Source organism: Nicotiana tomentosiformis, chromosome 3, assembly GCF_000390325.3.
Source record: "Nicotiana tomentosiformis chromosome 3, ASM39032v3, whole genome shotgun sequence".
Taxonomy (NCBI): Eukaryota; Viridiplantae; Streptophyta; class Magnoliopsida; order Solanales; family Solanaceae; genus Nicotiana; species Nicotiana tomentosiformis.
Window position 1 is genome coordinate 118375767 of NC_090814.1, and position 72089 is coordinate 118447855.

General features: G+C 40.5%; 3 protein-coding genes across 3 annotated transcripts; 1 reads left to right on the plus strand and 2 right to left on the minus strand.

The window, feature by feature from the left end:
* The first annotated feature begins 11728 nt into the window (after nt 1-11728).
* On the plus strand, nt 11729-14487 carry LOC138908811 (NAC transcription factor 32-like). The gene has a single exon (XM_070199437.1). It carries the CDS (start codon nt 13337-13339, stop codon nt 14294-14296), a length of 960 nt encoding a protein of 319 aa, XP_070055538.1. The 5' UTR covers nt 11729-13336; the 3' UTR covers nt 14297-14487.
* A 4408-nt stretch (nt 14488-18895) lies between these two features.
* Nucleotides 18896-20142, minus strand: LOC117274475 (uncharacterized). The gene is made up of 2 exons (XM_070199068.1): nt 19746-20142; nt 18896-19356 (listed from the first exon to the last, which is right to left on the minus strand). The coding sequence occupies exons 1-2, from the start codon at nt 20140-20142 to the stop codon at nt 18896-18898; spliced, it is 858 nt and encodes a 285-aa protein (XP_070055169.1).
* A 7463-nt stretch (nt 20143-27605) lies between these two features.
* LOC108943601 (interactor of constitutive active ROPs 4-like) lies at nt 27606-28067 on the minus strand. Its single transcript, XM_070199069.1, has one exon. It carries the CDS (start codon nt 28065-28067, stop codon nt 27606-27608), a length of 462 nt encoding a protein of 153 aa, XP_070055170.1.
* Between the last annotated feature and the right edge of the window lie 44022 nt (nt 28068-72089).

The window sequence follows — 72089 nt, forward strand, 5'->3', positions numbered from 1 at the left end:
TTTATAATTATTTTGACAAACTAACAAGTAATTAATGTTGCTCATAACTAGTTGAGGATTGAGTCAATATAATTGTTAACAACTTATCTGGAGTATCTTTTTCGAAGCTTAAAAAAGTTTAGAATCCCATAAACTGTGAATAATAAATTTGGTCATGTGTTTGTTTAAGTTATTATGTGTGTCATTCAGGAGTAATGCCATTATCTAAAAACTTGATTCTTCGATGGAAAATAATTTGAAAGACTTGATGTTAGTAAAGTTGCATATACTAAACCAGTTTTGATTCACTGTCATTTCATTGATAGAAGTCCAACTATAAAGAGACTTTCTCTATTACTTTGAGAAGAGAATCATTGGTTTGGCTGACAAACTACTTCAGAAAATAGATCTTCTTTCTTTGATTTGAAATAAGATTGTTCCGTGATCTGCATCATATAACAACATATTTTTATTGCAAAATGTAGGAAAATAATTATTGGCCAAATAGCCTCGTGGCAACTTAAACCTTTACCCGTTTACAAAGCTGATACATGATCTTGCACATTTTCCATTTGAACATTCCAACTTGACGAAATGAATATTAATAAACACCTTTGATCGTTGACTATGCCTATATGTGTCACGACCCAATTTCACCTATAGGTCGTGATGGCGCCCAACACTACAGCTAGGCAAGCCAACTAATAAGTCAAACATACATTGGTTAAACTTTTATTCCAAGAAGATAATAAAATACCAATTTTTACCAATGTGGGTGCCAAGACCCGGTGTCACAAGTGAATGAGCATATAGTAGATTATACAAAACTCCAAATACTGTCTGAAATAAAATAGACAGAATATAAATATCAGAAGAGACACCGATAGCTGCAGAACGGCTCAGAAAGGCAGCTCACCACTATGCCTCTAGATGACGTGGGTGTGTGATGATAGGTCCTCCACTAATACCTGTCTCAGATCCTGCACAAAAAGTGCAGCAAGTGTAGTATGAGTACGTAAACAACGTGTACCCAGTAAGAATCAAGCCTAATCTCAAAGTGGTAGAGACGAGATGACCGACTTTGACACTCGCTATAGGTCAATAACAATTGAAATAAAACTAGGATATTTAAATCAACGTGATTTACAGAATTTATTTAATCGGCGAAAATAATCAAATTCTTTCAAATGTATCAATTTTCAATATATTAATTAAATTTTTTTAATTCAAATAAATTTTAATTTATCAATTAAATCTCATTTACAGGAGTAACAATTAATTCCTTAACAAGCAAGAATAATAATTCATTAAATTTCCAAAGATTTTCCAATTTACTAAGTAGCTTTACAAGCAGAAATAAATTATTAAAGCATCGTGTAATTATTATTATTATTAAGCATGATTTCTGCCGAGGACGTACGGCTCAATCCAGAGTGTCGTGTACACTGCCGAGGGACGTGCGGCGCGATCCATAGATGCATCTATCCTGCCGAGGCATTCGGTCCGCTCCACAAGAAGGAGAACATTTTCTTATGTGCCTCCGGAAGGAGAGTATATTAATTATGAGATGAATTTGGGAGGAGAACAATTTCTTTTAAAAATTAATTGATTTAAACAGACAATAAAGCCTATGAGATTTACATCCTTTAATATCTTTATCTAACAATTCACAATATATTCATATAGATATCAATTAATATAAATAAATCAAAGAATACAATTTACACAAGTAAGGCATTCTTTGAGTCCTAAACTACCCGGACTTTAGTATTAATAGTAGATACGCACGGACTCTCGTCACCTCGTGCGTACGTAGCCCCCCTCCTCCCCCCCTCCCCCCCACAATTAGCAACAATTATTTAATTTTTAATCACTTATGAGATAATTTCCCCCTCATAAGATTAGACAAGAGACTTACCTCGTCTTGCTCCAATTTAATCCAAGATTTTACTTTTCCACGATTATCCAACTCTGTCTGGCTCGAATCTAGCCAAAATAATTCAGTACAATCACTAAAAATTATAGGAAATAACTTCTATAAGGAAATACTACATTTTTAATAAAAATTCCGAAAGTAATTAAAAGTTCGCCCGCGGGGCCCACATCTCGGAATCCGACGAAAGTTCTGAAATCCGATAACCCATTCAATTACGAGTCTAACCATACCACTTTAACTCAAATCCGACTCCGAATCGATACCGAAATCTCAAAATTTTATTTCTATGAGATTTCTAAACTTTTTCAAATTTCAATCTCAAAACACTAATTAAATTGTGAAAATAATGTTATATTCTTGTATATTGATCAAATCCGAGTTAGAATCACTTACCCCAATGTTTTTCCCTTGAAAATCTGCCAAAAGTCATCTCTGCTCAAGCTCAAGTTCGTCAAAAATGGCAAATGGGACGAATGTCCTCTCTTTATAACACTGCTCAGCACTTCGGAACTGGGCCTCGAACAGGGCCTCGATCGCGGCATCAAACATGTGCCTTCGATCAGGGCATCGAGGGTTGGGCCTCGATCCTAGCCCTCGAGCCATACCTTCGATCATGCCATCGAGCCTTACCTTCGATCACGACTTCGATCACAGGCTCGAGTCTGGACCTCGGTCATGGGCTCGATCAGGGTATCGAGGTTGGGCCTTCGATCATAGCCTCAATCATTGCATCGAGCTTGAGCCTCCGAGCCTTACCCTCGATCATGCCCTCGAGCCTTGCCTTTGATCAAGGCTTTGATACTGAACCTCGTCCCTGACTTCGACTCAGGCCTCGATCGTGGGCTCGATATCTGGGGCTCGATTTGAGGCTCGATATCTGAGGCTCGATCACAGCCCAGAATATGCAGCAGAAGAGAAAATTGCAGCAGCTTTTTAAGTCCAACTTTTGATTCGTTAACTATCCAAACTCACCCGAGGCCCTCGGGACCTCAACCAACCATGAATCATACCCCAATTCAAGCTTAATGAAACTAAGAGTTTTCAACTTCTACATTCAATGTCGGAACTTATCAAATCAACTCCGATTGATCTCAAATTTTACACACAAGTCATAAATTACATAATGGAGCTATGAAAATTTTCGGAATTGGATTCCGACTCCGATATCAAAAAGTCAACTCCCCGGTCAAACTTTCAAACTTTAAATTCCTATTTTAGCCATTTCAAGCCTATTTTCACTACGGACTTCCAAATAAAATTTTGATCACGCTCCTAAGTCCAAAATCACCATACGGAGCTGTTGGAATCATCAAAATTCTATTCCGGATTCGTTTTCTAAAAATGTTGACCGAAGTCAAACTTAGAACTTTAAGGCCAACTTAAAGAATCAAGTGTTCCGGTTTCACCTCAAACACTTCCAAATCCTGAACCAACCATCCCTGCAAGTCATAAATCATTACAAGCACCTCCAAAAAGTTTTATTTTAGGGAACGGGGTTCTAAAAGTTAAAATGACCGATTGGGTCATTACATTCTCCACCTCTTAAACAAATATTCGTCCTCGAACGGGTTTAGAATTGTACCTGGAGTGCTGAATAAGTGTGGATATCTGCTCTGCATGTCTTCCTCGGTCTCCCAAGTCGCTTCCTCGACTGGTTGGCCCCTCCACTGGACTTTTACTGCAGAAATCCTCTTGGACCTCAACTGGCGAACCTGTTTATCAACAATGGCAATTGGCTCCTCTTCATAACCCAAGCTATTATCTAGCTGAACTGTGCTGAAGTCTAACACATGTGATAGGTCGGCATGATACTTCCGGAGCATAGATACGTGAAAAACCGGATGAACTCCCGATAGGCTGGGAGGCAAGGCAAGCTCATAAGCAACCTCCCCAACTCGTTTCAACACCTCAAATGGGCCTATAAACCTTGGGCTCAACTTGCCCTTCTTCCCGAATCTCATAATTCCCTTCATCGGCGAAACCTTCAAGAGAACTTTTTCACCTACCATAAATGATATATCACGCGCTTTCTCTGATCCGCTTAACTCTTTTGTCTGGACTGTGCTGTACGAAGTCGCTCCTGAATCAACTTTACCTTTCCAAGGCATCCCTTACCAAATCAGTACCATATAACTTAGCCTCACCTGGCTCAAACCATCCGATAGGTGAACGACATCGCCGACCATATAAAGCCTCAAACGGAGCCATCTCGATGCTGGATTGGTAACTGTTATTATAAGCAAACTCGGCCAAAGGCAGGAAACGATCCCACTGACCTCCAAAGTCAATCACACATGCTCTGAGCATATCCTCCAAAATCTGAATTGTCCTCTCTGACTGTCCATCGGTCTGCAGATGAAAGGTTGTGCTGAGCTCTACACGGGTCCCTAACTCACTCTGTACTGCTCTCCAGAAATGTGAAGTAAACTGAGGGCCTCTATCTGATATGATGGAAATTGGCACACCGTGCAACTGAACTATCTCCTGAATATAAATCTAGGCCAACCTCTCTGAAGTATACGTAGTCACAACAGGAATAAAATATGCTGACTTGGTCAACCTGTCAACAATCACCCAAACTGCATCAAACTTCCTCAAGGTCCGCGGCAACCCAACTACAAAATCCATAGTAATTCGTTCCCATTTCCACTCTAGTATAGTCATCTGCTGAAGTAGGCCACCTGGCCTTTGATGCTCATATTTAACTTGCTGGCAATTTAGACACCGAGCTACATACTCAACTATGTCCTTTTTCATTCGTCGCCACCAATAATGTTGCCTCAAGTCACGATACATCTTTGTAGCACCTGGATGAATAGAATATCGAGAACTGTGTGCCTCCTCCAGGATCTTTTTTCTCAATTCATCCACATTAGGAACACACAGACGATCCTGGAGTCGTAGAACACCATCTGCACCAATAGTGACTTCCTTGGCACCACCTCGTAGTACCGTTTCACGAAGAACCACCAGGTGTGGGTCATCATACTGGCGAGCCTTGATTTGTTCAAATAGTGAAGACCGGGCCACAACACATGCAAGAACTCGGCTGGGCTCTAAAATATCCAGCCTCACAAGTCTGTTAGCCAAAGACTGAATATCTGAGGCTAATGGTCTTTCCTCTGCTGAAATTAAAGCCAAACTACCCATACTCTCTGCCTTTCTGCTCAAGGCATCTGCAACCACATTTGATTTGCCCGGATGATACAAGATAGTAATATCATAATCTTTTAGTAACTCCAGCCATCTGCGCTGCCTCAAATTTAGATCCCTCTGCTTGAACAAATGCTGCAAACTGCGATGATCAGTGTAAACTTCACAAGACACCCCATAAAGATAATGCCTCCAAATCTTAAGAGCGTGAACAATCGCAGCTAACTCCAAATCATGTACCGAATAATTCTTTTCGTGGGGCTTCAGCTGACGTGAAGCATATGCAATAACTTGCCCTTCCTACATCAATACACAACCCAAGCCAATGCGCGAAGCGTCGCAATACACTGTATATATCCCCGAACCAGAAGGCAACACTAACACTGGTGCTGTAGTCAATGATGTCTTGAGCTTCTGAAAGCTCACCTCACAATCATCGGACCATCGGAATGGAGCACCCTTCTGGGTTAATTTGGTCAAAGGTGCTGCAATAGATGAAAAACCTTCCACGAACCGACGATAATAACCTGCCAAACCCAGAAAACTCTTGATCTCCGTCGCCGAAGTGGGACGATGCCAATTCTGAACTGCCTCAATCTTTTTGGGATCAACTTTAATACCTTCGCCCGATACGATATGTCCCAAAAATTCTACAGACTCTAGCCAAAACTCACATTTAGAGAACTTAGCATATAGCTTTTGTTCCCGCAATGTCTGAAGCACTACTCTCATATGTTGTTCATGCTCCTCCTTACTACGTGAGTAGATCAAAATGTCATCAGTGAAGACAATGACAAATGAGTCAATATATGGCCTGAATACCCTGTTCATCAGATCCATAAATGTTGTCGGTGCATTAGTTAAACCAAAAGACATTACCAGAAACTCATAATGACCATATCTAGTACGGAAAGCAGTCTTCGGAACATCCGAATCCCGAATCTTCAACTGATGGTACCCCGACCTTAAGTCGATCTTAGAGAATACCCTAGCACCCTGCAACTGGTCAAATATATCATCAATACGCGGCAACGGGTACTTGTTCTTAATAGTGACTTTGTTTAATTGGCGATAATCAATACACATCCGCATTGTTCCATCTTTCTTTTTCACAAACAATACTGGTGCACCCCAAGGCGATACACTCGGTCTGACAAACCCTTTGGCTAGTAACTCTTCAAGCTGTTCTTTCAATTCTTTCAATTCTTTCGGAGCCATGCGATACGGTGGGATAGATATAGGCTGGGTATCTGAAGCCAAGTCAATACAGAAATCAATATCACGATCAGGTGGCATACCTGGAAGATCTGACGGAAATACATCGGGGAACTCCCGAACTACAGGCACTGAATCAATAGCCAGAGTCTCTGCAGTAGTATCCCGAACATAGGCTAGATAAGCCAAACAACCCTTCTCAACCATGTGTTGAGCCTTTATAAAAGAAATAACTCGATTAAATGAACTAACATGCGAACCCTTCCACTCCAGCTTAGGCAATGCTGGAATAGCCAAGGTAACAGTCTTGGCATGACAATCTAGAATAGCATGATATGGAGATAACCAGTCCATACCCAGAATAATTTCACAATCGGTCATCTCAAGCAATAGGAGATCTGCTCTAGTTTCATAACCACAGAATATAATAATACAAGACCGGTAGATCCGGTTCACAACAACAGAATTGCCTACAAGAGTGGACACATATACAGGGAGTACTCAAGGACTCACGAGAAACACCCATGAATGGAGCAAATAGAGATGACACATATGAATACGTAGATCCTGGATCAAATAATACTGAGGCATCTTTGCCACAAACAGAAATAATACCTGTAATCACGGCATCTGAGGCCTCCGCATCTTGTCTAGCCGAAAAAGCATAAAACCGAGTTGGAGCGCCAACTGGCTGGCCTCCGCCTGGATGACCTCCACCTCTAGGACTACCCCTACCCACCTGTCCTCCACCTCTGGGTGGTCAGACTACTGGTGGAGCAACTGCTCCGGTAAGCATAGGCTGCTGACCCTGCTGTACTGGTCTACCTCGAAGCCTGGGGCAAAACCTCCGCATGTGACTGGGATCCCCGCACTCGTAACAACTCTTCGGTGCGATGGGCTGCTGACTAAGTGTCTGGCCCTGGGGACCTGAATACCCACTGGGAGGACCCTGAATAGCTGGTGGGCGGTAAGAACTCTCTGGGATAGCACTGAGATAAGGTCGCACTGGAGCACCTCGAGGAGGTGGTGGTGCTGGATATGGGGGTCTGCTGGACTGTCCCCTCACAAACTGACCTCTGCCCCCGGACGGAGCACCTTTGAACTCTCCAGAGTACCTGAACCGTTTATCTCTCATAATCTGCTCTCGGCTCCGCTGACGTACACCCTCAATCCTCCGGGCTATCTCCACAACTCGCTCATAAGAAGTACCTATCTCAAACTCTCGAGCCATAGTGGCCTGAATACCAGTATGTAAACCGGCTACAAACCTTCACACTCTCTCCGCCTCAGTAGGGAGTATCATTAATGCATGGCGAGATAATTCAGAAAACCTCGCCTCATAATCAGTCACTGACATCTGACCCTGCTGGAGCTGCTCAAACTGAAACCGCAATTCTTCCCTCTGGGAGGGTGGAATATACCTGTCCAAGAAGATACTGGTGAACTTGTCCCAAGTCATAGGACGAGAATCTGCTGGTCTGCCAAGAGCATAAGACTGCCACCATCTACGGGCTCTACCCTCTAGTTGAAAAGTAGCGAAATCAACCCCATGGGACTCCAATATCCTCATGTTGTACAGTCTATCCTTGTAACAATCAATGAAATCCTGTCGATCCTCATGTCGCTCATCCCCGAAGATAGGAGGATGTAGCCTAGTCCATCTATCCAATAGTTTCTGAGGATCCGCGGCTACAGCTGGCCTGGGCTCAGGTGTAGCTGCTGCCATTGGCTGGACTCCACCCATGGGTAGTGCACCCTGGGTCTGATATACAGTAGCTGACTGTCCATGAGCCTGCGCGGTAGGGGTATGTGCTCCCCCGCCCGCCTGAGATGTGGCTGGGTCTGCCGGAAATAAACCAGCCTGAGTCATATTATCCATGAATCGCAGCATACGACCCATGACATCCTGAAATCCCGGTGCAGATGTGAAGTCCACCGGAGCTGGCTCTGCCACAGGCACCTCACCCTGCTCCTCAATAATGGGATTCTCTGCTGGATCCACTGGCGGCATAATCGGAATAGTCCTGGGACGTCCTTGCCCTCTACCACGGGCTGGAGCCCTCCCTCGGCCTCAGCCTCAGCCTCTAGCAACTGGGGGAGTAGCTCTTCCCTGGTCTGGAATCTCATTAGAGCGTGTTCTCACCATCTGTGAGAGAATAAGAGAAGGATATTTAGTATTACATCAATTGCACGATGGAATATGAAGAAAGGTAGTTTCCTAACACCATATAGCCTCACGAAGATAAGTACAGACGTCTCCGTACCGATCCGCAAGACCTTATTAGGTCTGCTCATAACTTGTGAGACCTACGTGAACCTAGTGCTTTGATACCATGTTGTCACGACCCAATTTCACCTATAGGTCGTGATGGCGCCCAACAATACAGCTAGGCAAGCCAACTAATAAGTCAAACATACATTGGTTAAACTTTTATTCCAAGAAGATAATAAAATACCAATTTCTACCAATATGGGTGCCAAGACCCGGTGTCACAAGTGAATGAGCATCTAGTAGATTATACAAAACTCCAAATACTGTCTGAAATAAAATAGACAGAATATAAATATCAGAAGAGACACTGATAGCTGCAGAACGGCTCAGAAAGGCAGCTCACCACTATGCCTCTGGATGACGTGGGTGTGTGATGATAGGTCCTCCACTAATACCTGTCTCAGATCCTGCACAAAAAGTGCAGCAAGTGTAGTATGAGTACGTAAACAACGTGTACCCAGTAAGAATCAAGCCTAATCTCAAAGTGGTAGAGACGAGATGACCGACTTTGACACTCGCTATAGGTCAATAACAATTGAAATAAAACTAGGATATTTAAATCAACGTGATTTACAGAATTTATTTAATCGGCGAAAATAATCAAATTCTTTCAAATGTATCAATTTTCAATATATTAATTAAATTTTTTTAATTCAAATAAATTCCAATTTATCAATTAAATCTCATTTACAGGAGTAACAATTAATTCCTTAACAAGCAAGAATAATAATTCATTAAATTTTAAAAGATTTTCCAATTTACTAAGTAGCTTTACAAGATGAAATAAATTATTAAAGTATCGTGTAATTATTATTATTATTAAGCACAATTTCTGCCGATGACGTACGACCCGATCCAGAGTGTCGTGTACACTGCCGAGGGACGTGCGGCGCGATCCATAGATGCATCTATCCTGCCGAGGCATTCGGCCCGCTCCACAAGAAAGGAGGACATTTTCTTATGTGCCTCCGAAAGGAGAGTATATTAATTATGAGATGAATTTGGGAGGAGAAAAATTTCTTTTAAAAATTAATTGATTTAAACAGACAATAAAGCCGATAAGATTTCCATCCTTTAATATCTTTATCTAACAATTCACAATATATTCATATAGATATCAATTAATATAAATAAATCAAAGAATATAATTTACACAAGTAAGGCATGCTTTGAGTCCTAAACTACCCGGACTTTAGCATTAATAGTAGCTACGCACGGACTCTCGTCACCTCGTGCGTACGTAGCCCCCCTCCCCCACAATTAGCAACAATTATTTAATTTTTAATCACTGGTGAGGTAATTTCCCCCTCACAAGATTAGACAAGAGACTTACCTCGTCTTGCTCCAATTTAATCCAAGATTTTGCCTTTTCCACGATTATTCATCTCTGTCTGGCTCGAATCTAGCCAAATTAATTCAGTACAATCACTAAAAATTGTAGGAAATAACTTCTATAAGGAAATACTACATTTTTAATAAAAATCCCGAAATTAATTAAAAATTCGCTCATGGGGCCCACATCTCGGAATCCGACGAAAGTTATGAAATCCGACAACCCATTCAATTACGAGTCCAACCATACCACTTTCACTCAAATCCGATTCCGAATCGATACCGAAATCTCAAAATTTCGTTTCTATGAGATTTCTAAACTTTTCCAAATTTCAATCTCAAAATACTAATTAAATTGTGAAAACAATGATGTATTCTTGTATATTGATCAAATCCGAGTTAGAATCACTTACCCCAATGTTTTTACCTTGAAAATCTGTCAAAAATCGTCTCTGCTCAAGCTCAAGTTCGTCAAAAATGGCAAATGGGACGAATGTCCTCTCTTTATAACACTGCCCAGCACTTCGGAACTGGGTCTCGAACAGGGCCTTGATCGCGGCATCGAACATGTGCCTTCGATCAGGGCATCGAGGGTTGGGCCTCGATCCTAGCCCTCGAGCCATACCTTCGATCATGCCATCGAGCCTTACCTTCGATCACGACTTCGATCACAGGCTCGAGTCTGGACCTCGGTCATGGGCTCGATCAGGGTATCGAGGTTGGGCCTTCGATCATAGCCTCAATCATTGCATCGAGCTTGAGCCTTCGAGCCTTACCCTCGATCATGCCCTCGAGCCTTGCCTTCGATCGAGGCTTCGATACTGAGCCTCGTTCCTGACTTTGACTCAGGCCTTGATCGTGGGCTCGATATTTGGGGCTCGATCTGAGGCTCGGTATCTGGGGCTCGATCTGAGGCTCGATATCTGGAGCTCGATCTGAGGCTCGATATCTGGGGCTCGATCTGAGGCTCGATCACAGCCCAGAATATGCAGCAGAAGAGAAAATTGCAGCAGCTTTTTAAGTCCAACTTTTGATTCGTTAACCATCCGAAACTCACCCGAGGCCCTCGGGACCTCAACCAAATATACCAACAAGTCCTAAAACATCATACGAACTTAGTCGAACCTCTAAATCACATCAAACAACGCTAAAACCATGAATCATACCCCAATTCAAGCTTAATGAAACTAAGAGTTTTCAACTTCTACATTCAATGTCGGAACTTATCAAATCAACTCCGATTGACCTCAAATTTTACACACAAATCATAAATTACATAATGGAGCTATAAAAATTTTCGGAATTGGATTCTGACTACGATATCAAAAAGTCAACTCCCCGGTCAAACTTTCAAACTTTAAATTCCTATTTTAGTCATTTCAAGCCTAATTTCACTACGGACTTCCAAATAAAATTCCGATCACGCTCCTAAGTCCAAAATCACCATATGAAACTGTTGGAATCATCAAAATTCTATTCCGGAGTCGTTTTCTAAAAATATTGATCGAAATCAAACTTAGAACTTTAAGGCCAACTTAAAGAATCAAGTGTTCCGGTTTCACCTCAAACACTTCCAAATCCCGAACCAACCATTCCCGCAAGTCATAAATCATTACAAGCACCTCCAAAAAGGTTTATTTTAGGGAACGGGATTCTAAAAATTAAAATGACCGGTTGGGTCATTACAATATGGAAGCGGCGCAACTGACATGGCTAAATTGTGTGTAAATCACGCTGCCAAGGCGCGTGGATAGTATTATTTTTATTAAAAAATTTGAGAATAAGAATAAAATATAAATGAGACAAAAAAAAAAAAGACATTTCCCTTTCCCCTTCTCTTTTCCCCTCCCTCCCACTTCTCTCGTCTTCCCTACCAAACTTCCACCTCCCTTTTCCCCCTCCCCTCTATTCTACCACATTAATGAAGTCAAGCATTTTAATTTTTTTCTTCGCCATTTCTTTTTCTTGTATATGCTCCTTCTAATTTTAACAAAGAGGATAAAATTATCAACAATCAAGCTCGAAAAATATCATATCGAAGTATAAATTTGGGCATAATTTTCGCCAGCCAAACACGAAAAGATGCAGAAGGGACAACAATTTTCATTGCATTAATGGGGTCCAATCACGCCCATTGTTTCTGATTTTACAAAAGGTTAGCAAATGCTTTGAACAGGAGAAGAGTAATTTTTCTTGAAGTTATAGTGATTTTTCTTTTATTTTGACATTGGGTTTCAAATTTGGACCCTGATTTTTTTTCTTTCTTCTTGGTATTTTTTCGATTCTGGTTTTTTCGACATTGTGAAGTCCCACTTTAAATGGATCAGAATTGGACTTTTACCATTGGAAATGGTGCCTGGGCGGGGGGAAGGTTCTTCTGGTAGGGCTATAGTGAAGAATAAAAGAAGGGAAAGAGGAGAAAAAATAAAAATTTAATAAATTAATTTTTGAAAAAGACAGCCCCCACAAATTACAGCTGTCAAATAATAAATGGTCTGAGAATATGACGTGGTATTCATGTCGAGCAATTGAGATACACACTCTAAGAGGGGCTTATCATAAATATTTTTATCGAGTTGAGGTGCCAAATTGGGAAAAAATGAGAGTTTTAATATAGGCTTTAAAATCTGATGCAAGTTTTGGTGGCCCAGAGGCCATTCTAACTTAATTATTTGTTCGAGTTTTTTCTGGATAAGGGATGTTCAATGATTTGTTGAATTAAGTTTTCCAAGAAAAGGCTATTTCAAGAAGTTTATATATGCAAGATGCTAACTTCTGAAATTTAGAGCTAGCTCATGATCTGATTTAAGCTGACAAACGACACGTTTTCCTTTTCTTTGGTTTATGGGGTAAATTAACTATCTTTTCAATTTTTTGTGAAAAATCTGTTAATTTAGAAATTTCATATATGACACAATTAATGGAATCAAGTTAAAGTAAAAACTTGTAAATCAAAAAGAGGGAAGTACGTTAATTATTCTTTAATTTCGTTTCTTCTGTTAAAACAAAACACTGACTAGAAATTTCCTATTGGATGAATGGAGTTAGAAAAAGTAAATAAATTGTAAAAAAAATAAAAATTAAAAGAAAACTTGTACCCAACGTAATAAAATAAGGAAACTAATATCACCTGTTTAAATCTGTTAAGTTAGTTAAGTTGTAAGACTAGGGCATTGTAAAAATTACGAAAGGAAGTAACTTGAGTCCCAAGCTCGCCCTCAAGATCAACATTTTTTTCCCTCTTTAAATTTGTTTCCTAAATTTTCTCTGCTGGAATTAACCTGATCAGATATCTATAAATAGTCCATTAAGCATTCACGTTAATTAGCTTCCAAGCCATTCGTTTAGGGTTTACTTTCATAATTCTTGTCTTCAAACTTGAGAGAATAGTAGTACTCTTGATCGTCGTTGTTGAAGGGATTGCTGTGTTGCGGCAATTACTTGTCTCTATGCCGATGTCGACGTTACCTGTACGCCGTGGGTGTATCATGGGTGTTCGGTTTCACCCAACTGAAGCAGAGTTGATCAACTTTCTGAAAAGGTTCCTAAAGGGCGAGCCTTTGCCGAGTGAATGCCCTAATTTCCAACTTGCCGATATCTATGGAGACCAATCACCATGGGAGATATTTGGAACTTCTGATCATCCCGAAGAGAAGGTTCGCTATTTTTTTACTCGGTTGAAGAAGCAGAAGAGCGAACATACAAGGGTACGTCGAACTTACGCCAACGGGACATGGAAAGGCCAAAAAGGTATTGATCCTATCAAGAATGGTAAGGGAACTGTGGTTGGGTTTAGAAGATGTTTCAAGTTTCAAACTAGTCGTAGTAAAGAAGGAGAGCACAATAAAATTTGGCTGATGAAAGAATATTTCGTCGGGGATGATTTCTTTAGAGAAAACAATATTACTAAGGAGGATATTGTTGTGTGCCGAATCAAGAAGAATATAAGATCGGAGAAAAATTATGGGGTAACTATGGAGGAACAAGACGTTGCCAAGATGATCGAAGCTATGTTGCATGGACCTGATAACTACTGCACAACGCAACAGGCGACAATTAGTCAAGGGAATGAGATTCACAATGAGTTCACTGAAAATACAATGTTGCACGCAGGATATGCTTTAGATGATTGTTTGAGCGGACCTAATAACCAAAATAGCCAATTGTTGATTAATACAGATGACGGGAATCAAGTTAGTATGGAGAACCAAAATAATATGATGTCCCTGCTCACGGGTGATGCAAATACAACTTCGACTACCTTGGAACAAGAAGCATATGGTCTACCTTTGACTGGGATGGAGCAAGGCTACGAAAATGATTATCAGACAAATAACAACAGTGAATTCTGGGAAGAGATGAATGAAATATTGGAAGGTGTTAATATTATTGTTCCTGATAATTGGTGACAATATCAGTTCGACTAGATAGGCATGAAAATATCAGTACTTAATCTGTTGCTTAGTTTTTAACCAACTATGGGTGCAAATCTCTTTGTAATTTCTTTTGGTTCATATTTTAGTTGAAGAGCAAAAGCTCGCTTAAATGAAAACATACAATTTCAGTATTCTTCTTTTCTCAGATATATATACATTTTTAGAGGTCGACGTTTCAATCCTAGCCAGGTAATTAGATATTGGAGTACAATATATACTGCAAATGGAAAGAATAAGCTGTCCATTATGCCAAAGAATTTTTCTATATATCTTCCTCAGAATCAATAAAGGCTAGAAACAGAGAAAAATGTAGCAATGCCAAGTTTTCACTTTATCATTATGTTTTCCGTTTGCCTTTCGGAGGCTTTTGACCATGTCTTTTGGTTTTGTCCGCACACGTTGGAGTTTCCTTTCCCTTGTATAAGATATGTTTTACCGGTTTTTCGACTAATTCAGATTTGCGTCAATGACATCTCACTTTAGGTGTAAAGCGGTCCATACCAACAAGGCAACAAAGATCGTATTCCCATAGCTCAAACCCGACTCCATTATTTTTCTTTCAAGTTAGTTGTTGAAACTTTAAGACCCGAGTTATTCTTGAAAAAAATATCCTTTTCTAATAAGTCTTAAAGATTTTACTCATTTTGTTACGGAGTTAATCAAAATTCCTGTGATTTGGCGCCCAAATAACCTTTTCATTTTTTCCTTAATAGAGTACTTCAAATAGGGTGGCTCTCTACCGAATACAATAAGAATAACAATATTTCATGGAAATCATTTTCTAGACAACATATTAATTATTTGATAATTTATGACTCCGAAACCTACTTTTTTTTGCCTTGAGTCATCTCTTTTATCTTACGAGCTCTTGTTTTTGTCTTTAGGCTGGACTACAGATATACTTTAATTTATCTATCTATCTATATCTATATTACTATAAAAGTGAGAACCCCTAAAGTTAAAAGTCAAATGATAGAATTACCCTTCTAAATAATTAAAACTTTACTAATCTAAAAAGAAAAAAAAATGCCTACAACAGCCCAACCAGCGCTTCATGCTTCATGAATAGTCACAACTCACAACCACTAATTGTGAGGGAAAACATACCTTGTCGTGGCAGGGAAATAATTTATCATCTTTCCATGTTTTAATTCGTATCCCTTTTTCCACAAACAACCATTGCATAGACTCTGGCTCAGAGTTTTGAATTATTGTTATTTGACTGAAGAGCCAGAAATTAATTCCTTTGTTATACCGTAACTTTGTGTGTTTGCAAATATTATATATCGTCTGGATTTTCTTGTAGGAGTTGTACATGAAAAGTCGTGCTGTTTCTATGATCAGTATAAACAACTCTCAATTACCAGCCTTTATATTTCTTATTAACAGTCAGAACTTTTGAGAAAAAAAACGTAATGCCTACAAATAGTTCTCAATTAGCCAACATTTCATATTTGAAAAATTGACGTTTTGCCCTGAGTATTTAATATATTATTTTCACTCAATCCTCATATTATCTTTCCGACCGTGTCAACACAAGTATCTAGATTTGTGTTTGCCTGTGTTCTCACAGAATCTTTTTGTGGTTGTAGGTGTCGAGAGGCGTTGCAATTATGATATTGTCAATATTTTGTCAAGTGTATGTTCGGGTAATTTTTTTCCCTTTCTTTAATACTCTATATATGATTGAATGACAAAGGCAGTTTATTTCAGGTTTTATCAAGAAAAACTAAGAATCAGTAGAGGGTTTAGTGCAATTCCTCATGTCGTAGATTTGCTTAAGATAGTTGATATCCATTCCTTGTCTCATATGGATGTGTCCTGAAAAATTATATGACTTGCTTTTGTGACTAGAAAAAATGACTAAACGATAAGTGATATGATTCCTCCACTTGTCATAATGTTGCAAATGTATGTATACCATGCTTCTTTCTTCTTCCGCAATTCCTTGTTACTTACCAAAAAGTATGTTTTGAATTTGGATCCTTTGCCGTCAAGTTCATGTTTTAAAATGTTAATTCCACTGGTTTGTTTTCTTGATTTCCCCTTCCATTTTTCATTTGTTGGTTTTCACCTAATCAAGTAATTCTTTATACCTTTGCTTTTCTGAGTTTTAGTTTTTACCTTTCAATACATTTTGGTAATACTTTTTTTCTTATCTTGAACTTTTATATGCTTAGACATAATTACATTGATTATGTGAGTATTTGAGTTTTACTTGGTTTCATAAACATCATTGTTATGTCTATAGATGAGTATATATATTGTTAGTACATATGCAGTTCCAACATAAATACAAACAAAAACTAAAAAGACAAAATATTGAAAAAATTACAATTAGGCAAAATATTTATTGTTCAATGTCACTACGTGGGCGATGGATCATTGATATTTGACTATTTCATCGTTAACTATCTTCGACTACATCCCAAGCTTTTTCATGCATAACAAGATTACAAGACAACTCTAATGAAGCATAGAAAAGATTTATAGTAAATCTTCGAAACATAAATAACTCTAGATTATGGATGCAGACGAAAGATGTTCTGATATGACTTATCACTATGCTATTATATGCTTCTTGCTCTTGTAGACAAGATCCTCTATATATTTGAGAAAAATAAAATCACACCTATTTTCAAACTATTCTGTGAGTCCCATTCACTAATTTTTGTTTGTTGCAGTCCTGATTTTACTCGGTGTATATACTTTTTATAAATTGGGATAATATGTTTTTACTATGCACACTAATCTGTCAGGAACTTGGTGGTTAAACTCTACTATATAGTTGAATTATTTTAGGAAAGTAGAGGGATAAAGCAACACTAAAATCCATCTTTTTGATAAATGTATCAATTTCTTCTATGCTTTCCTCTTTATCTAAATCATATTTTATTGTTTTCACATCTTATAAAAAAACAATTACTGAGTTTTTGTGCCTTTATCTAGATCTCATTTAGTTAAATAGGGAGAAATGAGAGCTCCTGGCTGCGACAAGGCTATTATGAAAAAAGAACCATCACCATTCGATAATTGGTGACAATATCAGTTCTACTAGATAGGCATGAAAATATCAGTAGTTAATCTGTTGCTTAGTTCTTAACCAACTATGGGTGCAAATCTCTTTGTAATTTCTTTTGGTTCATATTTTAGTTGAAGAGCAAAAGCTCGCTTAAATGAAAACATACAATTTTAGTAGTCTTCTTTTCTCATATATATATATTTTTAGAGGTCGACGTTTCAATCCCAGCCAAGTAATTAGATACTGGAGTACAATATATACTGCAAATGGAAAGAATAAGCTGTCCATTATGCCAAAGAATTTTTCTATATATCTTCCTCAGAATCAATAAAGGCTAGAAACAGAGAAAAATGTAGCAATGCCAAGTTTTCACTTTATCATTATGTTTTCCGTTTGCCTTTCGGAGGCTTTTGACCATGTCTTTTGGTTTTCTTCCGCACACGTTGAAGTTTCCTTTCCCTTGTATAAGATATGTTTTACCGGCTTTTCGACTAATTCGGATTCGCGTCAATGATATCGTATTCTCATAGCTCAAACCCGACTCCATTATTATTCTTTCAAGTTAGTTGTTGAAACTTTAAGTCTTAATCATAATTCCTGTGATTTGGTGCCCAACCAGTATAATTTCACTAGTGGGGTATGAGGAGGGTAGTGTGTACGCAGACCTTACCCCTATCCTGAGGTAGAGAGGCTGTTTCCGATAGACCCTCGGCTCCATCCCTCAAAGAACTCCTCGCCTTGTTCTTGGGGTGACTCGAACTCACAACCTCTTGGTTGGAAGTGGAGGGTGTTTACCACTAGAGCAACCCACTCTTGTCCATTTTTTCCTTAATAGAGTACTTCAAATAGGATGGATCTCTGCCGAATACAATAAGAATAACAATATTTCAAGGAAAATATTTTCTAGACAACATGTTAATTATTTAATAATTTATGACTCTGAAACCTATTTTTTTTTGCCTTGAGCCATCTCTTTGATCTCACGAGCTCTTGGTTTTGTCTTTAGGGTGGGCCTACCTATAGAAATAGATATACTCTAACTTATCTATCTATATAATATTAAAAACATAAAACCTTTAACTTAAAAGTTAAATTACACATTTGCCCTTCTAAAAAAATCTAATTGTCCTACTTATTAAAAAAATGTACGCTTAGTAGAATACAAAGGGATGCGTTGTTTCGGACAAGTTCTGTTACTCATCTATACGAAAGGATATGTTCCTTCAGAGAAGTTTCAAATACTAGATTTATATCTCCAACTGTTATTCCCCAAAAAAAAAAATTCACAACAATCTAGAAATTTAAGGAATTATATGTTTATATCGTTGGAAAAGAAGAAGAAAATGTCGACCGAGAATCCAGCGGTAACGCAAAGTTGATGATGAAGCCTGATTTTTTTTTAATATAAAGCTCCTAGTATATCTGGGCTTTCATTGCTAATAGGAGATGACGCATAAGGAGGATGTGGCCTTGCCTCAGTAACAAAATAAGTTCTGCGCAGTATTACATGAAGTTACTGACACAGTTGCAAATAAGGAAGTAAAGCACACTTAACTAACATAAAAATTTGCCTTATCATATTTTATTCTCATACTAGGTAGTTGCCATTTATCTAAGTGGTATGCTCCTTTAGCATCTTTCGGAAGATCGTGAAATGCAAAAAGAATCATGCACTCCTGTATAGTATTTGCATGTTTTGCTAGGCCATCTGCCACTTGATTGGCTTCTCTCCAGCAATGTCTAACTTCTACATTTGCTTGACATAACATCTGCTTAGTTTGTTGAATGATAGCTTTAAGTTTGCACTTCTCCACGGTGTCTTTGATAAGTATATTGGCAATTATTAGAGAGTCAATCTCTAAAATGATATCACCAAACCCCTGTTGAATACACCATTCCAAACCATATTTGGCTGCATGAGCTTCAACCATATTGTTACTGCTGCATCTTTTAGGGACTGCAAAGGTCATTATCATATTCCCCCTGCAATCTCTGACAATGCCTCCCATACCTGCTAAACCATAAGAGTGAAGGAAGGTCCCATCAGTGTTAAGTTTAACTTTACCTTAAGGGGGTAACTCCCATAGAACAATCAAGGTTTTAGGATTAGGTCTGAGCCTTTCGACTAACTCACAGATTTTATGCCAAGACTGATCCCAATTATAGCTGGGAAATGCCAATTTTAGAGTTGTTCTAAGGATCCAAAAGGTGTTATGGTATACTCTACTATACACAATCTTCTTTTTGTCTCCATATATACATGAAGTAATTCCTTTCCATACCTTCAACATATATCCAAAGGAGTAATATTTAAGATCATTTTACGTACCATGTTAACTGGTGTAGTACCAAACCATCCTTGCAGTACCGCTCTAATAGGCCTTTTACGGTGTAAGATACCTAGAGGGCCACCAAAATTATTCCACAACTTAACAACCAGATCACTATCAATAAAAACAAGTTGAAGAGTTTCACATTTTGGAGCATTACAACAATGGCATCTGGAAACAACATAGTTCCCAAATTTGTACATTAATTCATCAATAGGCAATTTTCTATGTAATACCCTCCATGCTAGAAAGGAGATCTTAAAAGGGATTTTGTTATGCCAAATATTTTGGAACAAAATATCATGAGAGCTATGGTTACTTTCCTTCTGATAAACGGTTTTGGTGGAGAATTTTCCATCTTCAGTTTTAGCCCAAATAGGATAATCCTCATGCTCATGTTTCCCTATCGGAACAGTTAGAATATGATTCACCATGGTTACTGGAAGGACTTCTGAGAGCTTGGTCATATTCCAAGTTCCTTGAGTTATGTAATCTGATACTCTTTTCCTATGGGACCTAGCTGGACAAGGGTGTATTTTTGCAAGTGCACCCTTACCTGTCCAATTATCCCACCAGAAATTAGTATCACCGTTGTTGATATTTCAAAGAATATTTTTCTCTGCTTGATCTTTAACTTCCAAAAGATGTTTCCACACATGAGATGGCCCACTTCTCCATGTTTTAGCCACCGGATGTTTGTAAATGCAGATCTTGCTAACGATGAAAGAGCTCCAGAGGTTGTGATTGGTTCTTAGATTCCACCACCTTTTAATACCAAAAGTGTTACTCACATCTACCAGTCTTCTCATCCCAGTGCCTCCCTCATCCTTCTTGCATAAATTGTTCCATGAACTCCAGTGATACTTGCTCTTTTCACTATCCAATCCCCAAAAGAAACTTGCAAAGTATTTTTCAATGAGATTGAAAGTTCCTTTAGGAGGGCACATGGCTGCAAGGGTATATGTAGGTATAGCCTGGAGAACATGGTTAATTAAGGTCATTCTACCCCCATAGGACAATATCTTTCCTTGCGAGTCACTTAATCTTTTAACTATTTTGGATACAAGTCCATCAAAATAAGCAATTTGTTTTCTCCCAATGTAGATTGGACACCCTAAGTAGTTGAATGGAAAACCATGATCCATGAAGCCCGTGGCCTCTCTCATCCTGTTAATTCTTGAAGGGGAAGTTTTAGGAGATGCTAGGAAGAAACTTTTATCTCTATTCACCTGTTGTCCAGAGGACCTCTCATATGACTTAATCTGTTTTAAAACCAACTTCATAGACTTACTCTTGCCCTCTGTAAAAATCACAATGTCATCTGTGTAGGCTAGATGATTTATCTGGGGACCTCTCTTACTCATAGAAAAAGGAATAAAGTCAGTGGTGCTATGTAATTTATTCAACAACCTCGATAAAATCTCTGCGCCAATTATAAAGAGAGAAGGTGATAGAGGATCGCCCTGCTTGAGCCCTTGTGAAGAGGTAAAGAAACCTTTTCTATCTCCATTAATAAAAATTCAATACCAAACACTGTAAAAGTTTTACTGTTCAATCTGATTCAAAGAGAAATCAGATGTTTTACTGTTGGGGACTTGTAAAAGTTTCCTGAAAATATTTGTAGCTTACTTTATTCAGTACATGCTCACTTCTACCAAAGGCGGCCAATTGAATCTAATCAAAAGTTCAAGAATTGACGTTTAATTGAAGGAGACATTTTAATATCCAATGCACTTTGTTTGTTGAAATTATAGCAAATCACGTGGGCAAGCAATGGAAGAATAAAGTGATAATAACTGAATGTTTCCTGATGGAAGAATAGAGTAATGAATTACCAAAAGAATGACAAATTACACTCGAGCTACTACAAAGGCTTGAATTGCATCATGCAGAAACTTGAAAGTGAGGAAATGAAGGAATTGAAGAGCGAGAGCATAAAATCGGGTGAGGAGATATGAATATCCCTTTTTCATTCGTCGCTCTTATTTTTGTTTTCTTTTTTCTGTTTTCCCTAAAGCTATAGGCAATTCTCCACTTTCAGTAAATTAACCAATACCCCTTCGTTTCTATAAACAACTTTGAGAACCTGTGGAGTTACATGTAATTAGTCAATGCAGATTATAGTATAACCTAACTAATTTAATAGGTGGTTAGTTTCTTTCTTTTTTGCATAGGCCCTATATACAGGTGAGATCGAGCTCACGGTACATCCCGGCCTCCGACAAGATAATTCAGGCTCGAGACATGGTGGCAAGGGACCGAAATCGAGCCAAAGGTCCCACCGAGTTTGTTTCCGGGGGCACGACGCCTGCCCTCGAGAATTTCGAGGTCATGAGTCCGGAATCGGTCCTAGCCTCGAACGACTTCAAAGAACATTGTCGAACAATCAAGCATAGTCAACTGGAGGCCGAAATATCCGTGACCGGTCCGATATCACGGCGGGGATCTCGGTACGTATCGATAAGGAACCGATAGTCAGTTAATCAGAAGATTGTTTACCTTTTATAAAGTTGTACCTAAAATAGGACTCCCCTACTATATAAAGGGGGTCTGATAATTCATGAAACACATTGTAACACACACTCAAAAGCAATATATTATTATTTTCTCTGTCACTAGCTCTTGCTCCTTTTCATTGGTGCCGGCCGTGGTGACCCCGACTCGAGGGTGACTTTCATTACGGCTAGAACTATTTTACTCGTGTGGTTTGAATTTAATTTACCTTTGTTTCTTCAATTCTCCTTAATTTTTTGTTTTGTATCAAATTAATCTGTGTATCCTTAAAACCACTTGTGAATTTAATTGTTATCCGCATTTGAGGATAAACAGTTTGACACCCACCATGGGGCTAAGGATAATAGCGGTGATTTGATACAAATTTTTGTAACACACCCTAATTTACACTTGCTCTTTGAAGTGCCTTTGATTTCAGGTCTGCATTAAAATGTCGAACTCCCAATCTACCCCTCTAAACACGGATGCTGAGTCTGGCCACCATGGTGAGAACAAAAATATAGTGATCGGAAACGAGGTGCCCCCTGCCGATCCTAACATAATTTCGTTCGCAGACCCGATCGACGGCAGCTCACATGTGGCCATCAATATGAATTTGCCCACCGATCTTGAGAACAACATCTGGGGGGAAGTCCGGTCGGTAGCTCAAAATGCTCGTGACGGTGAAGGAGATGGGATCAGCTTGCGGGTGATCTTCGAAATATTGCAAGCTCAGTGGGCAGCGATAGCCCGACTGCATAACCGAAGCCGCGCTCCCAGTAGATTTAAGCCTGAGTCATCCCGGGAAAACACTCGCGGAAACGAACCAGCCACGATAGGCCAAATAAAGTTGAACCCGGAACCAACCCCGAAATAATAAAGATGATCGAGGAATTGCAAAGGCAGGTGGAGACTGGAGAAAAGAAAATCGAAGCCAACGACAAGAAGGTGGAGATTTACAACTCCAGGGTCGATCAAATCCCAGGAGCGCCACCGATATTGGAATGCCTAGACTCCAAGAAGTTTGTTCATAAACCCTTCTCTCCGAGCGCGGCCCCGAAGCTGATCCCTAAAATTTTTTGCATGCCTGAAATTCCTAAGTACAATGGGACAATTGACCTAAATGAACATGTGACCTCATACACATGTGCCACCAAGGGGAATGACTTAGAAGATGACGAAATCGAATCTGTCTTGCTGAAAAAATTCGTAGAGACCTTGTCAAAAGGAGCTATGATATGGTATCACAACCTACCTCCTAACTCTATTGACTCGTTTGCTATGCTTGCAGATTTTTTCATAAAAGCACACGTCGGGGCTATCAAGGTCGAGACTAGGAAGTCGGACCTTTTCAAAGTGAAACAGAGGGATAATGAGATGCTTAGAGAATTCTTGTCCCAGTTTCAGATGGAGCGGATGGACCTGCCTCCGGTCGCGGATGATTAGGCCATTCAGGCCTTCACCGAAGGACTCAACACTCGAAGCTCGTTGGCTTCGCAGCAGTTGAAGGAAAATCTAGTAGAATATCTGGTCGCGAATTGGGCCGATGTGCATAACCCATATCAGTCAAAAAGTAAAGTCAAAGATGATCAGCTCGGGGCCCCTTCCGGGTCTGTCTATCCTATTCGAGCCAGTGACAGACCCAAAAGAGACATTGACTGTGAACCAAGGCCAAGTAGGGACCGATATCAGCAGTATATCAGTGATCGCAGGAATAACGGATCGGGACGAAACCCTATGAGGAATGAAAGGAGAAGTGATCGGAGTCAAATAATCGGGGACTCATGAGCAGAAATGGCTTTGACAGGCCCATCGGGCCTAAGGAAGCACCGAGGTTATCAGAGTACAACTTCACTATCGATGTTGCTGTCATTATGACCATAATCAGACGCATCAGAGACACCAAGTGGACTCGACCTCTACAGTCCGATCCATCCCAAATGGATCCTAACCTAATGTGAAAATATCATGGCACTCACGACCACATAACGGAGGACTGCCGACAATTGAGAGAGGAAGTAGCCCGATTATTCAATAATGGACATCTCCAAGACTACCTGAGCGGTCGAGCCAACAATTATTTCAGGAGTAGATATTCTAATAAACAGATCAAGCAGAATGAACCTCGACACGTCATTAACATGATCATTGGTGGTGTCGACGTTCCCTAGGAGCTGATGCTGAAGCGCACCAAAGTATACATCACAAGGGAAAAATGGACTCGGGATTATGTGCCGGAATGAACCTTATCTTTCAACGATGAGGACGTTGAAGGGATCGTGCAGCCCCACAACGATGCACTGGTAATATCTGTACTCATAAATAAATCTCAAGTTAAGCGTATGTTAACTAATCTAGGTAGCTCGGCCAACATCATCAAATCGAGGGTCGTGGAACAACTCGATCACAAGATCAGATTGTGCGTGCAATCTGGGTTCTAAACGGATTCAACATGGCATGTGAGACCACTAAAGGGGAGATAACATTACCGGTGAACATCGCAGGGACCATTCAGGAAGCTAAGTTCTATGTAATCGAAGGACACATGAGGTACAACACTCTGCTCGAAAGGCCGTGGATCCACAATATGAGGGCGGTACCCTCGACTATGCACCAAGTGATGAAATTCCCAACGCCGGGAGGGATAAAAATAGTTTATAGAGAATAACCAGCTGCAAAGGAGATGTTTGCGGTCGACGAGTTGGTCCTGTTATCCACACTTACAATGAAAAAAGGTCTGGGTTCGGTTGCCAAGAAAGAAGCCAAATAGCTATTACCTACACCGGCCCCGACCCAACCAGACAAGAAGGGGAACGATGAAGACGACGATTACACGGTTCCCAGGTCCTTTATAGCCCCCGACGATTCCAATGCTACTAACTCAACAATCGAGGAACTAGAGCAAGTCGTACTGATCAAGCACTCGCTCGATCAAAAGGTATACCTGGGCACGAGATTGAGTCCCGAGCTCAGGAAAAACCTCATTCAATTCCTCATGGCTAAGATAGATTTTTTCGCTTGGTCCCACCTTGATATGGCAGGGATCCTGCTGGAAATAACCACTCACAAGCTGAGTCTGGACCCAAAGTTCCACCCGATCAAGTAGAAGAGGAGACCCCAGTCCGAGGTCAAGTAATGCGTTCATCAAGGATGAGGTATCTAAACTCCTTAAAATTGGGTCCATCCGGGAAGTTAAGTACCCAGATTGGTTAGCAAAAGTAGTGGTAGTCCCTAAAAAGGGGAATAAATTAAGAATGTGTATGGACTATAAAGATTTGAATAAGGCTTGCCTCAAAGACTATTTCCCTTTGCCCAACATCGATCGCATGATCAATTTGTATTGTTTATGACTGACTATTTTTCTAAATGGGTCGAAGCCCAGGAATTTGAGAATGTCGGGGAAAAGTAAGTCATTGATTTCATCTAGGACCACATAATATGCTGGTTCGGAATGCCGACCGAGATCGTGTGCGACAATGGGAAGCAGTTCATCGGCAGCAAAGTAAGCAAGTTTTTTGAAGACAATAAGATTAAAAGGATCCTATCAACCCCCTATCACCCTAGTGGGAACGGCAAGCGGAGTCCACAAACCAAACCATACTCCAAAACCTTAGAGAGATTGACCGACTCCAAGGAAAATGGAAAGAAATCTTGCCCGAAGTCCTATGGGCATACTGTATGACCTCGAAGTCTAGTACTGGGGCCACACCATTCTCGTTGGATTACGGCGCCAAAGCTATAATACCGGTCGAAATGGGAGAACCAAGTTTTAGGTTCCGATATGTGACCGAAGAGTCAAATGACAAGGCCATGAATACGAGATTGGAACTATTAGATGAAAGGCGCGAAGCTGCCCTCGTCCAGATGGCTGCCCAAAAATAACGGATCGAGAGGTATTACAATCGAAGAGCCAACCTTCGACACTTCAATGTCGGAGACTTAGTGTCAAGGAAGGATACTCTAAGTACCGGGAACCCAAACGAAGGGAAGCTAGGGCCAAACTGGGAAGGTCCATATCAAATTATCGAGATCACCGAAAAAGGATCATACAAACTCGGAGCAATAAACGATGAGCGATTATCGAACAACTGGAACATAACTCACTTGAAACGATACTACTACTGAGGTACGACCCCATTCATTTTCTTTTATTTACATTTTGGACTAACACTAGCAAGTAACCTCCAAAGAATGATACAATTTTTAGTCCTGAAAGCACGCGTTGCACTCTTTTTCCCTTGAACCAATTTTTAGTCCTGTCGTGCTAACTCAGAATCAAAGACCGGTTATGCACCGGTGTCAAGGATCACATTAATAGTATCTGTCTATCTGAGGCTTCTCTATGATCGACATCGAACACTGGGGGGGCATCACCCTCGGATAATGATTTTAGCAAGGATAGAAACTTAGTGCTCGAATATTCTAGGCTCAATTGATAGGATTTACTGTAAGGGCCAAACGGTCAAATGAACCGTGCCCAACATAGACCGCCCGAGCCTTGGCAACAAAGCTGGTACACATGTGTAACCTTGTATATTATGCACATAAATAAAAGGAAGTTTCTACCTTGTGGATAAATATTTTGTCCCTTAAAAATTCTCTCTCTTTATTACATTTGGTCCCCTAAAAACATCGAGCCCAAGGGCCAACTCGCTCAGGGACTGCCTCCCAAGGCAGGTTCGGATGGTCCAGCATAACGAATCCCGGGGGCACAAAGCTTATTAGGCAGTGCCCAAACTCTAAAAGCTACGGCCATCCCCATTCAGGGATGGTTGTCTTGGGTAATCCCAGACTACTCGGGGTAACAAGCCCACTAGGCAACAGCCGAACTAGAAAGGCTACGACCATCCTAGAACGGCTCGGAGATGTCCGAGAGTTGTAACCACAATATAAGGCCTTCAAAATTTCTAAACCAGTTCAAAAGGCTATCCTCGAAAAATTGTAATCTAAAATATTCTAAGTACTTTGGGGAAAATCTTCCAGTCATACCAAGTCCCCCACAAGTTTTAAGCAAAATAATATCGAGAACAAGGCATGTTCGAACCTCCGAACAAGACCTAATTATTACGTGCTAAGGCATTCGATATCTTTATGATCATAAAGAAAAGAGCGAAAGGAAATAAGATTAAAAAATGTCGAAGGGAAAAAGAGCATATATATATATATATATATATATATAAAATATCTTTAAAAAGGCCAAACGGCCTCAACAAAAGTACAAAAGTGCAAAAACAAAGAAAAATCTACAAGGCACCTAAACATCCTGATCTTCGCCGTAACCCGCCTCATTACCGGATCCGCCCGAACCTTTGGAGTATCCTTCATCCTCATGATACACCAACTTCTTGGCCTCGGCCTCAGCCTCGAGCCCCTTAGAACTTTCGATCTCGACCTATAAGTCAAAACCCTGAGCATGAAACTCCTCGAGGGCCTCCCTTCAGGACTGCCACTTCACATATTCGACTACGTCTTTCAGGCGGTCCCGAGCTGCCTCGGCATCATCTCTGTACTGGGCTACCATCTCATCGGCATCGGCCTTGGTTATTTCAGCCACCGACTTGGATGCTTTAAGTTCCTCGGCGAGGGTCTCTCGATCGGCGACAACCGAGTTCAACTGAGACTGAAGCTCCTCAATTTTCTGGGACTGTGTCTCAGTCTTCTCCTTCGTCGCTCGAAGTTGGGCCTCCGCCGAGACTAATTGTGCTCGGGAAGTCTCCTTTTCCGAGGCCAAATGGTCCATCTTTCCTTTTGACTCTTTGGCCTCGACCTTGATTGTACTCATCTCGGCCCGGAGTTGGTCGATCCGATCAATCTTCTGTTTGACCTGTAGGTTCTGACTATTAGTCACCGTGTCTAGCTTATCGTCACTAACCTTAAAGATATTTACCTGTTCAACCATGTCGGCATGTTCATCCGAGCCGCATCTAACTCACCTCGAAAGCCCTTAGCCTCTCCTACGCGTTGCTCGCTGAGACGTTTGTACGTGTCTCTCTTCCTAGCAAGCTCTTTGGCTTCTGCCTCGAGTTGGATCAACTCGTCTTGGTACCGGAGAAAGGTCTCATGGTGGAGCATCGAAACCTACAAACACGAGGAAATATATTAGACTTATCAAAAAATTAGTTCGAATATCATAAGAAAAATTGGAATCATTAGGGATTATCGAGAATTACCCGGTTCAGTGGCTATTGTGCTTCGTTGAACAGGCATGGAGAATATACCTCATTCATTTTGTCCTTGTATTCCTTCGTAACTAGGCACTAGAGGTAACTAGCTATCCCTATGGGGGAGAAAAGAACTCGGGCATCCTCCGAAACTGTGATAATAATTGATCGCTTTCGACCAGGATCCGCGCTCGGGGTAGGGAACTGATTGATCAGCCTCGGGCTTGAGTTAGTCCCACCTGCCCCCGAGGACGGACGTTTCCTCGGTACCTCTAAGTCACCTAAACCGGTGACATACTTTGTGGCGATGGAATCCACGCCATCAAACAAAGAAGATGAGGGGGTCATCCATTCCATGGGCCCCCTCGTTGGGGCGTTCTTTCACCGTTTAGACCTCGTTGTACATGGACTTTGTAAATGACGATGACTCGGTGATGTCTATCATGCCGAGTGCCTCCTTCGGGGCACTGCCCGCATCCCGGGAAGCCTCAGCCCAGGCCTCCACACCAACCTCCATAGCTTAAGGCAGATTGGCCTCACAGATCTCTAGTTTAACAGGCCCCTACTCTTCGAGGGGCGACGGCTCGCAGGCCACAAAAACAAAAGGCTCTTCTCCCTCAGACCCGCCCTTTAGCCGATAGAGCAAGTCAGAAGTTGTTGCTCGGGAGCTAGTGCTTTACTTTGGCTTGCGCACCAGCCTTCTCGTTGTTTTCTTTTTCTTCGAGCTCGGGAAACTCGGAGCCATTAATCTATTTGCCAAAAAATTGGATTAAAGAAGGCATTGTTCCTTTATGAATTACTTTCCAGTTCATATTATTGCAATTGGTATTGAGTTATAAAGGTCATAAATGATATTTGAGGCAAAGTGTTAAATTGTGAAATATTATTTTGTTGAGTTGTTCGCTTCCGGACATGTTTGTTAAGATTTTTGTGCACATTATGGCCGAGTCATTGTCTCCTTATTGTGGAAGATGAAGTATTGTTGATTTCTGTGGCAAGTTAAAATATTTGAGCACTTGAGGTGCAATTTGCGATATGTTTTGATATTTGAGCACTCGATGTGCAATTTGTGATATGTTATGATATTTGAGCACTTAAGGTGAAATTTATGAGATGTTGTAATATTGGCACATGATATTGTTGGGAGGATTGTTCGGGTGTTTGCACGAGATTTCTGGCCTGCTATTGTTACTATTGATATATGCACATGCGGCATGACAAGGCGGGCTATATATGTGGGTTTGCGCATGTGGAGAGACAAGGTGAGAATATTATTATGCGCGTGCGGTGAGACAAGGCGGGCATTTACTTTATTATTGCGCACGTGGCGAGACAAGGTGGGCTATGTCTGGGATTGATTTTTGATGACTTGTGAAGGCCTGGGGACATTGTTTTTGTTAAAATTTATTTATGATTTGGGACTACGAGACGGTAGCTCGGGAGTGTCCTTTTGTTGATATTTTTCTATGGTTGCACTTGCCTTTGGTTATGTTGTTTTTCCGTGATATGTAAATTCTTGTGTTCTTTCATGATGTATTATTTGATTTTATTATGTCTTTTGTATTCCTTGTTGTATTGTGTTGGCTTTGGCTCTTTGTACAAGACTCTGAGGATTTGTGTTTATGGTTTTTACTGTTTTTGTTTTTTTTGAGATTTGAATTGTTTCGAATTAAAGAAATTGCTATTATATTTTAATTTAATAAATTTTATATCCAAATTAGTAGTCATCGGATGCTTCATTTTAATTTATTGTCATTTTCTTCACCCAAACGAGTTCAAAAATAAACACATTTCTTTGATGATTTCTTGGTTTAAAAATTGTAAACTTACTTTATTGATAATAAATTGATCCTGCAGATCTTATATGAATTGATATTTTGGTACGTGAGTTGTCCGTGTAGTTATGAAAAAAAATATGGGCATGAGGTGCCGGGAAAAATATGATGATTTTATTATTGACACATGAGTTGTCAGTGTGGTTGTGATAGAAATATGGGTACGAGGTGCCGTGGAAAATATGAAAGTGGGCTGAGACCCGTAATTTTTATGATTGTGAAATGAGGTGTCACATGGTGACTTTTACTTGAAAATATATTTATTTGAAAGAAGTATATTCGAAAGATATTTATCTTAAAGAATAATATGTGAAGAATTTATATTTGAAGGACTTGATTAATTGGTTGTACTTGTGTTCCTTATTCATATGAGAAATAATTATGATATTCTTGTTGCCTTGTTGTTATATCACTGGTTGATTTTGTTGTTATCTTTGCTAGTTGTTTTCCAGTACTATTGTATACTGCTATATTGCACAGGTTATTTGACTAGAGTGTCTTGACTGTACCTCGTCACTACTCCACCGAGGTTAGTTTTGATACTTATTGGGTACCGACTGTGGTGGACTCATGTTATATTTTTGTATATTTTTGTGCAGAGCCAAGTATTGGAGATATCGGACTCCGGCAGAGTTAGTGTGTTGATCGCAAGGATTCAAGGTAGAGCTGCTTGGTCATCGCAGTCCCTTGGAGTCTTTCCATTTTATTGTACTGTCAACTCTTATTCGAACAACATTGTATATTCGATCTTTGAGATCATTGCATGTATTCAGTTAGAGTTCGTGACTCAGTATTACCAGTCTTGGGAAGGTGTTATAATTATTTCCGCTGTTAGTTTCGATTATAAAAAAAATGGCTTGAATTGTAATTGTAATCAGCTTACCTAGTCTTAGAGACTAAGTTCCATCACGACGCCTGTGGTGGGATTTTGTGTCGTGACAAGTTGGTATTAGAGTCCTAGGTTCATAGGTTCTACGAGTCACAAACGAGTTTAGTAGAGTCTTGCGGATTGGTACGGAGACATTTGTACTTATCTTCGAGAGGCTACAGAGCTAGTAAGAAAAATCTCCACTTCTTTCATTCCTTATTGTGCGGCATTTATTTAGCTTGAAGCATATATCTTATGTTCTTTTGCATCCACTCGCGTATGAAATTGCGCACTCGATATCAACTATGCGCCAACGGTTCGTGATACTACAAAGGAGTTATAAGGGAGCCAGGGTTGCTCAACCATTATTACCATGTGTCGTCCAGATCGAGGATGGAGAAGTATTGAGAGATCATTCAGTTGTGCACATGGGGGTGCAGTAGTTTCTGATACCTGGTTGATAAGTACGATCTAAAAAAGGTTTAATTAGTTGCCTAATCGTCATAATCTTGGTAGGGTCACGAGGTGGATGTAGATCTGAAGATAGTTGGTGGTATTAGAGACTATGTGGTTCGTATGAGATGTCTATTTAGCGAAGGGTACATACTAGCAGCCAAGACACTTGAGGAAGCAAGTTTAACTGTCACGGGGATGACATGCGCCAAATAAATGGCTTGAGGTGTCTTATGACCGGTGTCGTACAAGCGATGAAGGTTAGTATTGTGGATCATCAGAATGTGTCCTATGGCTTTGCGCCAAGTGAGGGGAGTCCACTATCAACGATCAGATTGCGAGGTCATGTGTTATATCAGTTTTGGCCTGAGATGTATTTATGTGGTATTGAAAGGTTTTCCGAAACTTGTATATGATTAAGAGTTGAGATTTGTATGGGATGATGCTGGGACTTGCGGTATTCCCGTGTCCTTAATAATTCTACATTCCAGTATCAACGGAGTCATGGAAATAATTTCAGAATACTCGGAGTGGTCCAGTAAGTTCTTTTAATGCACCACCGACACAGGGTTCATATAATGGTTATTTCAGTTATCTGGCATAGACTCAGTATGAGCAGCCGAACCGACAGAGGGTTTGTTATCAGTGTGGTGATACTAGGCACATCATGAGAGATTGTCCCAGACTTGGGAGAGGCAGATTTCATCAGAATACTCAAGCTACAAGCTCTATCCCAGTTACTACCCCACATGCATAGTCAGTTAGGGTAGAGGACATGCGGGTAGAGGGCGCCCTAGAGGGGGAGGCCTGACCCGTTGATATAATTGATATGGTATGGCTGAGGCTTCTACACCAGATGGTGTCGTTATAGGTACGGTCCTGATTTGTTATAAAGGAATATTTTCCTTAGTTTGATTCGATTTTGGGTATCGAGGCGAGTCCTCCTATTATGCTCCACTTATGGGTGAGCTTCGTAATTCCGAAACCTATTTATGTGTTATTACCTGTTGGGAGATTTGATGGTATTAGCCCGTGTCTATCATTTTTATTTTGTACACCATTGAGAACTATAAGTCCAAAAGCGACTTTCTAATACTCCGGTCACTGGGAGATGAGCAAAACATAAAAGTTGTAGCCCTTGGTGAAAGTCCGTAGTGGAATTAGGCTTGAAATGGCAAAAATAGGAAGTTTAAGTTGGAAGTTTGACCGGAGAGTTGACTTTTTGATATCGGGGTTGAAATCCAGTTCTGAAAATTTTCATAGGTCCGTTATGTCATTTATGACTTGTGTGCAAAATTTGAGGTCAATGGGACTTGATTTGATAGGTTTCGGCGTCAAATGTAGAAGTTGAAATTTATAGTTTCATTAAACTTGAATTGGGGTATGATTCGTGGTTTTAGCATCGTTTGATGTGATTTGAGGTTTCGACTAAGTCCGTAATATGTTTTGAGACTTGTTGTTATATTCAGACGGGTTCCCGAGTGGCTCGGGTGAGTTTTGTGGTGGTTTCAGACCATTTCTAGTCCATTTTTAGTTGCTGGTTTTTGGCCTCAGAGGTATGTATCATGATCACGGACAAACAGTCGCGACCGTGAAGAGAAATTTTGCTGTTTGGAAACTGTGAATCACGATAGCGGAAGCCTTTTCGTGATTGCGTAGAGGAAAATCCTGCTGCACTGACCCGACTTTGGAAGCTTTTATCTCGCAATCTATGAGGAATTTGGAGATGATCCAAAAATGAAAGTTGTAGCCTTTTGTGTCTAACTTTCAGAAAATGAAACCATTTGGCATTTGGAGTTGTGTACTAAATGTTATGGTTGATATACTACAGGCTGTTTGGAAAGAGTTTGGAAATCGCTAAGAAGATATTTGTGTTGCACAGGACTAACTTTGGTAGCTTATATCTAGAAATCTATAAGGAACTGGGAGATGAGCAAAACATAAAAGTTGTAGCCCTTGGTGACTAGTTTTCAGAAAGTTAAGTCATTTGCAGTTTGGAGTTTTGTACTAAAGGTTATGCCCATTATACTAGAAGTTGTCTGGAAGAGCTGGGCACTTGTTCTTCGCGATCGCGAAGCATTTTCTGCGATCGCGAAAGGAAAATTTTGGTCTGAGAAAAGTTGTGCTTCGCGATTGCGAAGCATTTTTCGCGATCGTGAAGAGTAAGTACCTAGGCAGTAGCTATATTTCTAGGTTTTAGCCATTTTTAACATATTTGGAGCTATGGAGCTCGGATTGAAGCGATTTTTGAGGCGATTTTCACCATATGGATTGGGGTAAGTGTTCTATATCCGAAAGTGATTATATTTCATGATTCTATAGTTATATTCATTTATTTCTGATTTAAATGGAAGAAATCAAGATTTTTGCAAAACTTTTCAAGAACAAAAATTTTAGATTTGGAGGTCGAGTTGTTATCGGAATTTGATAAAATTGGTATGGGTGGACTCGTAATTGAATGGGTTGTCGGATTTTGTGAGTTTTGTCAGATTCCGAGATGTGGGCCCCACGGACGATTTTTGAGTTAAATTTCGGATTTTGTTGAAAAATTAGTATTTTCATATGGAATTAATTTCTATAATTAGTATTGACTGAATTGAATTAATTTGAATAGATTTGAGCTGTCTCGAGGATTTATTCAAGAAAGACGGCTATTTTGGAATATCGGCATAACTTCAAAAAGGTAAGTATCTTGCCTAACCTTGAGTGGGGGAATTGCCCCTTAGGCATTGAGTCTTATGTGAAAATTGTGTAATTGAAACCATGTACGCGAGGTGACGAGTACTTACTTGGTTTATATGTGCAAATTATATTGGTTGAAATTCTTAGACGCCCTTATGTATTAAATTGAAAAATTATTGGAACATAGTAAATCCTTTATTGGTCATGCATAAATCCTTGTTTGTTGAATTTATTTTTATATGATAATTTGGTGTGATTACCACTTTGATTTTTATGTAAATCTTGTATTTTTGTTGAGTTGATATTTCCTGAAGATAATTTCATTATGGATTATTCATTTGAAAATATTATATTATGTAAGTTTAAAAGGAGGCATTAATCTATTTGCCAAAAATTTGGATTAAAGAAGGCGTTGTTCCTTTATGAATTACTTCCTAGTTCATGTTGTTGCAATTAGTATTGAGTTATAAAGGTCGTAAATGATATTTGAGGCAAAGTGTTAAATTGTGAAATATTATTTTGTTGAGTTGTTCGCTCCCGGACATGTTTGTTAAGATTTTTGTGCATATTAAGGTCGAGCCATGGGCTCCTTATTGTGGAAGATGATGTATTGTTGATTTCTGTGGCAAGTTAAAATATTTGAGCACTTGAGGTGCAATTTGCGATATGTTTTGATATTTGAGAACTCGATTTACAATTTGTGATATGTTGTAACATTTGAACACTTGAGGTGCAATTTATGAGATGTTGTGATATTGGCACATGATATTGTTGGGAAGATTGTTCGGGTGTTTGCACGAGGTTTCTGCCATACTATTGTTATTATTGATATATGTACATGCAGCGTGACAAGGCAGGCTATATATGTGGGTTTGCGCATGTGGCGAGACAAGGTGGAAATATTATTATGCGCGTGCGGTGAGACAAGGCAGGTATTTACTTTATTATTGCGCACGTGGCGAGACAAGGTGGGCTATGTCGGGGATTGATTTGTGTTGACTTGTGATGGCCTTGGGGCATTGTTGTTGTTAAAATTTATTTATGATTTGGGACTACGAGTCAGTATCTCGGGAGTTTCCTTTTATTGATATTTTTCTATGGTTGCACTTGCCTTTGGTTATGTTATTTTTCCGTGATATGTAAATTCTTGTGTTCTTCCGTGATGTATTATTTGATTTTATTATGTGTTTTGTATTTCTTGTTGTATTGTGTTGGCTTTGGCTCTTTTTACAAGACTCTGAGGATTTGTGTTTATGGTTTTTACTGTATTTTTGAGATTTGAGTTGTTTCGAATAAAAGAAATTGCTATTATATTTTAATTTAATCAATTTTACATCCAAATTAGTAGTCATCGAATGCTTCATTTTAATTGTAATGTCATTTTCTTTACCCAAACGAGTTCAAAAATAAACTCATTTCTTTGATGATTTCTTACTTGGTCTAAAAATTATAAACTTATTTTATTGAAAATAAATTGATCCTGCGGATCTTTTATATATATATATATATATATATATATATATATATATATATATATTGATATTCTTGTACGTGAGTTGTCCATGCGATTATGGAAAAGAAATATGGGCATGAGGTGCCAGAATAAATATGATGATTTTATTATTGACACGTGAGTTGTCCGTGTGGTTGTGATAGAAATATGAGCACGAGGTACCGTGAAAAATATGAAAGAGGGCTGAGACCTGTAATTTTTATGATTGTGAAATGACGTGTCACATGGTGACTTTTACTTGAAAATATATTTATTTTGAAAGACGTATATTCGAAAGATATTTATTCAAAAGAAGTATATTCGAAAGATATTTATCTTAAAGAATAATATTGAAACAACCCGACTGGTCGTTTTGAGTATTACAGTCTCGTTCCCTCATTTACTACTATATTTATGCTTTATAGCTATATTATGACCTATCAGATTAGTTAGTTCGGGTCCGGAAGGATTTTGGAATGAATTGAGACACTTAGTCTCATAATGAAAAGCTTAAGTAAAAGTTGACCGGATATTGGCTTATGTGTAAACGACCTCGGATTTGAATTCTGATGATTCCAATAGCTTCGTATGGTAATTTTGGACTTAGGAGCGTGTCCGTAAAATTATTTTGAGGTCCGTAGTGGAGTTAGGCTTGAAATGGCGAAAGTTTAATTTTTGGGAAGTTTGACAGGGGGTTGACTTTTTGATATCGGGGTCGGAATTCAATTCTGGAAATGGGAATAGCTTCGTTATGTCATTTATTAGTTGTGTGCAAAATTTGAAGTCATTTCGGATTGATTTGATGTGTTTCGACACAATATATATAATTTAAAAGTTCTAAGTTCATAGATTTTGAACTGGGGTATGATTCATCATTTTGATGTTGTTTGATGTGATTTGAGGCCACGAGTAGGTCCGTGGTATGATTTAGGACTTGATGGTATATTTGGTTGAGGTCCCGGGGGCCTCGGGTGAGTTCTGAATGATTAATGGATCAAAAATTGGAGTTGTGAGGTTGCTGAAGTTGTAGTCCTTCTGGTGCGGAGTTGGAGGGTGTTAGCAGAGGTCGCAAGTGCGATGGGATTTCCACACATGCGATTGCGCAGATGCAGGAAGGGATTCACAGAAGCGGAAAATGGTGAGGATGCCGAGCAGCGCAGGTGCGACATTTTTCCGCAGAAGCGGGTACGCAGGTGCGAGCCCAGGCTCCGCAGGTGCGAAAAGCCTGGGCAGAACCCTTTAAGTTCGAGGGTTCAATATTTTCACCCATTTTCGGATTCTGGAGCTTGGTTTGGGCGATTTTGGAGAGGAATTTTTTCACACAACTTGGGGTAAGTGTTCTTGACTCCCTTATGATTATATTTCATTAATTAATCTTCATTTTTGGTGTAAGATTATCGAATCTTCAAGAGAAATCGAAGGAAATTCTTATAATTTTATAAAATGCATTTTTGAGTTTTGAACATTGATTTGGAATCGGAATTGAGTGAAATTAGTATGGTTGAACTTGTAATTGGATGGGTTATCGGATTCTTTGAGTTTCGTTGGATTCCGAGGCGTGGGCCCCACAGGCAATTTTTGGAGTGTAATTTTGGATTTTGTGGCAAAATATTAGTATTTTGATATGGAATTAAATCCTCTAAATTGTGTGGACTGAATCAAATTTATTGTGGCTAGATTCGAGCCGTTCAGAAGTTGATACACGCAGAATGGGATTTCTGGAGCATTTTGATCTTGCTCGGAATTGGATTCGTCTTGTTTGAGGTAAGTAACTCTTCTAATCTTGGAGCTAAGGGTATGAACCCTGAATATATGTATTATGTGAATTGTTGGGAGGTGACGCACATGCTAGGTGATGGGCATGTGGGCGTGCACCATAGAAATTGTGACGTAATTGGTTCCGTAGAATTTTGTAGTCATAATCTCGGCATGTTCTACGTAGTTTTATGTGTTAAAGAAATTGAGCTGAGAATCATATTAAAAATCATGTTGAGGCTATGTGCCAGTATTATTGAGACCCACAGAGGTCATATTGCTGTGAATTATTTGTTTAAATTGAAATTTCATACTCAGTCATATTCATTTCATTGCATATTATATCTCAGTCTCTGTTGTTATTTATTGATATATCATATTATCATTTTCGGGCTATTTTCATGACATTGTGAGCCCATGATAGAGAGACTGGAGAGATTGATGTCTGAGTGAGGCTGAGGGCCTGATTGATTCTGATATTGACACTGATTTATGATAGCGCTTGGGCTGAATGAGCCCTTCCGGAGTTTGCACACACCCCAGTGAGCGCAGTTAATATTATATGGAGATGGATCTTCTCCACAGGGTTGGATTGGCCTTCCTCGGTACTGGGTGACTTATAGTCAATGATGTATATGTTCTGTGATTGATATTCCCTAGGCCGTATGGGCCATATACAGTACCGAGTGGTTGAGTATTTTAGAGTGTGAACCTGGAGATGGATCTTCTCCACAGGGCTGGATTGGCCTTCCTCGGTACTGGGTGACTTATAGTCAGTGATGTACATGTTCCAGGATGCATCTTCCCTGGGTCGTATGGGCCATATATAGTACCGAATGGTTGTGTCACTACCCAAAATCCATTACAGGTTGTGATGGCGCCAGACACCGTTGTCAGGCAAGCCAAAAATAAATACTTAATTTGGTTCTCATTTTAATATTTTTGAAATCATATTTCCTTCCATTAAATAGTAAAAGATCGAATTTACAGAGTAAATAATAATATTTTTAACAAATTTAAATACAGGACAACCCAAATAACCCTAAAACCCGGTGTCACAAGTGCAAGATCCTGAACTAGGAATGTAAAATAAAATACAACATCTGTCTGGAATACAAATTCGGACAGGAGAAAGATAAATACTCTGAAGGAGACTCTGCTGGCTGCGGACTTGTAACGTGGAATGCAACTCACCTAAATCCCCGCAATAACCGCGCCTTTGCACCCACAAGGCCACTAGACATATATGCACCTGCACAAAAATGTGCAGCAAGTGTCGTATGAGTACGTAAATCAACGCGTACCCAGTAAGTATCCCGCCTAACCTCGACGAAGTAGTGACGAGGGGTCAACTTTCACACTTACTATGGGCTATAAATAAAATATCAATCATATAACTAAGTATGGATTACATAGAATGGTTGTAAGCTCAATATTCTGAAATAAGTGAATAATTCTTTTGTTAATAAGAAATTTCCAAATTTATTTTCCATCGTTTATCAATTTGTAACTCAGGCCAATGAAGCAATATCAATTATCATAAATTTCAAAGCAACCAATTCAATCATGCGCAAATCATGCCGAGGTCGTACGGCCCGATCCAACATAATATTTAAACTGTGCACTACCAAGGGTCGAACGACACGAACCGTAGATGCATCTATTTAACCTGCCGAGGCGTTCGGCCCATTCCACTAAAGAGAAAACACATTAGACAACCAATTCAAGATTTATTAAGAGGCAAATGTTCCAAAATTTCAAATTCTCATTTAACGGTCAAGTAAATAAAGTTTATCTTTTTTTTTTAAAGTTCCTTTACCAAGTTTCGATATGATTTAAGCAATTTAGATTAACAAGTAGGATACAAGCATCACAATTATAACATTATCTGGGTCCTAGACTACCTGAATATAAACATATTAGTAGCTACGCACGGACTCTCGTCACCTCGTGCGTACGTACACCCCACAAATAGAAGCACATATTGAATTATTTCACCTATGAGGTTACTTCCCTCTTACAAGTTTAGAAATTCCATAACCGGCTCCCAAGCCCTTCCAACAACTCGAACCGATGTCCAACACTCCAAAACTAGTCAATAAATGTGCAAACCAATAAATATATACTCTAATACTCATAATAATTCAATTTACGACAATTTCCAACTCCGCTTGAAAAGTCGATAAAAATCACCATTAGGGCCTACGTGCCCGGATTCCGAAAATTTTCAAAGACAAACTTTACCCATAACACCATGAGCTCAAATATATAATTTATTCTCAATTCCATGCCCATATTCGTGGTCAAAATCCAAAATTATAAATTTCTAGGTTTTCCTTCAAAATCTCAAATTTCCACAAATTTTCAAGTCTAAATCCATATATAATCCAAGTATTTAACTTGCAATAGGTGGGAATAACTTACCTTGGCATAGATGATGAAAAACCTCCACTTGAAGCTCTCCAAAAATCGCCCAACCCAAAGAGAATAGAAGAAAATGGGCCAAATCCCCGTTCTAAAAGAAACACACTGCCCACCGATCTCTCGCACCTGCGGTCCCATAGGTGTGGCCACAATTCCGCTTATGCGGTCCTCCTTCAGGCCCCTCAACTCCTCTTCTGCGGCTTTCCTTCCGCATTTGCGCGTTTGCAGGTGCGTACATTCCCATGCACCTACGCTCCTGCCCAGCATCGCTCCTACGACCTCATGGCTGCTTCTGCGGCTCCGCACTTGCGGCACTAACCTCGCAGGTGCGGTTACACCAGGAGACAACAACCTCATCAATTTATTCCAAGTCCAAACTTGATTCGTTAACCATCCGGAATCCACCCGAGGTCCTCAGGACCCAACCAAATATACCAACACGTCCCAAAACACATTACGAACTTAGTCGAGCCTTTAAATCACATCAAACAACACTAAAAACACGAATCACCCTCCAATTCAAACTTAATGAACTTTGAAGCTTCAAACTTCTACCTTCGATGCCGAAACCTATTAAATCACGTCCGATTGACCTCACATTTTGCACACAAGTCATAATTGACTTTACGGACCTACTCCAACTTCCGAAATCAGAATCCGACCCCGATATCAAAAAGTCCGCTCTCGGTCAAACTTTCCAAATACCTTCAAATTTTCATTTTTCACCAAATGACCTACAGACCTCCAAATCCACTTCAGGACGTGGTCCCAATACCAGAATCACCATACGAAGTCATTCCCAGACTCGGAATCCCAAACGGACATTGATAACATTGGAATGTACTTCAACCCAAATTTGTGAAATTCTTTCAAAACGCCCACCTTCCACAATAGGCGCCGAAACGCTCTCGGGTCATCCAAAACCTCATACGGACATATGCCCAAGTCCAAAATCATCATACAAACCCGTTGGTACCTTCCAATCCCGATTCCGAGGTTGTTTACTCGAAAATCAAACCTTAGTCAATTCTTCCAACTTAAAGCTTCCGAAATTAGAATTTTCTTTCCAAATCAACTCCGAACTTCCCGAAATTCAATTCCGACCATGCGCACAAGTCACAATACCTAAAATGAAGCTACTCAAGGCCTCAAACTGCCGAACAACACGCTGGAGCTCAAAACGACCGGTTGGGTCGTTACATTCTCTCCCACTTAAACATACGTTCGTCCTCGAATGTGCTAAGAGCTGCTCTGGAATTGTCGGAAATTATTGTTTAATACCTCGTGCACCTACCTATGCTACCACAACCCAGTTGAGCATATTAGATCGAGCAAACCCAAAAATCCTCCCTTTTATCTAGCAAAGTAAGCCTTTGAGACAAATTCCAACATCTGAAATCCTCTACCAGGTGTGTTTCCAAGATACAAACACCGTATCCATCACTACACGATCCACCAATACATGATTGCATACCTTTACTGAATTGACACCATGCACCGTGTAACTCACATGACCATAATAACATCCTCTCACAACGATAGTCGAAATCCCATGAATCTGATGCCCACATGCATCTCATGAAGCATATAAGTCCCGTTTCAACTCTCACAATACTGCCACAACAGAAAGGATGTGTAGAAATTCATAATCAACTTCCGAGTCGACAAATCATTGAGTCCCTTCTCGTGACAAGGACCATTACCCTATTATGAACCAAATAACGATATTTGTTTTTTTAACATGCCTCATATAATCTGATTGCACTGATTCCAGGTCCAATAATCTCGTTTCCCCCAGTATAAGTTGTTCTGGTAATAAGCCACCACAAACACTACCAAAGGTCTCATATGATGCCACCATGTGCCAATAATCAACAAACGCGCATATGATACATAAGGAAAAATGAACTCCGAAAAGAACTGCTCAACCCTCGTGACTAATTAAACAATCGAAAAGATGTTATTAACCTTCCTCGGAAAATGAGAAGCAAAACACACAAAATAGGTACATGGAGCTGTACTCAACATCACACTATTGCGTCGTGCAACCCAATCCACACGTGATACAGTTGCGGCGTACAACGCGATCCAACCATGATACCCATGGTGGCGTGCCACCCGATCCAAACAACGTACCCGTGGCAGCGTGCCACCTGATCCACATATAATAATCCAAAGAAAACACACCTCGAGCCGTAACACTCATACTCATGAAATGCCCGAATATCAACCCTAAGCACGCCAAGTGCATAATACAAATCCTGGGGAGACGGGTAACATCATACGCTCTAAAACTTTAGCACAACTAAGGTGCGATATATGATCTACATCTCGAGAGCTATCCTGCTCACATAACACCACCGCTACGCGGGACCTCAACATTTGTACAAATAATCAAGTCGTCTCACAACCCACATGGCACAATTGAGTATTACATAAAGTAGCTGACGACAAAAATAACATCCAACGCCCGAATACTCCTCCATAAGGAAATACTATGCTGAATGAACACATCCAGGCTGGTGTAGAGTACACATCCACCTTGGGACCCATAAATAGACCCCAAACTGATTCTGATCATACCATGCTTGGGCAAATACCCTCTCAAGGATTCACAATGACCTTTTTCCCATGACACACAAGAACACCCGTTGAATCTGAAACAAACTTCCACAATTCACAACCAACTGAATAGAGCACCTTTCAGGCCTAAACTCTCACATTAGCAATAATACCAATTATCCATACTTGGTTTCAATCTTTAATCAATCAAGTGACTACATGTCACACCTATACAATCTTCTCATGGGATACGCTCCCACGACCTTCCGCACCAGGTAACAAGTCTTCACATCCATACCACCGGCCACTCTAGTGCTGTAAAGCAAATTAAGAAGCCGCAAATCAGTACACAAAGCCTCTTACACAGGAAACGATCTCAGATGATGCTAATGACAATACCAGCTGATTCTAACCACCTAAATTCTTCCCTAATCATCCGAGCTCGTGACATTCTTGTCAACACCGAACCGCAACCTTGATCCTCAGCTTCCAATTCCCCATGCCGCTCACTACACCTAACATGCCAATACGTGAGAGTACCATAATTTCCATAATAACCCTTGATCCACAAATAGGATAAACACTTCATCATATAGAAACTTTTTACTTAGCTCATTTCAGAAGAACCAATGCAACACACAACTAAATTCCCAAACCGCAGAAAATACAACCTCATGTCGTAATCTAAACTGCCATAACTCTTCCAAAAATCCCTTTACACAACAAAGCCATATGAATCGAATACCTCCCAAATCAACCACGTTGTAGTGGCGCTCAAGCCCAAGTGTACAACCATATACTACATGTATAACTTTACGCTGGAGAAACTGGTCACTGCCATAACCATGCTGATTCAACCATTACCAACCGAGCCACTTCTTCTACTTTACTCGGGACTTGCCTTAGAAATAATAATAGATCCATTCAAAACATCATGAACCCAAATCCGCACTCATCCTGGGTGACCTTATTTCATGAGACCACGTTGTCTCCAAACCTACGAACCATCTCATACCCTCCTTATGCGTATATTCGCATCTTCAACTGGTACACCCATTCTGAAAATCCCTCTATGAATCTGAAGTTATTTTCTCCCATTCCTCCAATGCCACACCACTGCAAAAGCTCAATACTTAACCATACTACTGGCTCGAAATCCTTGGGCACCTCACTTTGATTTTTTTTTTGAACCCACTAGAACCATTGTTGAGAGTCACCCACTCTGACTTGTTCCCAATTATGATCAAACTCTAAGGCCCTGCTGGCACATGAACACCCTCTCAAAGAAGCAACCGGATGAATCCCCTTCCTTGTACACGGGATTAAAAACCACCACCTACCCTTGTAGGATTTCAACATCACTACTGAGCAACTTTCAGATTACAACCTATGTAACCTAGGAATTAACCTTTTAATCCCTCACTAACTTGTAACACTGTATTACAAGCCACTTTGTAATAACTCTGTATACAGTCGAAATAGTTTTCGGCCTTAGCACGACCGATCGAGTTCGAACGGTGATTTATCGAAGTAAGATCCCGAAGGAGGAACGAACTAACCTCGAACCTGGGGAGGCTGATCCGTGTCGAGTTCGATATCATTATCGAGCTCGAATCAAAATCTAACCATGATGCAGAGTAGATATATCATTCCGATAATCCAGAGACCAACCAACTTTGACCTCGAATCGATTCGAGGGCTCGAGCCAGGATCGGGCTCGAACCAAGGTCACGAGTTCGATCCGAGATCAAGCGCAAACCAAAATCAAGGGTTCTAAGCAAGATCGAGCTCGCAGACAAAAACCGTTGCAATCCCACTAGAGAGAATCTTGGCAGAAATTATGGAAAAACTAACTTATCATGGGTCTCCCACTGAATTTTTATTTTATTATGCTTAGAGCCAAATCCTTCCACTATAAAAGGGCTTGGTTACCATTCCTGTAAAACAAGTTTTTTCCAAGGCTTACATTGTAATAAAAGGGCTATATTCTTCTACAATAAAGAACCGTTCTTTCAGATTTCTTAGATTGGCTCTATTTGTCGAATCCTGAGATTCATTGTTCCTGATAACCTTATCTAATTTAGAATTCTCTCCAATCTATATTTACACTTTTATTTATCCTTGCATTTTGTGTTAAGTTACACCACGTATCCTTGGAACTGCGTATAAATTCAACTCTATCCATTTTTTCGGGTAAACAGTTAGGCGCCCACCGTGGGGCCGAGGATAACAGTGGTCATTTGATACAAATCTAAAAAAAACAAAACATGCCATTGTGCTTTGCACTTATTTTCGAAAACATCTTGAATTTCGGATCAACTACGAATAACCACCAATCAAATGGCTTCACCGATCGATTACGAAGCCGGCCTTCAAGATGAAACCAACAACTTGGCACTCGAGGCTCGAATTCAAGTACCCAAAATTTGAGCTGGAATACCATTGGATGTCAATTCACAAATAGCTTTGGAGGCAAACCAGCGGTCCGAACCAGAAAGAAGCATTCAGGGCGGTACTCGATCCGTAGCCCGAGACACCCAAAATGCGGGAGAAATCGGGGCTAGCTTACGTATGATCTTCGAGATGCTACAAGACCAACACGTAGCGATAGCTCAGCTATAGAGCCAAACTCGCGCACAAAGCAGGTCAGATTCCAATCCACTTCGAGAAGTCACCCCCAGAACAGAGCCCGCCATAGTGAAATCTAACGAGCAAGAATCGGGGACTACTCCCGGAATTACTAAAATGCTCGAGGAACTGACAAAATGAGTCGAAGCCAACGACAAGAGGGTGGAAACGTACAATGCCAGGGTCGATCAAATCTCGGGGGCTCCACCAATAATAAAGGGGCTTGATTTGAAAAATTTCATAAAAAAGCCTTTTCCGTCAAGTGCGGCACCGAAGCCAATCCCCAAAAAATTCCGTATGCCCGAAATTCCAAAATATAACGGTACGAACGATCCTAACGAACATGTCACCTCTTACATATGTTCTATAAAAGGCAACGATTTGGAGGACGATGAGATCGAATCCGTGTTGTTGAAAACGTTCGGGGAGACCCTCTCGAAGGGAGCGATGATCTGGTACCACAATTTACCGCCGAATTCCATCGATTCTTTTGCCATGTTAGCAGATTCGTTCGTAAAAGCACATGCTGGTGCCATAAAGGTTGCAACAAGGAAATCAGACCTCTTGAAAGTAAAGCAAAGGCAGGATGAAATGCTGAGGGAATTCGTATCCCGATTTCAAATGGAACGCATGGAATTACCCCCGGTCACGGACGATTGGGCCGTACAAGCTTACACCCAAGGGTTGAACAAGCTAAGTTCGACAACATCACATCAGCTGAAACAAAATTTGATCGAGTATCAAGCGATAACTTGGGCAGACGTACACAACCGATATCAATCGAAAATTAGGGTCGAGGATGATCAGTTGGGAGCTCCGTACGGACCCGTTCATCAAAACAGGACAGTTACTAAAACCCAAAAGGATATCGACAGAGAACGAAGGTCGAATAGAGACCGATATCGACCATACATCGCGGATCGGGTGAATAATGGTTCAGCACGCAATGTAGTTCGTAACAATCGAAGGATTGATTGAGGACAAAGTTCTCGGGGGCTTATGAGTAAGAGCGGCTTCGATAAATATGCCGATCCTATAGAAGCACCTCGATTATCAGAATATAATTTCAGCGTTGGTGCATCCGCTCTCGTGTCAGCCATCGGACGCATCAAAGACACCAAATGGCCTCGACCCATGCAGACCAATCCTGCCTGAAGAAATCCCAATCAAGCGTGCGAATATCATGGTACCCATGGCCACAGAACGGAAGATTGCAAGCAACTAAGAGAGGAAATAGCTCGCTTGTTTAACAAAGAGCACCTTCGGGAATTCATGAGTGATAGGGTGAAGAACTATTTTAAAAGCAGGGATTTCAGCAAGCAAAACGAGCAAGAAGAACCGCAGCACGTCATCCACATGATCATCGGCGGCATCGATACCCCTCAGGGACCAGTACTTAAACGCACTAAAACATCGATAGTGAGGGAAAAACGATCTCAGACTCAAGATTACGCGCCCATGGGGACTTTGTCCTTTGATGATGAAGATATAGAGGGGGTCATCCAACCTCATAACGACGCACTGGTAATATCCATACTCATGAATAAAACTAAAATTAAGCGTGTGTTAATCGATCCAGGTAGCTCGGCCAACATCATCCGATTGAAGGTAGTAGATCAGCTCGGCCTACAGGATCAGATTGTACCCGCAACTCTAGTCCTGAACGGGTTCAACATGGCATGCGAAACCACCAAGGGTGAGTTAATCCTACCAATAAACGTGGCTGAGACCATCGAGGAAACAAAGTTTCACGTGATCGAAGGTGATATGAGATATAACGCCCTTTTCGGAAGGCCATGGATCCACAACATGAGAGCTGTGCCTTCGACCCTACACCAGACCCTCAAAGGAAATGTTCACCGTCGATGAAGCTAAACCAATGTCCTCACTTTCACCAATAAAAGGATCGGGCCCGGAAGGAGAACGGGACACCAAATAGCAATCACAGACATCGGCTTCGACCCAGCCAGACAACCAGAAAATCGAAGAGGATGATGATCAAAGGGTCCCTTGATCTTTCATGATTCCCGATGACTCCGACTCTACCAAATCAACAATCGAGGAGCTAGAGCAAGTCATATTGATCGAGCATTGGCCCGAGCGAAAGGTATACTTGGGAACGGGGTTGGGCCCCGAACTTAGGAAGAAACTCATTCAATTTCTTATCGATAACATCGATTGTTTTACATGGTCCCATTTAGATATAACAGGGATCTCGCCGGACATAACGACGCATCGGCTAATTTTGGACCCCAGGTTCAGACCGGTGAAGCAAAAGAGAAGACCCTAGTCAGAGAGAAAGAACGCATTCATAAAGGACGAGGTAACCAAGCTTCTCAAAATAGGGTCCATTCGGGAGGTGAAATATCCCGAATGGCTAGCCAACGTAGTTGTAGTCCCTAAAAATGGGAATAAACTTAGATGTGTGTGGACTATAAGGATTTGAATAAAGCATGCCCCAAAGATTCCTTTCCGCTGCCTAACATCGATCGCATGATCGATGCCACGGCCGACCACGAGACCCTCACTTTTCTCGATGCCTATTCCGGGTATAATCAAATCCAGATGAACCCGGAGGACCAGGAAAAGACTTCGTTTGTCACCAAATATGGAATGTACTGTTATAATGTGATGCCCTTCGGGCTAAAAAATGCAGGGGCTACTTACCAACGCCTAGTAAATAAAATGTTCAAAGAACAAATAGGAAAATCAATGGAAGTTTATATTGATGACATGTTAGTTAAATCCCTGCGTGCAGAGGACCATTTGACCCATTTGCAGGAAACGTTCGAGATTTTAAGGAAATACAACATGAAGCTCAACCCCGAGAAATGTGCTTTCGGGGTTGATTTGGGGAAGTTCCTCGGCTTCATGGTATCACATCGGGGAATAGAGATTAACCCCGATAAAATCAAGGCCATCGAAGACATCATCGTTGTGGACAGTGTGAAGGCCGTACAAAGGCTAGCAGGTCGAATTGCAGCCTTAAGCAGGTTCTCTCTACTAAAAAAGAAGAACGATTTTGCTTGGACCCCGGAGTGCCAACAAGCATTAGAGGAACTAAAGTGATATCTATCAAGCCCACCACTACTTCACACTCCAAAAACAGACGAAAAACTTTTTTTGTATTTGGCAGTATCGAAAGTCGTCGTAAGCGGTGTCCTAGTTCGGGAAGAGCAAGGTACGCAATTCCCCGTTTATTATACGAATCGAACCTTAGGAGAAACGGAAACTAGATATCCGCTCTTAGAAAAATTGGCGCTTGCACTGATAAGCGCCTCAAGAATGTTAAGGCCGTACTTTCAATATCATCCCATATGTGTGTTAACCACTTACCCGCTTCATAATATTTTGCACAAACCCGAATTATCAGGCCGACTGGCCAAATGGGCCGTCGAACTCAGTGGGTACGATATCAAATATCAACCCCGCACGGCCATCAAGTCTCAAGTTTTAGCAGACTTCGTGGCCGATTTCACGCCAACACTCGTACCCGAAGTCGAAAAAGAACTGTTGAAATCAGGTACATCATCGGGGGTATGGATCCTTTTTACGGACGGGGCTTCGAACGTAAAAGGGTCCGGGCTGCGCATAATTTTGAAACCACCCATGGGTAGCACTATTAGGAAATCTATTAAAACTGTCAGGCTGACTAACAACGAGGCCGAGTATGAAGCCATGATTGAAGGTCTCGAGCTAGCTAGAAACTTGGGAGCAGAAGTCATTGAAGCCAATTGCGACTCCTTGCTGGTGGTGAGTCAAGTAAACAAAACCTTCGAAGTTCGAGAAGGTAGGATGCAAAGGTATTTAGATAAACGGCTTGTCACTTTGCACCATTTCAAACAATGGACTTTACGGCATGTACCACGGGAACAGAATAAGGAGGCCGATGCGCTTGCGAATTTGGGATCGTCGGTTGAGGTAGATGATTCGGGGAATGTTGTTCCACTTTCGAGATCGGTAATCGAAGAAGGTCACGCCGAAATAAATTCTACAAGCTTAACCTGGGATTGGAGAAACAAGTATATTGAATACTTGGAGAGCAGAAAACTCCCATCGGACCCTAAGGATTCCAGAACCCTACGGACTGAAGCTGCTTGATTCACATTGGCTCCGGACAGAACGCTGTACCGAAGAACGTTTGATGGACCGTTGGCAGTGTGCTTGGGTCCGGGAGATACCGATTATATCCTACGGGAAGTGCACAAGGGTACTTGCGGGAATCACTTTGGAGCCGATACGTTAGTTCGAAAAATAATCAGAGCAGGGTATTATTGGGTCGATATGGGCAAAGATGCGAAGGAATTTGTTCGTAAATGTTACAAATGTCAAAGGTTCGCACCGATGATCCACCAACCCGGAGAACAACTCCACTCGAACCTATCCCCATGGCCATTCATAAAATGGGAAATGGATATCGTCGGCCCTCTGCCATCGACCCCAGGTAAAGCCAAATTTATTTTATTTATGACTGGCTATTTTTCTAAATGGGTTGAAGTGCAAGCGTTCGAGAAAATAAGAGAGAAAAAAGTTATAGACTTTATTTGGGATCATATCATATGCCGATTCAGGATTCCTGCCGAAATAGTATGTGACAATGGAAAACAATTTGTTGGCAGCAAAGTAACAAGATTCCTCGAAGACCACAAGATAAGAAGGATACTATCGACGCCATACCACCCCAGTGGGAATGGGCAGGCCGAATCAACAAACAAAACTGTCATTCAAAACTTAAAGAAGAGGTTGGATGACGCTAAAGCGAGATGGAGAGAAATACTGCCCGAAGTTCTTTGGGCATATCGGACAACGTCAAAATCCAGTATGGGGGTGACCCCATTCTCTTTAGTATATGGGTCCGAAGCATTGATACCAGTCGAAATGGGTGAGCCCAGTGCCAGATTTCGATTCGCGATGGAAGAATCAAATAACGAGGCTATGAAAACAAGCCTCGACCTATCGGATGAAAGGAGAAGGTGCTCTCGTCCAATTGGCCGCCCAAAAGCAGCGAATCGAAAGATATTATAATCGAAGAACCAAGCTCCACCATTTCAAGCCTGGGGACGTAGTGTTGAGAAAAATTACCATCAATACCCGAAATCTGAACGAAGGGAAACTAGGACCGAATTGGGAAGGACCATATCAGGTGCTCAAGAACATCGAAAATGGATCGTACGGGCTCGGCATTATAAACGGCAAACAGCTATCAAGCAGCTGGAATGTATCACATCTAAAACGGTACTACTGCTAAGGAACAACCTTTCAATATCCGTTTATATCTCAAAACTGACCCCTGCAGAAGTCCGAACAAGGGCTAAGACGGGTCTCTCGCTTGGAAGCACGCGTTGCACTCTTTTTCCCTTAGACTGGTTTTATCCCAAATGGGTTTTTCGGCAAGGTTTTTAATGAGGCAACCATTGATCGTGCAGCATTTACAACAATATCCGAGGTCTCGCAAGAAAGTTATTTCACAACAACAGGGTTCCAATAGGAAAATTGTAAGAGCCAAATGGTCGAAACGAACCATGCTCATATAGATTGGCCAGAACCCAGGCGTGTAATAACATGCGAAGAAAGTTCTCTTCTTTATCGCCGTCTTATATCAAAGGAAAATTCCTCAATTTTGAGATTTATTATGCAATCAGAATTAAGATAAACTCGACGACTAAGCCTACAGGCTATTTTTATTTCGAGTTCGAGCAAACACTCACTCGACCATTAAAGCCTACGGGCTACATTGCTTCGAGTTCGAATCATTCACTCTACTATGCCTACGGGCTATTTTTATTTCGAGTTCGAGCAAACACTCACTCGAACATTAAGCCTACGGGCTACATTGCTTCGAGTTCGAATCATTCACTGGACTAAGCCTACGGGCTATTTTTATTTCGAGTTTGAGAAAACACTCACTCGACCATTAAGCCTACGGGCTACATTACTTCGAGTTCAAATCATTCACTCGACTAAGCCTACGGGCTATTTTTATTTTGAGTTCGAGCAAACACTCACTCGACCATTGCGCCTACGGGCTACATTACCTCGAGTTCGAGCTGACACTCACTCGTCCATTGCGCCTACGAGCTATATTTCTTCAAGATCGAATCCTTGACAACTAATAAGCCTAAAGGGCTGCTTTGTCCCAAGTTTTGAGTAAGCGCTCGCTCGGTTACAGAAGCTACAAAGTCCAAATTTGATTAAGTTGTTTAAATCATTGTGAAAACATTCATAAGGCGTGAATAAAGTCCCCGCTAGACGAGAAACAAAAACAGAAGCAAGTCGGCAAAAAGGGAAATATGTCTATATACAAATTTATCTGCATGAGAGATTACAACGTAAAAACTAAGAACTAAACTTCTCGACTAGGAGCGGTCTCTTCTTTATCAGGCTCCCCCCCCATTTTCGGATCCGCTCTTTCTCTCATCATCATCGTCATCGCCATCTGAAACCAGAGCTTCAGCATCGGCTTCTCAGCAAATAAGGAATGAGGCATGACAAATTTAATACTAAAGGGCGTCTACAAATTTCAACCGATATAATATGCACATATAAACCAAGTACGTACTCGTCACCTCGCGTACATGGTTTCAATTACACAATTTCCACATAAGACTCAATGCCTAAGGGGTAATTCCCCCACTCAAGGTTAGGCAAGATACTTACCTTTTTGAAGTTAGACCGATATTCCAAAATCGCCTTCTTGCTTGAATTGACCTCCGGACAGCTCAAATCTAACAAAATTAAATTTAATTTAGTGAATACTAATTATAGAAATTAATTCCATATGATAATACTAATTTTCCAACAAAATCCGAAATTCAACTCAAAAATTTCCCATGGTGCCTCAGAATCCAACGAAACTCACAAAATTCAATAACCCATTCAATGTCGAGTCCAACCATGCCAAATTCACTCAAATCCGGCTCTGAATCGACACCAAAATCTCACAAATTCATTTTTATGATATTTCTAAAATTTTCCCAAATTTCAACCTCAAAACACTAATTAAATGGTGAAAACAAATGGTGGATTCAGGTAATCTAACCATAATTGAGTTAAGAACACTTACCCCGATATTTTCTCTGAAAATCTCTCAAAAATCGCCTCTCCCCAAGCTCCAATTGTCAAAAATGGAAAATGGGACGAAGTCCCTTGCTTTTTTACTCACAGTTCTATTAGGCTACCCTCGATCCTCGGCCTCGGTCCTCGGCCCTCGATCCTCATCCTCGATCCTTGCCTCGGTCCTCGGCCCTCAATCCTCGTCCTCGATCCTTGCCTCGATCCTCGGCCTCGGTCCTCGATCCTCGTCCTCGATCCTTGATCCTCGTCCTCGATCCTTGCCTCGATCCTGGGCCTCGATCCTCGGCCTTCGACCTTGGCCCTCGATCATCGGCCTCGATCCTGGGCCTCGGTCCTCGGCCTTCGTCCCTTGCCCCTAAATTTCCAGCAGAATAAAAATTGCAGCAGCTGTTTAAGTCCAACTTTTGATCCGTTAACCATCCGAAACTCACCCGAGGCCCTCAGGACCTCAACCAAATACACCAACAAGTCCTAAAACATCATTCGAACTTATTGAAACTTCAAATCACATAAAACAATGCTAAAACCACGAATCATACCCCAATTCAACCTTAATGAAACTAAGAAATTCCAACTTCTACATTCGACGCCGAAACCTATCAAATCAAGTCCGATTGACCTTAAATTTTGCACACAAGTCATAAATGACATAATAGACCTATGAAAATTTTCAGAACTGGATTCCGACCCCATTATCAAAAAGTAAACTCCCCGGTCAAACTTCCAAACTTAAATTCCTATTTTAGCCATTTCAAGCCTAATTTAACTACAGACTTCCAAATAAAATTTCGAACATGCTCCTAAGTCCAAAATCACCATACAAAGCTATTGGAATCATCAAAATTGCATTCCGGGGTCGTTTTCTCAAAAGTCAACTCTCCGGTGAACTCTTTCCATTTAAGCTTTAAATATGAGAATTGTTCTTTAAATTAAATTCTGAATCTTCCGAAAGCCAAACTCGACCGTACACGCAAGTCATAATACATATTATGAAGTTTCTTGGGACCTTAAGTCGCTGAACGTCACATAGATTCTTAAAACAACAAGTTGGGTCGTTACATTCTCCCCCTCTTAAAACATACGTTCGTCCTCGAACGTGCCAAGAATTATTCTGAGGACATTAAATTACCGAGTGTATTATTACACACATACCTGCAGGTGATTCTATGTTCCGCAATTTAATATGGGTCCGACAACACCATCTCAATTGAGATTATTTCTTTTATCCATACTTATAAACTTTAAAACCAATTTCTTACACTCCAAACATTTTCAAAAAGCCTGATTTTCACATCAATGCACGGTATTAGTCTCAACTGGCTATAGCAACTCGTGCCTACGCACACATCAACTTTCTTGATAGTGTTAAAGTATTTTGGGGCGTTACATTCTCCCTACTTAGGATCATTCGCCCTTGAATATTAAGTAATGTCCGCCCTCAAACACATAACATAACTTATCTCTTCTTTTGCACGTCTCAATCCCCCAATTTGGCCTATCCACCTGTCAGAGTAACACCAAAACAACTCCTAACAACACATCCACAATCCAACAAAGCACCATAATGTATATATCAATAACACTAATCTTAGTATTACAAGCACTGCATTATCATAATGATATCTGTACATGGAACACATCATATGTATGTCCATAACCACATCTCTGGTCATAATAGATGTTTATAATTAACTTCAGCATCCTCAATTAATCTCATCTTAACCAAAATCTCATATCTAATTTTTCACAACACAGACGGCAACACGCGAGGCATGAAGACCTCATAATTATTTACTCGGGGTAACGAGTCACATTTAACGCCACCTGGGCGGGCACCTACCTCGTAGGTTAAAACTCAATAATAACAACACGAATTTGGCAAGTATGCACAAAGAATTTCATATAAGACCTTTCAAATAAGCCTAACAAGCATGACTCCCTATTAGTACTATAGTACAAATTTAATTTCGCAAGGGAGAACTTAAACACAAGAATTTTCCTCACAAGGATCTCTGTCACGACCCAATTTCCCCTCCGTGTGACGTCGTGACGGCACCTAGTCTCTACAACTAGGTAAGCCTAACAGTTTTGCGTAATAATGAAATAAAAATAAAAATTTAACCAACTATTCAAAATACACAACAAATCCCAAAACTCGGAACATCGTGAATCACAAACTACAGAAGGAAAAATCTAGTGTCCCTATACATCAGAATCTAACAAGGAAAAATACAGAAGATAATGGACATGAGAAAGAGCAGAAGGGGACTTCGAGGTCTGCGGAAGCGGCAGATATACCTTGAAGTCTCCAAAGCTGTCCCGGCTCACTGATAGAGCAGCTGATAAGGTACACCTGGATCTGTATACGAAAAACATGTGCAGAGAGTAGCATGAGTACACCACAATCGGTACCCAGTAAGTGCCAAGCCTAACCTCGGTCGAGTAGTGATGAGGTCAGGGCCATACTGATAAATATATAATAAAACAATATAGAGTGTAATACCACTATAAAATAAAGGCTGACATTTAACAACAAAGAAATCATAGAAGGTAACAGATCAGTACACAGAAACACAATAGGGGATCTCCCGAGATACAGTCTCGTAGTCCCAAACGTAAATGTGCAGGGAGATCTCCCTGAATACCATTCCGTAATCCCAACGTAAATGTGCAGGGGGATCTCCCGGAATACCGTTCCGTAGTCCCAAAGTAAATGTGCAGGGGGATCTCCTGGAATACCGTTCCGTAGTCCCAAAGTAAATGTGCAGGGGGATCTCCCGGAATGCCGTTCCGTAGTCCCAAAGTAAATATGCAAGACAGGAGGATCTCCCGGAATACCGTTTCGTAGTTCCAAAGTAAATATGCAATGCAAACAATAGAAATGCAACTACATCACGAAATCTTACGATTTAGACTAAGTACCAGTCAAGGAAGAAGCAGGAAATTCACTAAGCATGCTGCACAGAGTTCACATAGGCAATTAAAACACGTAGACATGTTGTATTAGACTAAACAGGATAGCTACACAAATGGGAATAACTCAATTAAGAATGAAAATAGATTAATACTCATTAAAATGGTATAACTCAAAATAAAAGGAAAACATATTGTTGCTCGGTAAGAAATTGGGTTTTACCACAACTAGCCCGTGTACGTACTCGTCACCTCACTTACACGGCGCTCACATATCACAATAGTTCCAAATCTTAAGGGGATTTCCCCCCCACAAAGTTAGGCAAGCTACTTACCTCGAACCAAGCTCTGGGCGTGCGATGAAAGGGCCGCATCTGCACGTGCGCGCCTACAAAATTCCCTTCCGCTTCTACGGACCTTGCGCACCTGCGAAGACCCCCCGCAGATGCGGAAAACACCTCGCACCTGCGACCCCTGGCACTCCTCCATTTTCTCGCTTCTGCTCCAATTTGCTCGCATCTGCGGGCTCGCACCAGCGGGCAACCTTGAGTAGTTGCGATTACAGTAGAACCAGCAAAAGCACCAGAGTTTCCTAAGTCCAATTTCATTCCGTTAAGCATCAGAAACTCACTCGAGGCCCCCGGGACCTCAACCAAACCTACCAACCAATCCTATAACACCATACGAACTTAGTCGAGCCTTCAAACCACATCTAACAATCCCAAAAATCATGAATTAAGCACGGATTCAAGCCTAAGAACTTAGAATTTTCCAAATTCTACAAACGACGCCGAACCACGTCAAATCTAGTCTGAATTACCTCACATTTTACACACAGGTCACAAATGACACTACGAACCTACAACCACTTTTGGAAATCCATTTCGAGCTCGATATCAAAATTTCCACTATCGGCCGAAATCGCCGAAAAATCTAACTTTCGCCAATTCAAGCCTAAATCTACTACAGACCTCCAAAATACATTTTGGACGCGCTCCTAAGCTCAAAATCACCCAACGGAGCTAACGGAGTCCACCGAATTCCATTCTGGATCCGTCTTCACACAGTTCTGACTACGGTCCAATTTCTAAAGCTTAAACTCATAACTAGGGACTAAGTGTCCCAAAACTCCCCGAATTCCATAACCAATCACTCCAGAAATTCCCAAAAGTAGAAAAAAATGTGGGGAAAGCAGATATTAGGGGATCGGTTCTCTAATTCTCAAAATGACCGGCCGGATCGTTACATCCTCCCCCTCTTAAAACAATCATTTGTCCTCGAACGAGTATAAAGACATACCTGAAACTGTGAAAAGATGAGGGTACTGGCTGCGCATATCCTGCTCGGCCTCCCAAGTTGCCTCCTCGACCGGTTGTCCCCTCCATTGAACCTTCACGGAAGAAATGTTCTTTGACCTTAGCCTTCTGACCTGCCTGTCTAAAATAGCCACTGGCTCCTCAACATAGGATAGATCCTTATCCAATTGAACTGAGCTGAAATCCAACACATGGGACAGATTGCCGTGATACTTTCGGAGCATAGAAACATGGAATACTGGATGAACTCCTGCTAGACTGGGAGGTAAGGCAAGCTCATAAGCAACCTCCCCAACTCAACGCAACACCTCAAATGGACCAATGAACATTGGGCTCAGCTTGCACTTCTTTCCGAACCTCAAAATGCCCTTCATAGGCGAAACCCAGAGCAAGACTCGCTCTCCAACCATGAATGCCACATCGCGAACCTTCCGGTCCACATAAATCTTCTGTATGGACAGGGTTGTGTGAAGTCTATCCTGAATCATCTTCACCTTTTCTAAGGCATCCTGAACCAAGTCCGTACCTAATAGTTTGGCCTCACCGGGTTCGAACCAACCCACTAGGGACCGACACCGCCTACCGTACAGAGCCTCATACGGTGCCATTTGAATGTTGGAATGATAACTATTATTGTAAGCAAACTCCGCAAGTGGCAAGAACTGGTCCCAAGCACCCCCAAAATCTATCACACATGCACAGAGCATATCCTCTAATATCAGAATAGTGCGCTCGGACTGCCCGTCCTTCTGAGGGTGAAATGCTGTGCTCAACTCAACCCTAGTACCCAACTCATATTGTATAGCTCTCTAGAACCATGATGTAAACTGCGTACCCTGGTCAGAGATAATTGATATTGGTACTCCATGAAGCCTGACGATCTCACAGATGTAGATTCGAGCTAGCTGCTCGGAAGAATAGGTAGTCATCATAGGAATGAAATGAGCCGACTTGGTCAACCTATCAACAATCACTTAAACTGCATCAAACTTCCACTGAGTCCGTGGGAGACCAACAACGAAGTCCATAGTGATCCGCTCCCATTTCCACTCAGGAATCTCTATCTTCTGAAGCAACCCACCCGGTCGCTGATGCTCATACTTCACCTGTTGGAAATATAGACATCTAGCCACATACTCTACTATGTCTTTCTTCATCCTCCTCCACCAATAATGTTGTCTCAGGTCCTGATACATCTTCGCGGCACTCGAATGAATGGAGTACCGCGAGCTGTGAGCCTCCTGAAGAATCAACTCACGCAAACCATCTACATTGGGCACACATAGCCTGCCCTGCATCCTTAATGCACCATTATCTCCAATAGTAACCTCCTTAGCATCACCGTGTTGGACCGTGTCCTTAAGTATAAGCAGACGGGGGTCATCATACTAACATTCCCTGATATGATCATAAAGAGAAGACCGAGAGACCACACAAGCCAATACTCGACTCGGCTCAGAAATATCCAATCTCACAAATTGGCTGGCTAAGGGTTGAACATCCAATGCCAATGGCCTCTCTACTGCTGGTAGATATTCTAAACTCCCCAATCTCTCTACCCGGCAACTCAAAGCATCGGCCACCACATTGGCCTTCCTAGGGTGGTACAAAATAGTGATATCATAATCCTTAAGTAGCTCCAACCACCTCCACTGATGTAAGTTAAGATCTTTCTGCTTAAACAGATGTTGCAAACTCCGATGATCGGTGTAAATCTCACAAGGAACACCGTACAAATAATGCCGCCATAACAACAATGCATGAACAATAGATGCTAACTCAAGATCGTGGACATGATAGTTCTTTTCATGCAACTTCAGTTGTCTGGACACGTAGGCAATCACCCTACCGTCCTGCATCAACACCATGCCGAGACCAATCCGTGATGCATCACAATATACAGGATAAGATCCCGAACCTGCAGGTAATACCAATACTGGGGCTGTAGTCAAAGTTGTCTTGAGCTTCTGAAAGCTCTCCTCACATTCCTCTGTCCACCTGAACGGAGCACCCTTCTAGGTTAGCATGGTCATAGGTGCCGCAATAGATTAGAATCCCTCTACAAAGCGACGGTAATACCCCGCCAAACGAAGAAAACTTCGGATCTCTGTAGCTGAGGATGGCCTGGGCCAACTCTGCACTGCTTCAATCTTCTTCGGATCCACCTGGATCCCCTCACTCAATACTATATGACCCAAGAATGCCACTGAGTCTAACCAAAACTCACACTTTGAAAATTTTTATATAACTTCTTTTCTCTCAAGGTCTGAAGTGTAGTCCTCAGGTACTTCTCATGAACCTCTCGACTCCGGGAGTATACCAAAATGTCATCAATAAACATAATGACGAATGAGTCAAGATAAGGCCGGAACACACTGTGCATCAAGTGCATGAAAGCTGCTGGGGCATTGGTCAGCCCAAAAGACATAACAAGAAACTCATAGTGACCATATCTGGTCCTAAAAGCACTCTTCGGGATATCCGGCTCCTAAATCTTCAACTGATGATAACCTGAACATAAGTCAATCTTGGAAAACATTCTAGCACCCTGTAACTGATCAAATAAGTCATCAATACGAGGCAATGGGTACCTAATCTTCACTGTGACTTTGTTTAACTGGTGGTAATCAATACACATAGAACCATCCTTCTTCTTCACAAATAATATAGGATCACCCCAAGGTGACACACTGGGCCAAATGAAGCCTTTATCAATCAATTCTTGTAACTGCTCTTTCAACTCTTTCAATTCAGGAGAAGCCATACGATATGGAGGAATAGAGATGGGCTGAGTTCCCGACAACAAATCAATGCCAAAATCAATATCTTTGTCGGGCGGCATGCCCGGAAGATTAGCTGGAAACACATCTGGAAAGTCCCTCACTACTGGAACTGACTCCACTGTAGGGGTATCAATACTGATGTCTCTCACATAAGCTAGATACGCGTCACACCCCTTCTCAACCATTCGTTGAGCTTTAAGATATGAAATAACTCTGGTGGGAGTATACTCTAAGGTACCTCTCCACTCTAACCACGATAAACCCGGCATAGCCAGTGTCACGGTTGTAGCATGACAATCAAGAATAGCATAATGGGGAGACAACCAGTTCATGCCCAAAATAATATCAAAGTCCACCATGCTGAGGAATAATAAATCAGCTCTGGTCTCAAAACCACTAAGAGCAATCAAACACAATCGATACACGCGGTCCACAATAAGAGAATTTCCCATAGGAGTAGATACATAAATAAGGGAACTCAAAGAATCCCGAGGTATGCCCAAATACAAAGCAAAATAAGAGGACATATAAGAATATGTAGAGCCTGGGTCAAATAATACCGACGCATCTCTATGACATACCGGAACAATACCTATAATGACAGAATCAGAAGCAATTGTCTCTGTACGAGCAGGAAGTGCATAATATCTAGCCTGGCCTCCCCCTCTAGGGCGGCCTCTACCTCCCTGGCCTCCACCTCGAGCTGGCTGAGCAGGTGGGGTGGAAGCTGGTGCTGTAATCATAGCCTGAGGACCCGGTGGGGCACACTGTGGCTGAAAAGTCTGTGGAGGTGCACCCCTCCTAATCCTGGGGCAATCCCACACCATGTGGTGAGTGTTGCCACACTCAAAACAAGCTCTGGGAGGGCGTGGCTGCTATGACTGGGGTCTAGAAGGAGTTAGAACAGCGCTGAAGGCTGGAAGAGCTGAATGAACGAGGCGGCTCACATAACCCCTACCATAGCGAGTTGCTGGGGCACGAACTCCCGAATAATAAGCAGCCTCTCGAGACCTCTTGGCCTCCCTCTCCTCTCTATCCCGGGCAAACATGCCCTCGAATCTCCTGGCAATACCCATAACCTGTTGATAAGAAATATTCATCTCCAATTCCCTGGCCATACTACTTCGGATGTTGGGATGGAGACCCTCAATAAACGGTCGAACCCTTTCTCGAACTGTGGCAACTAAGGCCGGTGCATGTCAGGCCAAATCACTGAAGCGAACTACATACTCTGACACAATTATAGCACCCTGGCGCAGCTGCTCAAACTCCGCACGCCATGAGTCCCTGAGGCTCTGAGGGACATACTCTCTCAAAAGCATGTCCGAGAATTGAGTCCATGTAAGTGAAGCTGCCTCATCCAAACTACTCAACTCATAAGCACGCCACCACTGATAGGCTGCTCCTCTAAGCTGGAATGTAGTAAAAGAAACCCCTCTCGTCTCCTCCAATCCGATGACACTCCTCCAGAAAACCTTGAGCATCATCTGTAGCCAATCCGCTAAAGGTAGGTGGATGGTACTTGTTGTACCTCTCAAGTCTGAGCTGCTCCGCCTCAGAAGCTGCTGCACTAACCTCGGGCTGAGCTGGAGCTACCTGATGCATTGGTACAACCTCCGAAACATGGTCGACCTGAATCCGCTGCTCTGGAGTACCGGCTGTCACACCTCCTTTTTCTCGAGGGGAATAGGGATAAGGGAGTTTTTCCAATTAATCTGACATTAATCGAAATAGGATTATTTATTAAATTCAGAGTCGTCACTTAGAATAAGTTATGGTGTCCTAAGTCACTGATTTATTTTAAATCCCAAATCGAGGAAATTTGACTCTATTTATGATTTGCGAACACAGAAGACCGGGTAAGGAATTCTGTTAACCCGGGAGAAGGTGTGAGGCACTCCCGAGTTCCGTGGTTTTAGCACAGTCGCTCAACTATTAATAATTGGCCTAATTATCTGATTTAATACATGTTTTAAAACCTAGTGTGCATTTTTATCTTCTAAACCGCTTTTAATATTTATGGAATTTGTTTGAACAAGTCACGATGTCGCGCACTCGCTATTTTGGTACACGTTGCAAACCGCGCCACATGAAATGCACCCACTATTTATGACATGTTTATTTTTATTATTATTTGAAGTTGTGTTCAAGTCACGTGAAACGCACACTCGAATTGGGGTTACGTATCATGACTATGCCACGGGAACCATACCCATAGTCACGATGATTTATTTACGCGCCTAACGCAAACTACAATTATAAACAAAGAGGATGGCCTTGAAAGATTATAATTATATTTTAATACCATGTGAAGCTAGCAAGAAAATGACACCTTAAAGAAATCACCTGAATTCTTCTCAAACACATACAACCCATTTATCGTTATTGACAAAGTAAGGCCCAAACCATATGCAACAAATCATATCAGCTCATTTGACTTAATAAAATTCCTTAGAGCTTTCTTTTCCAAACTTTTACAAAATAAACTAATGATAAAATAATGCTTAACTCAAAGACACATGCTCAAAATAGAAACACTGGAGATGCAATGGTATAGACAAATTGTAAATATTTATCTAGACGATCAATTAGCTAATTAACACAATAAACAAATTCATGCCAACACGATAAATCGACTGAACCTTTCTCAAACTAACAGGAACAAAATGAAAGAATTAATTAAAGGGATAAGGGGACCTTTTATAGCTTCCAATTTATCAAAAAGCTTTCTGCCAGTTTACAAGATGATGAGAAGAACACGCCGACGAAATTGAATGGAACGGTTCATCAACAAGACATGCCGGAAACCTCGAATGAGCTCCACTGACTCGGCTTAATTTGGACAGTGGCTTCACGTGTTGAAGATCAGAAGAAGGAGCAGCATCGATTGGCTCCAATTTGAATCAAAGAAGCAAAGAAACAAGGGGAGGATTTTGTTTTTCCTTTTTGAAATCTAATTTCCCATTTTTGTTTTTCTCACTCCCCTTGTTTCGTTTTTGTTTCTTTGTTTTGTGTGTGTGTACTGCTCTTTTTCTTTTTGATTTTGAGAACTAGAAAAAAATCTCCCCAGGTGGGGGATCTGCCGTTTCTTAGCTTAGGAATTAGGTTCGCCCCTTGTTTTGGGAAGATTATTTAGGTTTTATTTGGGGTGGGGAATTAATATTGACCCTTGGATGAAAGTGGATCAATGGCTATGATTAAGGAAAGGGTTTGATGGGTGAGAAAAGGATTTGGGCTAAAAGAGATTGGGAAGAATGGGCCTTTGTCTTGCTGGGCCATTGAAATCCGAAAAATGAGTTCCCAACTGGCCCAAGTTCAATTCTTTCTCATTGAATAAAAATAAAAAATACAAATACTACCAAAATATACTAATTAATCTTGGTTAATAAAAATAAATTATTAACGTGAACTATATATTAAAATAAAATAAAAAATTGGTATTTTTTAAGTGTTATAAATATTATAAGATACTAATAAGCTAATATATATGTATGTATATATATATATATATATATATATATATAATAAAAATACAAATACTACCAAAATATACTAATTAATCTTGGTTAATAAAAATAAACTATTAACGTGAACTATATATTAAAATAAAAATATTTTTGGTATATATATATATATAAGAAAAGAAACATTATAAAACTATTTTTGTGTTTTTAAACTTATGTTTTAAAACTAAAACTAAAAGTTGACTGAAATTCTATAAAAATGAAAATAAATAAATATTTTAAAATACTACTTTTAAAAGTTGTGCGGGTAAAAAATTACGTGCTTACAGCTGCCCCTCTTTGCTTGAAAACACGAAAGTTTTCGGAGCAAAGAACAATAAGCAACGTAATTAATTTATGACCCGATGCTTATTCAAAACGAAACATGGATGGACAAAAGATTATGACCTAGCCCTGGTATCTGAGCTGCCTACATATCCTTGGCTATAAAGGAATCAGGTCATGTGTAGTTCAGAAGTGATTGAAGTGATGGAGTGTGTGATGACGATGAGAGAGTCGAGTGAGGTTCCATCGAGGTTCCGGTCCGCGGTCCTGTTATTACATCAAAATCAAAAATGAAAAAGACTAACTAAGCATGTCAGCTATGAGTTACAAGATTCCCATCTATAAGTGTTTGAAGCTTGATCTTGAGTCTTGAATGGTTCTTCATATAGACTTTTGATTTGAACCTTGATGCTTGCTAGCTGCAGGTGCAGATTCATCTTCTTCAGCTTCTTCGGATCAAGACCGAACATGCAGTGCTCGTGACTTCAGCCATGTCTTGAGCAGTTCACATCTTTCATCGGCTTCTGCATTTTGGATTCACTTCTCTTCTTTTCTTTTCTTTTATTATGGATTGAGACTTCTTCCTTTGGTCATCTCGGACTGTCGACTCGCATTCTTGAGGCGAGCTTCTGCTACTTCTAACTTGAATTGAATTCAAAAATGACTTCCCTTGTTCTTCAGGTGGGCGCGTGCAACTGACTTAAAACAAAAATGAATTCCCTCGTTCTCCAGGTGGGTGCCTAATACTGACTTGAACTTGCAATGAATTCCCTCGTTCTCCAGGTGGGCGCTTGCGACTGACTTGAACTTAAAATAAATTACCCCATTCTCCAGGTGGGCGCCTGCGACTGACTTTAACTTGAAATGAATTCCCTCGTTCTCCAGGTGGGTGCCTGCTGCCTTAAAACTTGAAATAAATTCCCTTGTTCTCCAGGTGGGCGCCTGATGACTTAAAACTTGAAATAAATTCCCTCGTTCTCCAGGTGGGCGCCTAATAATTTCACCTCGTTCTCCAGGTGGGCGCCTGATGACTTAAAACTTCAAATAAATTCCCTCGTTCTCCAGGTGGGCGCCTGATGACTTAAAACTTGAAATGAATTCCCTCGTTCTCCAGGTGGGCGCCTGATGATTTAAAACTTGAAATAAATTCCCTCGTTCTCCAGGTGGGCGCCTGATGACTTAAAACTTGAAATAAATTCCCTTCTTCTGCAGGTGGGCGCCTGATGACATAAAACTTGAAATGAATTCCCTCGTTATCCAGGTGGGCGCCTGATGACTTAAAACTTGAAATAAATTCCCTCATTCTCCAGGTGGGCGCCTGATGATTTAAAACTTGAAATAAATTCCCACATTCTCCAGGTGGGCGCCTGTTACTGACTTGAACTTGAAATGAATTCCCTCATTCTCCAGGTGGGCGCCTGCGACTAACTTGAACCTAAAATAAATTCCCTCATTCTCCAGGTGGGCGCCTGATGCTACAACAAAATAGGCAAAACAAAAGAAACTTTTCTTCCCCAGTTTGCACTAGGAAGATTTGTGAGTTGTTAGTAGAACTATAAATCACCTATGTTATTGATGATTGATGCAATGATGAGAGTAAAATTAAAGACTCGACTAGGATGTGCGTCTCCTGTGAGTAAAACCAAGAAAATTTCGACTAGCAAATGCGTCTGCTAAAAAAAAAAAACTGAATGTCCCAGACTAGGAAGTGCATCTCCTAGGGGTGAAACTTGAATGAACCAAATTAGGAAGTGTGTCTCCTAAAGAAATAAAAATCTGAAAAACCCAAAATAGGAAGTGTGTCTCCTAGATTTGAGATAGAGCTTGAAGAAAAATTATAAACTAAGCTTTGACTAAACTAAAAACTGACCCTATTTTCCAGGCGGGACCCCTGATTTCAAGAAAACTAAACATTGATAACTTAAGAAAACTGAAAATTGACCCTTTCTTTTTCTTTTTTTTAAAAAACCAGACTTCCCTTTTTTAATTTATTATCCTAGGAGAAAATTCATCAAACTAGGTTTTAATCTTAGGAGAAAGATTCATCAGACTAAGATTTTGATTCTAGGAGAAAATTCATCAGACTAGGTCTCTTTTCTCTTTTTTTTTTGTATCTTAGGAGAAAGATTCATCAGACTAAGATTTCTATCCTAGGAGAAAGTTCATCAGACTAGGTCTTCAATCTTAGGAGAAAGATTCATCAGACTAAGATTTCGATCCTAGGAGAAAATTCATCAGACTAGGTCTCTTTTTTATTTTCTTAGGAGAAAGATTCATCAGACTAAATCTTTTTTATTATCTTAGGAGAAAGATTCATCAGAGTAAGACGTTTATCCTAGGAGAAAATTCATCAGACTAGGTTTTCCTTTTTTGTTATCTTAGGAGAAAGATTCATCAGACTAAGACGTTTATTCTAATCAGACTAGGTTTTCTATCTTAGGAGAATGATTCATCAGACTAAGACTTCGATCCTAGGAGAAAGTTCATCAGACTAGGTCTTTTTTTTGGTTATATTAGGAGAAAGATTCATCAGACTAAGATTTCTATCCTAGGAGAAAATTCATCAGACTAGGTTTTCTTATCTTAGGAGAAAGATTCATCAGACTAAGATTTCGATCCTAGGAGAAAATTCATCAGACTAGGTCCTTTTTTGTTATCTTAGGAGAAAGATTCATCAGACTAAGACGTTTATCCTAGGAGAAAATTCATCAGACTAGGTTTTCTATCTTAGGAGAATGATTCATCAGACTAAGACTTTAATCCTAGGAGAAAGTTCATCAGACTAGGTCTTTTTTTTTTTTTTTGTTATCTTAGGAGAAAGATTCATCAGACTAAGATTTCTATCCTAGGAGAAAATTCATCAGACTAGGTCTCTTTTTTGTTATCTTAGGAGAAAGATTCATCAGACTAAGATGTTTATCCTAGGAGAAAATTCATCAGATTAGGTTTTCTATCTTAGGAGAATGACTCATCAGACTAAGACTTCAATCCTAGGAGAAAGTTCATCAGACTATGTATTATTTTTGTTATCTTAGGAGAAAGTTCATCAGACTAAGATTTCTTTCATAGGAGAAAATTCATCAGACTAGGTTTTCTTATCTTAGGAGAAAGATTCATCAGACTAGGTCCTTTTTTGTTATTTTAGGAGAAAGATTCATCAGACTAAGACGTTTATCCTAGGAGAAAATTCATTAGACTAGGTCTTCTATCTTAGGAGAAAGATTCATCAGACTAAGACATTTATCCTAGGAGAAAATTTCATCAGACCAGGTTTTCTTATCTTAGGAGAAAATATTCACCAGACTAAGATTTTTATTGGGAAAAAATCCATCAAACTAGGACCTTTTATCCTAGGAGGAAAAACGTGAAGACAAATGGCTACATTTTATGCACACTAGCAAGACAGATAAAGGCAAAGATTTGAGAAACTTACCTTTGTCGGCTCTTCTCTTCTTTTTTCTTTTTCTTTCTTTTCTTCTCTTTTTTTTTTGAAACCCAAATTCCTTGCACTACTTTGTTCCTGTTTCAAACAAAGAAAATTTTGTCAGTTTTAAAAGTGGTGGTCAGTTTGCGGCCTTGAGTCTTGGGCAGCTTGGCTTTTGCTCAATCAGCTTGAGTCAGTTTCAAGCGAGTTTTTGCTTTACATCAACCCTGATCGTTTCACACCCAATACCATTTGTATTTGTGGCTCAACCAGCCTTATCCCAACTGGAGATCTTTGCTTAGGTGACATTTTTAATGTCTCTCTGCTTTTTGAGCAATTTGTCTGTCAGAGAGAATCACCAGTTATCTTTGCTTGCGCCCAGTAGGTTGACAAGAGTCTTTTGGGGGGGAAGCCTTTGCATGAATCCTTAATGCATGTTGACTGTAAAAACTGCGTGTGCTGGCCAAATTTACTTTGTACAACTGAAAAGCTGGTAGCAGATTTTGAAATCTTTTCTTGCTTGTTTTGACAAGGACTGACTCAGAGTGAAGGACACAATGATGCAAAAAAATAAGTATTAACAAGAAATGCCCCTGTCGGAAGGACATAAGGAAGAGTTTTTTTTTCTTTTTATTTTGCAGTAACTAGCCTTAATGATCATGACATGCATTTTGGACTTAACAGTCTAATCTATCAAACTGACCAAATCTTCCCTTTTACCATTCTTATGACTTTGAAGCCGGGCTTTTTCTTGCCAATCCTTTGCATCAGCTTCACGACTCACTTTCGACAAGTAGTGCCCCGAGGAATTTTCACCAACAAGCCTCTCTCATTTATTCATCTCTGCTTACCGTCGTCTTACAGTGCCCGTGAGGGTTTTCACTAGTAAGACACTCTCATATTTGCTTCTTTATTTTTCTTTTTATTTTGCTTTCTAGTGTGAGCAAACTGACAGTGTTCTATGCGTGTGACAACTGTTGCTCATTGCATGCGTCTCTTGGCATTCTTGAAGGCATATCGGGAGTTCTTTATTTGGAAGGTTTTGGATAGGGTTGGAAAGAAGGGTCGGCGTGGAGGCTCTAAGTAGACTCAATATGATGGGTTGTACATTTTACAACTTTTGGAATCGACTCTTTCAAAAGTGAAATAAAAGTTTTGCCCCAGTTTCTGATATTGGGGATTTTTGTATTTTTTTTTCTTTATTCTTTTTTTTTTGAATTCTTATTTGGTTGGACCGAACCGTGTAAGGCTGCCTACGTATCCTTTTTTTAAAAGGAATTAGGTCTAACGTAGTTCAAACATCTGACCTAACTATTTTTTTTTCATCTTTCTTTCTTTTTTTTTCATTTTTTTCATTCGTTCTTCTCTTTTTTTTTCTTTTTTTTTTCACAACAATTTCCCCAACTTTTATTTTCTGGGGGCATGGACTTTGACTGTTCTTTTCTTATTCTTTTTTTCACTTGAACTTTCTAAGAGTCACCCCAGTTTGTACTCTTGGGACATGGAATTTTCCTTTCATTTTTTCATTTTTTTTGGACTTTTAACTCTAAACTTCATTCCAAAAGAAGGTGGTCGAAGAAAATAACACTGGCTCAAAAGGGGTAACAAAGGGTATAAAGTGTTTGGGTAGCAGAAAAAGGGCCTCCTAGCCTCTAGAGTGCCAATCATGGTTTCCTTTCGCGACACAGCATTGATGAACATGTTTGTCTTCTTGGTGTGTCGTGGTCGGAAGACACTTTTCACCCATTAATGTCAAACTTTCCAATAAACTTCAATTGATTCTTTCTCAAACCCGACCTTCACAATGATTTGAAGGTAAAGATCATTAACCTCCACGGGTCATTTTATTCAAGCTTAATTCCAAAGTGTTTCAACTCTTTATTCATCCTCAAAAGTTCATTTTCTCATTTATCCAATTCAAGCTTAAATCAGTTTTCTAAGATCTGGCCAAAAATTCCGCATGCATGTCATATCACTAAAACTAGTGGGAAAAGAACTAAACATGGAATGACACAAAAGGACAAACCGTATTTCATTGAGTAAACAACAAGACAAACAACCTAAAATCTGAGTTACAACCCTAAAATAACCCGGCTAATGAAAATAGCAACAAAACGGACAGACAAGACTCACACAAACAAAATAGAGGGATAGAAGGGTTTGACTCAATAAAACAAATAAAATCTAGATCACACCCTGGAATAACCCAGATAATAGAAAAACATCAAAACAAGCTACCAAGATTCCTTCCTAGTGAGAAGGGAATGACTTTTCAATTGCTATGCTTGACATTTAGCCACAAATTTGCTCATCAGAATCACCATAGCCTTCTCCAATTTCAGTTGGCAAGTTCCCGAGAGGATTCTCATACTCCATGTCACCACACATCATCCCCATAAAGTGTGCATCATCATGTGCATGTAAAGGATTTTGCGTGATATTCCGGGTGTAATTATCTTGGATCACAATCAATTTTTCCTAGATCATCCTTTCTATTTCTCTTTTCAAATCCCGACAAATTTCAACATTGTGCCCCTGGGCATTGGAATGGTATTCACACCTTTTAGAAGGGTCAAAGCTTCTTGCACGTGGGTCCACATGATTTGGAGGAATAGGTGCAATCACGTCATAATGCTTTAATTTCTCAAACACACTTGCATAGGACTCTCCTATTGGTGTAAAATTATCTTTCAACCTTTGTTCCCCTCTATACCCCTGGTTTGGATGTGGGTTATAGGGCACTTGGAAAAATTTGTGAAGGATGGTGGAGATTTTGCGGTGCTGGTGCTCGCCTTCTGGGGTGTCTTGGTGGCTGGACAACATACTGAAGTGGAGCAATAGAGTATTGTGGGTTCTGAGGTGGATAGTAGTGCTCAGGGGAATCATCGAAAACCTGATGAGGCTGCTCATACCCTCGAGATGTTCTCCTAGGACCTCTTCTCGACCTTATTGTCATCATGCTTTCTTTATCCTTCTCATTCGTGTCACTAACATTATCAAATTCAATCTGGACAGCCTGAGTTGCAGCTTTGAAAACTGCTTGACGTATAATTTTGCCTGTCTTAAGGCCATTCTCAACCATTTCCCCAATTTTGATTGCTTCCAAGAAGGATTTGCCCACTGCGGACATCATGTTTTGAAAATAATCTGGCTCTTGAGCCTGAAGGAAGATAATGATTAGCTCGTGGTCATCCATGGGTGGCTTAAATCTAGCCGCTTGCTCTCTCCATTTAATGGCATATTCCCTGAAACTTTCAGTTGGTTTCTTCTTCAGGTTTGAAAGGGAATTGCGGTTTGGGGCGATATCGATGTTGTATTGGAACTGTTTGAAAAAGGCCTGGGCCATGTCATCCCAGACATGCCAGTGAGAGGTGTCTTGATCCATAAACCATTCAGAGGCTACCCCTGTCAGGCTTTCCCCGAAATAAGCCATTACCAGTTCTTCTTTTCCCTCCACACCTCTTAGTTGATTGCAATACCTTTTCAGGTGGGCTATGGGGTCTCCGTGTCCATCATTCTTTTCAAATTTGGGAGTCTTGAAACCAAGTGGCAAACGAACACCGGGGAACATACATAGATCCTTGAAGGCAATACTCTTCTGATCTGCCGACCCTTGTATATTTTTCAACTTTTGTTCTAAGTTTTTCACTCTTTGGGTCATTTCTTCTTGTACCATCTTTCGGGTAGGCTTCTCAATCTTTGAAGGAAAATCAAATAGGTACGAGTGATACTCAGGAGAATGGTATTGTTTGTGATGGGTAGCAAATTGTAACTCATGACTTTCTTTTGTACCACTGTTGGCTGTGGGATTGTGAAAACGGGCATAACAGCATTGATTGTCTGATTGGTTGTCAATGGCACACTTTGGGAGCGCGCAACAGAAGTTCCAGCTGTAGTCATACAGTTGGGATAAAGACTGAACCCAAATGGATAGGATCGATTAGACAATGAGACAGGAGTAGTAATAGTCGAGATGTGTGTTAATTTTGGGAAAACATGAGAAAGGGGTGGTCCTTGACCATTGGCCGATGCTTGACACATTTTAGTCATTTGTTGTTTCGGTATTCTATTTTCCTCAACCACAATAGACTCTTGTTGAACCCTTTGACCCTGAGTCTCTTGACCACTCGTAACAGGTTCAATGTCAGTTGTCAATGACATTTTTCCTTTGGATTTTGTGTTGCCAGCTTGCCACAAACCGACCACCTCAAACTTTCTTCTATGATTCAAAACAAGAGACACGTTAGAATGGACTCAGCCGGTCCTTATTATTATCATAATTTTTTTATTTTATTTTTTCTCATTTTCATTTCATTTCATTTTTCATTTTTTTGGTCGATCGAACCTGATGTGTGTTGCCTACGTATCACGTGGGAACATGAATCAGATCGTGCGTAGTTCGGGAAGATAAAAAATAAAATAAATAAACTAACTCTTTTTGGATTTTGATTTTTTTTTTAATTTCCGAAAGAAAGACTTATAAAGAAGAAAGAAAATATTTTTGGAATTTGATTTGTTTTTTTTTTCTAATTTTTTCCGAAAGGACATCTATATAAGAAAGAAAAATATTTTTTGGCTTTTGATGTTTTGTTTTTATTTTTTATTTTTGGGAGAAAGACTTTCTAAAAGAAATGTGGAAAATATTTTTTTTTTTGGATTTTGATTTCATTTGTTTTCTTTTTCTAATAAAACTCCTACAAATAAAATATTTTTTGGTTTAAAAATTTTCTTATTTTTTTTATTTTTTGGGATTTTCTAAAAAAAGACTCTTAAAGTAGGAATTAAAGGAAAATATTTTTGGATTCTTTTGAAAATGTGGTCTAAAAGAAAGACTTTCTAAAGAGGAGGTAAAGGAAAATATTTTTGGATTTTTTTGAAAATTGTGGGCCGGAACCGATGAGGTTTGCCTACGTATCTCACATCCGGTGAGAATCAGACCCCGCGTAGTTCTGCCAGTTTTGACGGAACAGGGGAAACATGAATTTTGAAAACATTGGCTTATTTTCTCTCTTTGTTTTTCAAAATTTCGACAGAGTTTCGAAATGTTTTAAATACCTACCTCACTCTTGTTGTTTTTTTTTCTTGATTTTCTTTCCCTATTCTAGAAGTCGGTCAACATACAACCCGAAGCAAATGAATACACAAGTAACACATAATGCATCAGGATAGTCTTTTAATTTTGGGTACACCTGTCCTAGACGGACCCAATCCCTGTGTTGAGTCCCCTAAGTCAAATGCACGTGATGCAAGCAAACGTACCTACTATGGATCCGGCATGAGGCTGTGTTATTCTAAGTTTAAAACCTGGGTGTATTGTTCTAGACCTGGCTTACCCGAGCGAACAACTCGAGCCGGGGGAGGGGGGGGGCAACGTACCGGGAACCAAAAGGCCATCCGGCTTTGTGACTGTTCCGATCCTCATTCTAAAATTAGGGATATGACATTCTAACAGAAAAGAAGCCACGCCAGTGTGCGCTTCCCAGAAGATTTAGAAGACTCAGAGAGAAGAAGGGTGTCGTAACAGTTTATCTACAGTTCATAGAATATCAAAGCGGTAAATGAGCAGTAATTAGCACATTAAGCCCAAACATGTAATATCAGACAATCACAAGAAAGCCAAGCATAACAGTTATTCTAAGCTCGAATTCTGAACCCTGAACCAGAAGTTCTGGGTTATTATCTCCACCAGAGTCGCCAGAGTTGTCACACCTCCTTTTTTCCCGAGGGGAATGGGGATAAGGGAGTTTTTCCAATTAAAGTGAC

Coding starts and splice junctions, on each gene's coding strand:
- LOC138908811 (XM_070199437.1), top strand. CDS start 13,337: ATGCCGATGTCGACGTTACCTGTACGCCGTGGGTGTATCATGGGTGTT.
- LOC117274475 (XM_070199068.1), bottom strand. CDS start 20,142: ATGACCAAGCTCTCAGAAGTCCTTCCAGTAACCATGGTGAATCATATT. Junction 19,357..19,745: donor TAATTTTGGTGGCCCTCTAG/GTATCTTACACC, acceptor ATGGTTTAGCAG/GTATGGGAGGCATTGTCAGA.
- LOC108943601 (XM_070199069.1), bottom strand. CDS start 28,067: ATGGTTGAACAGGTAAATATCTTTAAGGTTAGTGACGATAAGCTAGAC.